Genomic DNA, 70,232 nt, shown 5'->3' with positions numbered 1-70,232 from the left:
CCCTCTCCTCATGCTACGAGCTGGCCCTTTAAGTGGAGTTGCTGTGGCAGCTGTGGAACCCATAGAGCTGGAACCATTGTCCTCCAATAGGAAGCAAGAGAAATGGTCCTCCTCCTCCTCCTCCTCCTACCCCCCGCCCCAACCAACCACTCCTGACCAGTGGGAACTGCCAGGGGTGCTAGCATCTTCCTCTGGGCCCTGAAGATTCCAGATTTTAAACGGATAGAGGTACCTGGGCAGCCCCCCCAGAATTCTCTCTTTGGGTCTCCTGTTCTCCTGGGTTTTGGGGGTTTTTTTGCTGTCAGTGGCTTTTATTGGAGTTGGGCACGGTTCCTGCCCTCGTGGGGCTCACAGTCTGGTGGGAGGGACAGGTGTGCAGACAGGAAGTTATGACACAGGGCAGTTTGGCATGGCGCAAGCATGGGGCTCTGTGTGAGCAGCTGTCCCTACTCTTATCCAAGAGGAACACAGGGAGTTCATGCAGCGCTGTCAGTCATCTAACCACCATAACACAGCTGCCCTTCCTGAGGGCTCCTCTGGCCGGGCACCACACCTTTGGTCACTGGGTCCTGACGCTGCTGCCACTGGGTGTGTTAGGGGTATACATAGCATCCAGGCTATCCTCCGAGGGGTGCTGCAGCACCTGGGGTTGGCAGCAGTGGGGAACTCATACTGCCCGGGGCCGAGGAGTCAGAGTTTGCAGAACTTGGAGGCCACGCTGCGCTCGCTGGAGAGATGGGGTACACGGATGATGTCACAAGTGAGGGAGCCCCGCAAGTGAGTGGAGCCAAGATGGAGGCCAGACGTGCTGGACCCCTCTCTCTACAGCCCCTGTCCCATCCCGGGTCCTCTCATAGTTAATGCCATCCCTGGGTAGTTACCGCTAGGATTAGTCAGGCATTTTTGGCAAGGGCATTTGGTGCCAAAAATGCTGTGGGAGATGCAGATAGAAATTTACCTGGCCCTTCCTGAAGAAGCCCAGACATGCCAATGAGTAACTACCACACCATGTATGCCCTAACCCAGCGGCATGAGCTCGCTGGTGCGGGGAAGCCCAGAGTAGGAGGGCAGCTGGCTCTGGCTGCTTCCTTCTCTCCTTACAGAGTGTCGGGCCTTTCCGTGGAAGGAGCAGCAGGGGCTAACGTCAAGCATGACCAACCTACCTCCTGCTCACATTTCCATTCTCAGTGCAATGAGGTACAGTATTTAACTGATAGCTGCTGTCCTCATAAAACATGCCAACTCCTCAGAGAGCCCCTTGTGGCCACCAGGATAACTGGTGGGTTGCGCTTCACAGTTCAGATGTCCTAAGAGCCCCTAAACACAGGAGCAGCCCTTGGTTACATCAACCAGTGGCCAAGAAGGAATTTTCTACCCAAACGCAGCCTCAGCTGGGAGCTGGAAGAGCTCCCCGGCTCCCCAACACGGCGACTGCCAGCTCTGGTAGCCCAGAGCCTAGAGCTAAACCCAAGGCTTCCTTCTGATGCCTTGTAAGTTCACAGAGGGCTCAAGTGTCAGTCCTGAAGCCCAAATTAGACGGGTTGTCTAAGTCCTTGAAGCAGAGGAGGGTGAGGCCGGCAGCCAGGTCCGATCCAGTGGGGAGGGTCTGCAGGGAGTTGTCCACTCCCACCCTTACCTCCCAAAGACAGGTCCCTGGACAGTGCAGCAGCTCCCTGCACCCTGCCTTCTGCAATCCAGCTGGTCTTTCCCTCCCAGGCCCCTCCCTGCCTGCAGAGGGAGGGACTAAGGGAGGGGTCCAGCCAAGGTCACTAGTCAGTGCATTGGGTCTCCCCCAGGGCAGAGCAACAGCAGCAGAGGAGTGGAGAAGCTGCTGTCCGGCCCAGGCCTGATCAAGAAGGGAAGACGGGCCTCCCAGAGCTCTCTATCCTACAGAGGGTGGGGAGCAAGAAAGGCTGAACGGAGGCTGCCAAGCTGTCCCTTCTGCCCCCCAAAACAAATGCTGGCTGTGACCCCCAGCCTATGTGCTGCCCTGGTACTGGGAGTGCCTTTGGGGCACCAACTCCCCTCCCCTCCAAGGCTGCTGAGGCCCCCAAGCCTGGCGAAGGCCTCAGCCCTCTGCACCTTGTAGTAAACGTAGTTCAGGGCTTCCCTGGTGGCGCAGTGGTTGAGAGTCCGCCTGCCAATGCAGGGGACATGGGTTCGTGCCCCGGTCCGGGAAGATCCCACATGCCGCGGAGCGGCTGGGCCCGTGAGCCATGGCCGCTGAGCCTGCGCGTCCAGAGCCTGTGCTCCGCAACGGGAGAGGCCACAACAGTGAGAGGCCCGCGTACCGCAAAAAAAAAAAAAAAGTAAAATAAAATAAAAAAACATAGTTCAATGCTGTGTGCTCCCTTGGGTCAGTGTCCAGCCAGCCCAGTGCTAGGCATGGAGAGATGACTGGGAAACACCTATTGCCAGAATGTATCCCCTTCTTTCCCGCAGGCCTGGAAGGTCTCTAACCACCAGTCCCACCCAGACTTCCTTTCCCGGCTTCTCTCATCCCCCAGGAGGGCAGGTGAGGCTCCCTACTGCTGCTCTGGCCCCCATCCAGAGCCCAGGCAGACGTTAAGTTTCTAAGGAGCCTGTTTGACTCTGTCCCTTCTCGCTTCTCTGTCTCTCCACGCCCACCCATGGCTCCCTCCCATCCAGACACCTGGGGTCTATCTGCTCCGAACCTCATGGGCAGAACATTTTGACCACATCAAACGTGGAAGCCCACCACAGAGTCAAAGTGGATTAAATAGGGCAGGAGCGGGGAGACCACCCGGAACCCCTCCTACTCAGATTCTCCCTGCTTCTCCAGCCCCTTCTCAGAACACCCTGTGCCAGCTGGTTTAACCACCTGATCCCAGCCTCTGTGGGCAAGGAGTAGAGCAGAGCCAAGGGTGGCCCCCCTCTCCCCTACCCACGGGACCCCCTGCACTCAACTTGGAGTCCCAACCTTAGAGGAGTGACTTGCCACCATCACACAGCCATTCACTGGCAGAGCTGGGCCTCCTGGAGGCTCAGAACCCCTCCAGATGCCAAGGCTGTGTCTCTCAGCAGTGGGATTCCTGGCACCCAGAAAGGCATCGGGGCAAGTGCAGGTGGGCCAGGGCTGCCAGACATATTGGCCAGGACAGAGACCTCCAAGAACCAGAGAGCGGCAAGGGGAGCCCTGATGGGTCTTGTTGGGGAAGGCGGAGCCTGTTGGAAAGGGCTGTTGAGCAAGCAGGAAGGTAGGCGAGGCTGGCAGAGCCTGGGCACGCCTGGAAGGCGGTGACTCAGGCCGGAAGGGCCCTTTCTGAGTCAGCCCTGCTAAAAGGTTGCCTTGTGGGAGTGGCACCTGGACAGGTGGCTGGGGCAGGGCCTGGGGACTCCAAGAAGGTTCCAGGTCTCAGCACCTTAGCCCTTGCGCCCCATGATCTGCCCTGAGAACCTCAGAGTCTGGCGACAGAACACATGAACTGAAGGAGGGAGGGCAGAGGCCGTGACTGTGTCTGCCCAATGAACTTGTACAAGTCCACCCACCTGTTTGAACTCATGATGGGATAATTGACCCTAGAGAGGATGGAGCCAGGCCTGGGGGAGCAGGCTGCCTGCTTTCTGCCTAGGGCCCCACTTCTTCATTTCTGCCCCATTTCCTGTCCCTACTGGCAGCCATGGGATGTGGCTAGCTAGAGGGCCAGGCCAGCGCCCACTCCTCTGCCTGAGTTAGGACCTATCAAAACAGAGCAACTGGGGGCTTCCCTGGTGGCACAGTGGTTGAGAGTCCGCCTGCTGATGCAGGGGACACGGGTTCATGCCCCGGTCCAAGAGGATCCCACATGCTGCAGAGCAACTAAGCCCATGCGCCACAACTACTGAGCCAGCATGCCACAACTACTGAAGCCCGCGCGCCTACAGCCCATGCTCTGCAACAAGAGAAGTCACCACAATGATAAGTCCGCGCACAACAACAAAGAGTAGCCCTGGATCGCCGCAACTAGAGAAAGCCCGCGCGCAGCAACGAAGACCCAACGCAGCCAAAAATAAATAAATAAACGAATTTATTTTTAAAAAAGCAGAGCAACTGACCAAGGCTTCTTCTCAAAGGGTCATTGCTATAGCAAAGCTCTTAGAACAGCACCAGGCACATAGTAAACACTCAGTAAACGTTGACCGTTGTGACGAGTTGCTGTTATAAGAGCAGCTGTTACTGAACAGCCTAGCGTGGGTCTGGTATGGTGTAGGTGCTTCACAAATGTTCAAAGTTGGGGTTATTGTTATTTTTATAATTTATTACAGGCATCACGGTGCCTGGCTCATAGTAGGTGCTGAACAAATGTTCAGTCTTCCTGGAAGGCCAAATGCAAGCATCCCCCATGTGGCAAGAGGGACATGGAGACACTCTGCTTTGCTGGCTTGGGCAGGGAGAGTGAGGTGTACAGCAAGGGGTCAAGTTCTGGGTAGGAGAAGCCAGCAGCCCCACTCTGACCTCCTCCCTTCACCCCCGCCCCACTGATTCAGAGGACCTCCCTGAGGCTGTAGGGGGCGAACATCTGGCTACCTTGGAAGAGGCTTGGCTCCAGGGACCCAAGAGGGAGGAGGCCCACTGGAACCTGCCTGCCCGGGGGGAGGAGGGCAGGGTGGTGGGGTGAACTCAGGGGGGTCCAGAGCTCCAGGGCCTCCTGGAAGAGGAGGCTAGGCTGTGCCCTGAAGAACAGGGAGTGCTGAGGCTAAGGCAGAGCTTGTGGAGGGAAGAAGATGATGCAAAGCCTGAGCGAGGAGGCGATGGACCCTGGGGCAGACAGGGCTCTGGGGACCAGACTGAGGGACACTCCTGTGGAAGCCGGGTCTGAGTGGAAGCAGCCCCCAGGAGTAAACTGGTGCTAGGCTGGAAGCACTTCTTCCCACTGCCCACCTCCCAGGCTCAACCCCTTACAGTGCAGAACTGGGGTGGGGAATGGGGGGCTCTGAGCCCTGGACCAGAACTTGGCACCCAGTTGCCCCCAGTTTGAGTGGCCTCAGTTGCCCAACTACCCAGGAGTCACCCGAGGAGCCTTAGGAGTTGGCCAGGATGGGATACCACTACCCCTCAAACATACCTACTCAACACCCCACCCAGCTGATGCCCAACAGGGCAGGTTGCACTGTCAGGGAGGAAGGGGGCTGCCTGCTCTGCCGGCTGGAACAGCACAGCCTCCTGCTATGCTGTGTGTGGAGAACAGGGAGGGGCTCTCCAGGCCACCTTGGCCTGGAACCCAGCCCTCCAGAGCGGGGGTGGGGGGGGTGGGGTCTGATGCGTATCCCCTTCCCACCCTTTCACACCCCATGCCTTGCTGAGAAAGAGGGAAATGCTCCCCAGAGCGAGTCACTGGGTCCTGGGCGGTGTGGTAGATGACTCCAGGGAGGAAGCATGCATTCAGCCACCAGCTGCCGCGGCAACACACACGTATGCACACACACACGCATATTCAAGGGACTGCCACATGCGGCCACGCACACAGGCACGTGCAGATTCACTCCCTGACAGCAGCCGACCTGTGCAAACCAGAACCCACACACACCCCCTCCCCAGAGACCTGAGACACAGCCGTGTAGCCATCCCGGGTCACTGGCTATGAGCCAGGCACCGTGCTGAGCACTGGGAATAGAGCACCGGGCAAGACAGAGTAACACCAGCTCCCTGGTAGGCTGCCCTCTAACAAACAGATACATTTAAAATCTAACTTTTGCACTGAAGTATTTGCAGAGGAGGTTGTGTGGTGCTAGAGTTTCCTGGAAGCAAGTGTTATGGGGGAGTAAGATACTGGCCCAGGATTGGTAAGTGTTGAAGCTGAGGTGTGGACACACAGGGATCCGCTATATTAGCTTCTCTATTTTTGTATATGTTTGAAACTCTCCAAAATAAAAAGTTAAATACATACACATATATAATTGGCAATTGATAGAAAGTAAAATGAAGAAAAATAAGGCAGGGTAAAGGGACAGAAGACAAGAACTAAGAAGTTAAGGAAGGCTTCTCCAAGGAGGTGACATTTTAAGAAAAGACTTGAATTAACTGAGGTTCACACCGCACAGACATCTGGGCGGAAGAACATTCCAGACAGAGGGAACCAACAAAGGCAAAGGCCCTGAGGTGCAACAAGCTTGGCATATTAAGAAATAGCAGTAGGTCTGGAATTCTGTGACCTAAAGGAACAGGGTTCCAAAGTGAGATCAGAGGCCCTCGTGGGCTGAGGTAGGAGTTTGAAATCTGGCCTAAGAATGGCAGGGTGTCCTGGAGGTTGAAAGCACAGGACAGACATGATTTGATTTAGAATATGGTCTTAAAAGATCACTCTGGCTCCTGTTAGACCGTCGGGGAACGGGAGAGAGCAGAAGAAAGCTTGGAGACTACTGCTGTAGTCCAGGCAGGCGTGGCGATGTCTTGAGCCTCACGGTGAGATGGTGAGACAGGTCAGATGTGGGATCTCTTTTGAGGAGCTAACAGGGCTTTGCTCACAGCTGGCTATGGAGCGAGAGATAGAGAGGAGCTAAGCATGATTCCAAAGCAGGACCAGAGCTTCGAGGTCAGGGGTGTCACCTTTTCCAGGCGGGGACACGGGGAAAGTCATGTGCAGCCAGATGACTGCAAGCAAAGAGCGTCCCGGTGGGGACCTACACACGGGCACAGGAGCGCACACCGGCCGGCCCCCAGCGAACACACAGGAGGATGCACGCACTCCGGGACACCAGGCACAGGCACAGACACATCGCCCCACCTCGGCCTGCCCCACCCTGCCCCACGTGGCAGCCCCAGGACCAGAGCCCACACCCTCCCCAGCTCAGCCTCGGCACTCGCAGGATCCCCAGTCCTAGCATTTCCCTCCCAGCTCTCACTCCCATCCCCCATATTGGCCCCTTGAACAAGGAGGCTCCTGACTCACTCTCTTCCTTCCCCAGAATCCTGCCTCTGACCCCAGCTCCCTGCCCTTGACCTCATCTGTCCAGCCGCCTCCACCGCAGCCGGATCCTGCTCGCACACCCCAGCCTGAGGCCCTACAGAAAATTAGCATCGCATATTTGCTCATGCTCTCTATGGGCCAAGCCCTCTGCCCTTCCACCTGCTGCCTTGAAGGCACGCAGCCACCTCCACCCAATGCCCACCAGCTACCCCCACTGCCCCACTCCCCTCAATGCCCCGCACTCCTGCAGTCGCTCTACAGCAGGACGGTTGCCCCCACCCTGCCCAGCCTGCCAGCCTTGGAAGGGTGGCCTGGTGCAGTGGGAACAGCACAGCTCTGTGTCCAGGCAGAATCAGCCCTACCACTGAGCAGCTGCACGATCTCACACAGGTGACTCAGTGCCCCTGAGTCTCCATGTGCTGTAAAATATTGGCAGTAGCTCTCACCTTCCAGACCGCTGTGACCAGTGAGCTAACTCATGGGAGGTACTTAGCCCAATGCCCAGCACAGAGCAGCACACGGTCGCTGTTGCGCACTCGGGCCCAGCCCTGACATCCACCCACCGTGTGGCCTTAGAGGGTTCATCCAATCAGTTTTCTCAACTCATTTAGTCGGGTAACAATATTCTTGGCCCTGCCTCTCTCAAGTGCTGCTCAGAGGCTGGTAATCCCAGCTACTCCTTACTGGGCACTTGCTATGTGCTCATATAACCCTCCTAACAGCCATCTGGAACTCCTGTTATAAATGGAGAAATGGAAGCATGGAACAGTTAAGAAACATCCCTAAAACAAGCAGGTGTAGAGAGGATTTGCACTGAGGCACAGCCACTCGGGTCCTGCCTCTGAGGAGTGGAGGGAAAGGGGCTTTGCTGTCTGGGGGGCAGCAAAGGCTGTCTGCTGGAGCCTCATTCTACCCTCACTCAGAGCACTGCCTCCAAAATGGCAACAAAGGGAATAAGGTCAGCCTGGAAGAGGCTCCAGGTGCCTCCAGGCTCCAGCTAGCCTCTAGCTCCGACCTCAGGCATCAGCCATTTGCCTCCCAACACGGGTGGCCCAGGCCTGCGTACCACTCACAACGGCTCGGTTACTCTACACGTCCCTCGCTGGGCCCCATTTCCTGGCCTGCAAAATGATGTTGATAATCTCTTGCATACAGGGTGGTTGTGCAATACTGGCCATCCAGTGTCCACCACAGTGCCACTTGCACTGGGGGAGGTAGAAGCCCCCGAGGCTGGAGATCCAGGGGGATTGGAGACTTGGACCCCTTCCCAGGTAGAACCTGACCTCAGGAGACACAGGGTTACACAGGGTAAGCAGCCTCCCAGAGCGCCTTGTGCTTGAGCGTGCGGTGGAGGCTGTGGAATGATTGTGCCAGCCCCTTGAGGTTCCCTGAGGCCCACAGGGGCAATTGAGGGAATCTGGAGTGCCCCAAACTGAGAAAAGGCCAGACCCACAGAGGCTTAAGGGTGGGGATCAAAGGAGCAGGTGGTGGGAAGGCAGGAGGTAGGGGAAAATGACCAAAGGGTCCAATGCTAACCTAGGACCATGGTGGGCACCACAGGCCTAGTGCCAGGGTCCAGGAGCCCTGCGAGAACCCACAACAATGTTTGCAGCCAAGGGGTAAAAAAAGTAGCAGAACACCAAAAGGCAAAAGAAAGAAAAGACAAAAATCAAAATGAAGAAAATTTAATTAAATATCTACAAGACATTGTCAAGTAATTAACAGAACCCAGCTCAAGTAGGTATATGTGAACGACCTTTAATGTGGAATGCCGGCAAATTTTCATGAGTGATAGGATGAGGGAATTCAGCTTCTAAAATTCAAAGTGCCAGGGGCCTGCGTAGGGTCTTCAAATGTACCATCCCCAAAACTTACATGCCTCCCTGGGGAAGGGAGGGGTCCCCAAATTGACGTCAGATTACTTTTCTGTCAGGTGGGTTAATGAGAAAGCAAAAGAGAAAGTCAGGTCAGTTACAGGAAAGTGAAGTGATGTTCCTCGCACACGTTCATTTGTAATCGGAGACCCTGAGTCACTGCAGACGTCACTGTGCAATGCTGCCCTCAGCCTCTTCATCCCTGGGGGGCTGGCGGGACTCACCGGACCCTCAAAGCCCCTGCACATTTCAGCAGTTGGTTTGCCAGCCTCCCATTCTTTCACAACTCTGGAGCGAAGATCTGCTACCCCTTCTTCCTCCAGACCTACGTGAGTTAATCAAGGTGACTTTAGGGAATGAAGCCAGAGCGCTGGGCTCAAGCCCAGCCCCACCTCGGCCCCACTGTGTGATCCTAAGCAGTTCCCATCCTCCCTGTGGCCAAGCCTCAGTCTCTCTGTCTGTGAAATGGAATAATAATGCCTACCAGGGCTGCCATGCGGACCAAGGAGGCCACAGTTGTGAAACAGACTGGACTGCATCGGGATTTGACTAACAAAACCAAACCAAAGGAAAAAAGCTTTGTTGAACCCGGGAGTGGGGTTTCACAATCAACCCTTCTGAGCTATGTCTGGGGAGGTGAATTTTTATGTTTCCTCATGGTCTTTTTGCCAGGGTTCATCATCTCCTCTTGCCCCAAACAGCGTAAGGAGGTACCAGAGCCGCAGTGGTGGGGAAGCAGATTGGGGTGGGCTGGGGTGGGTGAGGGAGCCAAGCTGGCTTGGCTCCTGGAGGACTGAGTCAGCGGGCAGGCAGGCAGGGCGGGCCCAGTCCTCGAAGGCTTGGGGAGGAGATGGTGCAGGAATGTTCCTCCCGCCCAGGCCTGGGCCCTGCCCACCACATTCTGGCTCCTGCTCTCTGATGCTGCAGCCTCAGCTCTGGCTCCGAAGATGGGAGATGCTTGGAGCTTTGTTGAGTAGGTTCAGCCAGGGGCCTTCAGAGGCAGTCTGGCCCTCGGGACTGACCCAGGGGTGGGCAAGGCCAGGCCAGAGCCTGATGGGAATTGGGCTCTGCCCCTAGAGCAGACCCCCGCCCCACTGGGTGATGCAGCCAAACGCCACCGCTCACTAAACCTCAAGTTTCCCGTCTCTGCAACGAGGAACTGAACTTGGTGGTGTCAGATGAGGGATGATCGCGGCTGGCTCCCCCAGGAGGCGGTGCAGGTGGAGTCCAAGAGCATCTACATCTGTGACACATGGGCCATGTGCATGTGTGACTTCATGGCCGCGTGTGTCTGAGTGTGTGTGTCGCTATGTGAGTGTATGACCGTGCACAGTACTATGGTATGGCTGTGAGTGACGACGTGGCTGAGACTGACGACATGTATGTGGGCGTGGACGAGTGTGGACGTGGCTGTGAATGTGTGGCAGTCTGTGGCACTGTGGCTGGGAGTGCAGTTGTGCAAGCACATGACCGTGCGTATGTGTGTGAGTGTGGAGCCTGGTGTGACCTGTGTGCCGCACGCAGGTTGTATGGCTCTGTCTGCTTTGGGTTGGGCAACTGCGTCTGTGACCAGGCCTGGCTCTGCTACAGCCGTGGCACAGCTGTGGCATGGTGGTTCATGGCACTCCTGTGTCCAGGAAGCAATAGGATGCAGAATCTGAGGGCTGCCTCCATCCCCAACCCCCATATGTGGCCACAAAGCAGACTCCTTTCCTGGGCTGGGCCAAGAGTGGGGATCAGAGGTCCCCCACCCCCCAGCTCCAGGTCCTGGTAGTTGCCCAGCACAGAAAGAGAAGCCTTGTTTTCCACCCGCCTCAGGGAGGAAACTGGAGGCAGCTGGGCTCAGCTCAGTCTGGAACATCTGCCTGGCATGAGACTGAGGCCAGCCCGCAGGCCCAGCCACCACCAGGATACCCCCACACACACACTGGTCCCCAGTCCCCTGCCAAAAGAGGCTCCGGCCAGCCCAGACAAATCTCAAATTCCCCCAACACTCAAACCCACACAGAGATAGAAAGAAACCAGAGAGAAGGGCTGTGACGTCCTCACTTCCCATCACATGTATGTCTGTCCCTGCCTAGAGCCCTCAGGATGCCTGGAGGAGGACTGGCCCATCCCCAGACTTCACGTTCTGATGCTTTTCCTAGGCACAAGCCCCTCCTGAGAAAAGCGTCAGACCAACTTCTCACCCGGAGGATGGAAGGCATGGGAGGTGGCCCCCCGCTCAAGAAAGAGACACAAGAGGGCAATACTATTCCCAGGGCAAGAAGAGTGAACAGGGGACTTTCCAGGCACTGTGTGTTGAGAAGAGCATTCCCACCGCCCCAGCGCTGACTGGGCCTGGGAAGGAGACCCCCACCGCTCTGCCCATGGTCAGAGCGCTCACTGCAGAAGGCCGCAGTGAGGTTGGAGCGGGGAAGAGGTTAAGGGTGGGAAGGTCCTCGGATGTGTTGGAAAATGAACGAAGGAGGGCAGGGAGGAGAGAAAGGAAAATTCCACAGAAAGTCCCAAATCTGACCTAATTTTGACCCAGGGCCAGGGGCCCATTCCAGAAGTTCCTCTGAGGACTCTCTGCCCTGAACAGGGAGCCTCTGCTGCCCCTTCCCCACTGCACCTGCCACCCCTTACTCTACCTCACTGCCATGAGCTCCCCTGCCCCCAGCCCGGCCAAAGCCTCCCCTGATGTCCAGACCCCAGCAGCCCTCCCTCCACCAAGTCCCCATTGCCCCAAGAGAACCGCGGCCCCCCAGCCCTCCTCTTTCCCGTGTGCAAACAGATTCCTGTTCATCCTGCCTGGGACACCCCCAAGGGCACAGCTGGGGGGTCCACCTCAGTTTACAACTGGGCAGCCACAGCAGGCCTGGGCAGCCTGGACTGGACGGCTTGGGGAAGGACACAGGTTCTGAGACCCACCCCCTCCCCTGGACTGGGGCTTTCCTGGGGGCAAGGCTGGGACATGCCCTCCCGGGGAGAGGAACCCCCTATCGATTAGACTGTCCCTTCCTCACGTGACCTTCAGTCCTAGATCACAGAGCAGCAGAGCCAAACCCCTGGCAAGACTCCACCCATTTGAGAGATGAGGACAGTGAGGTCTGGGAAGGGTATGCATCCAGCTGGGGTCCAGGGCCACCCAGAGGTCCCCAGCTAGCTCCTGCCTCCAGCACCGTCCTCCCCCCAGCTTCTGAGGTTCTGGGGTAAATGTTGTGCCCATCACGACCTCAGAATCTGGTCCAATCGCTCCCAGGGACAATTAGGGCTGTATCCTTCCCCACCCCCTCATCCCCCGCTGGGATCCAAATAAGGAGTCATATTTTTGTTATCTTAACTGTAAAAGGTTTATCAAGAAAACAAGAAAGAAAGAAGATTGAAGCAGCAGCAGCCAGGAACAGCCATGACCTCCGGGGGGGGCCAGCAGTGGCACCTGTCAGTTCCCCCAACCCACTGCTGGACCACGCGCTGGCCTGGGGGTGTGGGGGGAGCCCCCTCGAGGATGTAAACATGGGTGGGAGACAGCACAATCCCACCAGGACCTGAACCGGCATCACAGTGAGGCTGGCTGTGGGCAGGTGGGCCGAGGATCCCTGGGGTGGTGGGTAAGCTGGCCCCTGGGAGCCTGAGGCCCAAGCCTGCTTGGAGTGTGGGAGCTATTGCTGGTGAACTCAAATACCCGGTAACTTCTGGGTGTCCCCTCCAGAAAGGTGCCACCAGGGTCCTGGGATCCGAGGCTTGTCTTAGCACCTTGAGCCCAGGGCAAAGATGCTGCATGGTCCCCTAACCAAGGGGTGAGGGGGCTCAGCTGGTGAAGGGGAGTCAGGAGGGAGTTGGCCTGCAGCCCCTCCTGTGGGCGGGGGTGGTGGTGGAGGTGGGGTGGGGACAGGGGCATGGGAGCAAGGCAGATCCTTCCCCTCTGTCACACAAGGGGACACCACTGAGGGGTGCACCAGACTTGCTTGGGAGGGGCTTCCCTGGTGGCGCAGTGGTTGGGAGTCCGCCTGCCGATGCGGGGGGCGCGGGTTCGTGCCCCTGTCCGGGAGGATCCCGTGTGCCGCGGAGTGGCTAGGCCCGTGAGCCGTGGCCACTGGGCCTGCGCGTCCGGGGCCTGTGCTCCGTGGCAGGAGAGGCCACGGCAGTGAGGGGCACGTGTACCGCAAAAACAAACAAACAAACAAAAAACTTGCTTGGGAAAGTAGAGGAGAGAAGACGGGGTCTTTCCATGCCTCCACAGCCTTGCCCATGCTGTTCTTCTCCTCTGAATGCCCTCCCCACCTACTGTCCCCACTTACTGTCCAGCAGGTCCTTGTCATTCTTCAAGACAGTACGCCATGGAGTCATCCCTAACTGGCAGAACGAGTGGTCCCTTCTGCGAGCTATTTACCATCAATCTTTCTGTACTGCCCCTGCCTGTTTCTGGGTCTGACCCCCACCTCAACTGGGGACTCCCCAAGAGCAGGCGTGTCGCAGCCCTGGATGCCCAGTGTCTGACCCGGGGCCGCAGCAGGCCTGCGCGTCTGCTGAATGAACGAGGGGATGGTGGCCAGGTGAGCGAGCGCTATAGGCTCTAGGGGAGGCTAAGACCCTGGCCTGACCTCAAGTGACTGACCAGCAGCCCAGGCCTTGGCCTGGAGGGCTTCTGGCCCCATCCTCACCCCTGCTGTGCCCCTATCTCTAAGGGGTGGGGGACTTCCCCAGGGATATCCATGACTCCTCCAAAGCCCACCCCTGACCAGCCAGGCACTGCTGGTGTGGGAAGGTCTGGAGGGCAGCATGCATCGCAGCCACCAGGCCCCAGGGGCGGGGAGAGGACCAGGGACACGTGGTCAGAGGCTGTCATACATGTGCAGCGTCTTCTCCAGCTGCTGGCCTACCCGCTGGTAGAAGAGGATCTGCTGGCGCAGGTAGTTCTGCATCATGTGCTTGAAGTCGAGCTCGCGGCGCTGGTGGAAGTGGTTCATCTCAGCCTGCAGGGCGAAGCCCACCACGCGGCAGCGCCTGCGAATGCCATCTGCCTCGTCCTGTGCCATGCGGCCCTCGTCACTCATGCGCTGGCTCTCCTTCACCTTGGCGAAGGCACCTGGCACGGGCAGAGCAGAGGACAAGGACAAGTTAGGGCTCCGGGCTCCCCAGTTCGCTCCCTAACCCCACGGTGAGACCCGGGTCCAGGCAGACAATACCCTCATCGGCTGAACTCAGGCCTCGCTCTTGGACTCCACGGAGTCCAGACCCATGGTCCAGCCGCCTGGGTGTCTCCACCAGGATGTCCACCAAACCCTCACCTTCAGCACATCCTAAACCAGATGCACCATCTTCCCTCCAAACCTGTGGCGACGCCAGCAGCCCACACCTGCCCTGCCCTGCCAGCTGATTGATTTCTAGGACCAGGCCATCCCCACCCACCACAGGCCTCGTCACCCCTCACGCTGGCTCCCCAGTCACCTCCAACATCACCTCCTCCAGGAAGCCTTCCCTGCAGCCCCAGTACATCAGGTGCCTCCCAGTGCTCTCGGGTGCCCTGGGCTTCCCTCTGCTACAGCTCTTACCACCCTGTGGTTTCTCTGACCGCTTCCTTCTGGGCTGTGAGCTCAATGTCTCTAGCATCCAGAACAAAGCCTAGCCCACAGCCGATCCTGGTATGTGTCTGCTAAGCTGATTCAACCTCACTGGACTGCTACCATAGGCCCCTCATGGGCCTCCCCACCTCAGTCTCAGCCTCTGAGAGGTTCTCCATACCCACAGCTCCAAGCCTCCCCTGGCTTCCTTCTGCCTGCAGAGCTAGGTCCCCCATTCTCCTGGCCTGTGAGGCCCTCTGGGAGTTGACCCCTGCGCCCGTTCCACGCTGACCCCACGTTCATCAAATTCAGCTTTCTTTCCTACCTTCCTATCTCTGCCCCCTGGATCCCTACGCATAATGCAAGGCTCTGACGGGGTGCCGCTTCTACACGGAGCATCCCCCAGGCAGACCGCCTCCCTATCTCAGCTCACCAGGGCTCTCCCCACCCCCATCACCCAGTCGATTCTAAAACAGAGCCTCAAAAGCCACCTGGAGTTTTCCTTTGTGTGTGTCTCCCCACATATAGGCCCTGCTCCCTCCTCACCCCAGCCCCCAGGGGACTAGAGGAAGCCATTATAATAACCAGGTGGCAGATGGGGGGGGTCAGGGGATGAACCTGGGGAAGGGACCCAATTTGGAAGAATGGGAATGAATCAACAAGCACTTGGTGAAAGAATGTCAGCTCTGAATTAACAGCACTTGACTGATTCCATGCTGAAGCCGGCGGGGGCAGTTGCTGAGGCGGTGAGGCAGTCTCCCTGCGCCTGGCAGGTACTCCTCGCAGGGCTGTAGGGAATCCACTGTGTGAAGAAGATTAAGGAGGTGGGAGGGGTTGGCACGGAGGACAGTACACTCCCCGAGCGCTTCAAAAGCATCCACTGCACACAAGTAACACGCTCGTTTTTCATGTTTCCCACCTCTCCCTTAAGGAGGTCTCTCGTGGACCTTTGAAACGTATTCCTTTTACTCCAAGCTGTTCAAATGCATCCAGGATGCATTTACGGAGCGTCTACCACAGGCTGGAAATAACTCTGAATGCCTTTAGAAGGAGCAGCACCTATATTAGATGGCAAGTGTGTGGCTAACTGGCAAAGAGGGGCATTTCGGGTGGACAGACTCAAATTTGGAGCGTTTCCAGGGCTGCTCACACAGCACCTAAAAGAACTCTGCAGTCCCCAGCTCCAGCCCACTCAGTCCTTTTGCCACCTTCTTTGAACCACTTCTCGCCTCCTGTTCCATACCGACTGCCCAGGTCTGGGCAGCAGGAGAGGGATCACCCCAAGGCCCAAGAGGAGGACCCCTTGAGAGGCTTCGGAGCTGGAGTGGCCCTAGAGACTAGCTGTCCAACACCCACATCCACCCCTCACTCTCCACCCCCACACTGTGCAGAGGAAGCTCAGGACCCGGCAGGAGGGCACTTGCCGAGGGGCTCGCAGCCTCTTTCCTGCTCCAAAAGTGGGGGATGCCTGGCCCAGAGGCATCCCTGCACAGCTGGGGGTAGACACCACTTCTACTGCAAGGAGCCTAGGCCAGGTCCCCCAGGCATACGTGTGGGGCATCCAGACAATGGACTTAGGAATTTGAGAAGGTCCCAAGGGGTAAAAAGAACCATAAGAAGCAAAGTAGGAAAGAGCAGGACAAAGAAACTAGAGTCAGGCTTCAGCAAAGGGCACCTACTAGCCTGGATTCCACCTTCCTGAGAAAGTCTGGGTGTGTTGGGGGTGGACTTGCATTTAAGAAAGCTTTTCTTGCCCATGGGCTTAGAGGAAGGAAACTGAGGCCCAGATAATAGGAATGAATCTATTGCAATTGCTAGGTATCCGCAGACAGGCAGGGAGCCAGAGATGGGGGGCAAAGGCTGTGGGGGAAGGGGGAGGCCCCACCCTGCTCCCTGTCACCCCTCCACCCTGTGACTCCGATGTGGGACTGGGACCAGCTAACACTAATGCACCCCAGAGACAGACTGGGACTCAGGACTCAGGCCTGTCTCCCGTCACCTGACACATTCCACCTAGGACTCAACCTGAGAACTGAGGGCCCAGGGGCACCTCCTAACCTGGCAGTTGTCCTGTAGGCTGGGTCCCAGGAACAGGGAAAGGAGGGTTGGAGCTTCAGAGCCCCAGGGTCCCAGGCATATCCCCTAAACTGCCACCTTAATCTATCTTGTCCCTACCTCTTGGAGGTAGTTACCACCCACCCTAGGTTGAGGGCAGGAGGTCTGAGTCCTAGTCCCACTGTGTCACCTCCAACAAGGGCTGCAGGCCTCCCCACTGTCAAATGGGACACACGTTGGACTAGATGTGATGCTGCTGACAATTGCTCACAGCGGAACAGCGCTTTAGAGTTTCCACATCAGTAAAATGGGATGATAATAGTACCCACCCTATAGGTATACCTGAGTTTAACTGAACTAATATGTTTAAAGTACTTAGGATGGCACCTGACAGAGTAAGAGCTCCCCTCGCAACTATGTGCGAACTGCTTTTCAGTCCCAGCCAAGACCCAGCTGGTGGTGGCTCCTGGTGATACAATTCTTTGTTCATCAGCGCCTAGGAGGGGAGGTAGAGGGAGAGCTAGATGATGGCCCACAGCATAGAGGCTGGACCCACCTATTCCCCCAGGCAAGAACTTGGTCCTGCAAAAGGGCCACTTTGCCTTGGCCAACCTGAGAGCTCCATGGCCCCTCCAGCATGCTCTGTGGTCCAGGGCCTGCCTCCAGCCTGCAGAGGATGCCAGCTCAGTTGGTGCTAGAACACCCAACCCCCTCCCTGCTCCCTCCCCTTCTGGCTTGTCTACCCCAGGCACCCATCCCTTAGGGAGTTCCCTCCGCTATCTGTCTGGCACAGTAGAAACAGCCTGGCTGTGGAGTCAGAGACACCTGGGCTCCAGCTCCTGCTCTGATTATCATTCCTCCTCACCGCCCCTCACCTGAAAACGGAGGGAAGCACACCAGTCTCCGCAGCTTGTGATGAGTCTTAGGACCGAGCCCTGCCCTGGCTGGCTCTCAGGCAGGGGCCCTGGACAGTCACTGTTGCCCCTTGGCGTCCCAGGGTAACTATTACTAAGGCTCTCTTTCACCCCCAAGATTGCCCTGGTTTGGATGGTAAATTACATGGTTGCCCTTCTCTTAGGAGACCCCTAAAGTGAGCTCCAGGGGCTGGGCCAGTGGGCAGACAGGCTGGCACCTCAGTGCCAACCAGGTTCCACGGCCCATTTTTCTAAGTTTTCTGAGGCGAGGAAACTCTTTCAGGGTCACCTCAGAGGCAACATTTGTCCAAATCCTGGTCTCCTGACCTCTCCTAGGCCTCCCATCTCCTTCCTTCCAAGGCCGGTCCCACATGCTTGCCATCTTTCAGATGTATGAACAGGCTGGACAGAATCCTGGGGACCCAGGGCCCAATTTTCTTTCTCCTTCCTCTGTGAAAGGGCTCCATCCACAGGGCCAACACGGGATCCCCCCTCCCCCCATCAGGCTGTGGTTCCCCCAATTCTGTCTCAGCCAGATTCCAAGCCCCCCTCCCTAACTTGCCCCACCACGGGCCTAGGAGTGGCAGTGCAGAGCCCAGAAGGGGGAAGAGTAAGCCCAAAAGAACCTGGCTTATTGGGGAGGGGTCCTCCAGGTCTGGGAAGGTGGGGCAGCCTCTGCCTGAGGTTGAACACATCACCCCAGGCCCCTCACCTTAGAAACACCTCCAGTGGAAACTCAGAAGTGGCCTCTCTCAGCTCTGTCTCCCTGCCCCAGGGTCAGAAAGGCCAGTCTGGCTTTACTCCCTCCTGCTTCAGTGGGAGCCTGGGAGTATGAGTATGGGGTTGCCTTCCTGCCCCCTGCTCTGCCCTGGGTGAGGGTCCCCAGACACTGCATGGGGGCAGCTGTTTAATCACTATGTCCCTGCTTCCCCCCATCCTGCTGCCCACACAGGAACATGCCATCCAAGGAGCTGGTTGAACCAGCTTTCCCAGGCCGTAGCACAGCAGTGAGCGTGGCTCCACTTCCGCACAGGGTGACGCCTGCCCCAGTGGGCCCCAGCCACCAGCCCTGCCCAATCCCTGCCCAGAGCTCAGAGCCAGATCTAAGGCATCACTCTGTCCTCGACCAGACCCTCCCCAGGAGTCTCTCCCCTACCCACCCCTTTGAAGGCCTAAGAGCTCACTGTGTCCGCCCTCCCTTGTCTTACAGATCGGGAAACTAACTCCCAGAGAGGGGAAAGCACTTCCCAGGGACACACAGCAAACTGGGGGCAGAGCCAAGACCAGAACTCAGGCCTCATGTCTCCTGAAGCTGAAAGAAGGGAAGGAGGAAGAGAGGAATGTGGAGAAGAGAAAAAAACGGCAGAGGAGAAGGAGGAAGAGAAAGTGAGGGAAGAAAGGAGGCTGGGAGCTGGAGAAGTTCTAGAAGTTAACCTCCTGGTAAAGGAGAACAAGGCGGGTTTACTCCAGACTCTCCTGGGGACCAGGTAGTGTGGTGGTGTTTGCTGTCCCCCAGGCAGTCCAGAGGCCTGCCTCCTGGCCTCACCCAGAGGAAAACTCCCCACCAAGCCAGGCCTGACCTCAGGGCCTAGGGGCCTGGGAGCCAGCCCCACGCCCTGCAGACGTTCTTCCTTAGTTACCAAGCAGCCCTGGGGAGGACCACACCTCTCTCCTGCCCTGCCTGTAGTCCCCAAGACTCAGCCACCTGCCGGGTCAGCTCCTGACTCACTGCTCAGGCAAGAAGAGAAGCCAGGCTGGGGAAGGGGGAATTGGATGGACCATGGGGGTAGTGCCCTGGACCCCCGCTTCCTCCCCCAACCCAGCCCGGCTGCCCCTAGGTGACCCGGCTATGAGTCACTTCCCTGGAAGTTCCTTGACAGCCCCACAGTAACAAGGACCCATCCTGTCCCTCCCGTAGGGAGGGGGCCGTGAGAACTGAACACATGGCTGGGCTTGGGAGGTGGCCGAGATGGATGTGTCCTTGGGGAGGTGCAGGAGGAAGGGGCAGCCCCAGCTGGGCCATGGACTCCTTGTGCAAGCACCATTCTGTGGACGCAGCTTCTTCATCTGCAAAATAGGGGCAGCCACCCTCCAGAACACAGATAGGGAGGGAGCTCACAGATAGGATATGCAGCGGTGAAAACAGCCTCTGCAGCTGCAAAGGCAGGGAGGCAAGCTTGTGACAAGTGGGAAGACAGGCTACACTCTGTGCTCCTGTTATCTGGGTCTGTGTCCATGACCCCTTGCGGGCTCCTCAAGGGCAAGTCCTGGGCCCCAGTCAGCTCCGTGTTCCCAGACCCCAGCCTGATATCTTGAAGGGCTCAAAGCATGATGGGTAAATGAGTAAATGAGACAGAAACAGAGAAAACGAATGAATGAATGAACGAACGAACAGACAACAAGAAGGTAAGCAGTGAACTCCATGAGGACAGGGATCAGACCTGCCCATAATAATATCCCTGCACCTAGAATAGCACCTGCCACCTGGTAGGTGCTCGACACACTTGTTGAACGTATGAATGAGACACAGACAGAAATTCTAGCTGCACCGTTCTGCTCGGTCTAGGCCATCTTCATACCCCCAGTGCCCAGCAGAGTGCAGATGCTGTAAGGATCTCCAGTCCACACTGGCTCTTACCTTTCTGCAGGTGGATGATGTCGGGGAAGTTGGAGAGCAGGCCCTGGTAGAGAGACAGCGTGTCGAGCATCTGGAAGAGGTCGTTCTTGGGCTGCTCGGCAAACATCTCACCCACGGCTTCATAGGTACGGCCCGTGTGAGAAATGGCGCTGTTGAGGGCTTCGGAGCTGAAGGGGGGGTCCATCTGGAAGGCATGACTGATGGCCTGGAAGGCATTGCCCAGCTTCTGGAATTCCTTGCGGAAGCCCCCCACATGCTTGCGCACCAGCTCCGATGCTACGGTGCTGAGCTGCAGGACGCTGTCGTCCATCTTCTTGCTGAAGGCTTTGAAGGTGTCCACACGGTCCTCCACATCCTGCAGGTCCTGGTGCTCCGTGGGGATCTGGAAGGTGAGCAGGAAGCTGGCGCCCACCATCTCGTCCTTCTCGGCCCGGCGTTTGCCCATCTTCCACTGCTTGGCATCCAGGCAGCTAAGGAAATGTTGGAAGCCCTCATACTGGGACAGCACGGGGTGGCTAGTCATGTGGTCCATCCAGAGGATGAGCCGCCGCTTCCGCTTCTCAATGAAGTCCTCCTCGAAGCGGCCTGTGGCCTGCTTCTCTGGCAGGTGGGGCACCGAGATGACAGTGAACTTGTGCAGCAGGCGGTTGTAGAGCCAGTCGAAGTGTTTGTAGCGCCTGTAGACAGGGGAGCCAGCGTGTGTGGGTGTGAGCTTGTAGGAGATGTAGCTTTTGATGCCCTTGAATTTGGTCTGTTTGGTGGGGTCCTCCACGGAGCAGGCAAATGGGTGGGGGTTGGCCTTCCACTGGGGGCCGCGAGGGCCCATTTCAATGGAGTATGTCTCAGCGATCTTGGCCATCATGGGCACGTCACCCAGGATGAAGGCCTCCACGCCAGAGCGCACAAAGCACGAGAAGCGGTTGAGGTTGCGTCCCACCACGCTGCCTCGCTTGGCAGATGCCAGGCTGTCCTGCCGCTCCAGGGGTGGCTTGGGCCGGAAGGCCGTGTGTTGGCTGGGGTAGGCACCAGGGTAGGAGAGGTTGAGTGGGGGGTGCCCGTTGGTGCCCAGCCCACCAGCCCGTGGCTCCTCCACCACTGTGCATCCATCATCCCAGTCATCCCAGTCATCATCATCGTCCTCCTCGAAACTACCCTGGTTTGAGAGGAAGCCACTGCCCCCCCCACTCCAGGAAGGGTCTGCCACGCTGGAGCCGTCGTATAAGCTCACCTGAGTGCCCAGAGAGCCTGCAGGACTGCTGGAGTAGTTGGCATGGTTGGAGCTGGTGCCAGAACGGATGATCTCCACGTAAGAGGCAGGGAAGAGCCCTGTCTCACCGCGGCTGTTCTGGCCCTGCAGCCATCCATCCAGCGAGGTCTCGCTGAAAACAACCAGGTCCTCATCCTGCTGGATGCTGATTTCCTCCTTGTTCTCGCTGCGGAAGTCATAGAGGGCTCGGCCTTTTAGTGCCATGTCTGGGCCAGTGGTAGAGAAAGATGAGGACAGAGTCCTGCCCAGAACTGGGGACACTTGCTAGGGTGTCCAAGAATGCACTAGCAACTCAAGGTCCGCCACAGCCCTCAGTCTCTCAGCCCCTACGGTGGGGTCTCAGCACCCACAGATGGTGTCCAGCCTCCCTCTCTTCAAAGCAATGTCCACGGCCCAGAAACAGGTCTCCCTGCACATGCCTGTGAGCAGGGAGAGCTCATGTCCATGGTCTTCCTCCCTTCCTTCCTCAGTCCCTAAAAGGGAGAGTCTCTCTTCCTCCCACTCCCAGAAGAAAAGACAAGTGACTCGGAGAAGTCAGCTCTGAGAGGGCAAGAATTTGACACTCTCCACTGGAACAATGTTCTAAAATAGAAGAGAATCACTCAGAAACCACCGTCCCAGAAACCCCAGCAGCTCTGGCTCCCAGCTCCTTCTGGCTCCACAGGCCTTGGGAGGCTCTCACATTCCTCTGTAGATCTGCTCCTTCCTCCTTCCTCCTCCTCTTCCTGGGCCACTGGGTTTTCAAAAATCCAGAAAATCCAAGAGGGGCAAGGAGAAAAGCAGCAGCCTCCTGAATCGAATCCAAGGGTGGATGTGTCCGGCTTCACAACGAGCCAGGCCGGGAAAACAAGGACTGAGGCTTACACAACAGGCCGCCAACGCTTCGACCCCGGCGGCCCGGCCCGGCCCGGCCCCCAGCCCGCAGCCGGCTGGGGCGCCCTCTCCCCGCCCCCAAGTGACCGGCCCCCGCCCCGGGGAAAGGAGGGGACGCGACGAGGCGCTCGGGCGACTTCTGGCCACTAGCTGAGTGGCCTCTTTTGTTTGCCTAATTTCTCAGCAGTTTCTGAGCCTGAAGCTGACCCAGATCTGAGTCCAAGGACCTCCGGCCAAAGGTAACCCCGCGGTAACCGGTCCCCGCACGCGGGACGTGGACCCCCACCCTTCGCGTGCACGCACACACTCAACAGGAGTTTGAAGAGTGAGCTCTGGAGAGCAGATGGCCCGGCCGACTGTCCGTCCTCCGCTCTGCCCCGCGGGGTCCCGCCGGTGGGCGGCGGGCTGCGCCCCCAGCCCGCCTTCCTCTCCAGCGTTCGCAGCCCCTCTGCGCCGCCAGTGAGAAGCCAGCTCCAAAACAACAACAAAAAAGGCGATTCCGGGAGGTGGCGTCCCGAGGAAAGAAGGAATAGCCGACGGGGGGGAGGTGAGGCGGGGGGGAGGTGAGGGGTGGGGAGAGGGAGGGAGAAGGACAAGCAGGCTGGGGAATTGGGCGAACTCCACAGCACTTCCGTGCGTCCTGGCTGGCCGCGGACTGCCCGGCTCCGCCCTCCCACTGGCCTGGGGCGCAGGAGCCGGGGCTCCCGCCTACTCCTCGCTTTTCCTTCTGGCAGTCACCCTCACTCACTTGCGCTGAGATCTGGATGCGAGAGAGAAAGGAGACGGTCGGGGAATAGGGCCAGCCCGTCCGCCCTGGCTGGGAGACACCTCTCACCCCGAGGGGCTTAAGCGCCGAGGGACGGAGCTCTGCGGCCGCCGCCTCGCCTCCTCGCCTCCTCGCCTCCTGGGCTCCGTCACCCTCCTGCCTTTTCCGCGACGCAAGTGAGGCAAACTCCTAAAGTTTGTGAAGTGCGGTGCTTACAAGGAGGGCGCCGGAGCCGGGACCCCGGAGAGAGGGTGGAGGAAGTGCGTGGAGACCCGCAGACGCCCCCCTCTCGTTCTCCTGCCCCCCATCCCAGCTCCTGGGAGGGGAACGGGGCCGTGGCGCCGCCCGGGGATTGCTCTCTGGAGGGGGCCCCAGAGCCAGCGGCGCCTCCTGGAAGAAGCCTGAGAAGGTTTGGATAGTTTAGATACGGGCTGCTGCGGGTCCTAGTACCCTAGCCAGACAAGGCCAGGAGCACCCCTGTCTTGGGCGACTTCCTTCGGGGCGGGGGAAGACAAGACTCTACATCTGTAACGACGGTAACAAGACCCGGCAGGATCGGGTTCCGTTTCGCTTCGTGCGGCGGCCGGCGGAGACTGGATGTCCTGTCTTTGCCGGCAGCACCCAGGAGAGAGGAGTGGTCGGGGTAGGGTTCCGGGAAGAGGTAAAGGGGACTTGACCCTGGGCATTGATTCTGCCAGGCACTGTGCTGGGCACTGGAGATTACAGTACAACAAGGCAGTCGGAGAGTTTGACACCCTCTTGTCAAATGACAAGTCCACCCTCTTGTTCTTCATTCATTCATTCTGTCTCTCATTCATTCAACCTTCCACTCAAGGAAACATTAACTGAGTATTCTGTACCAGCCCCCTTGGTTTACAAAGACGAATAAGGCATTGTCCTTACCTACCAGAAGCTCAGATGTGTCAGGACAAGTAAAGAGATGTTCCCTGCCCGGTGAGACCAGTGCCATGAAATGTGAATGGGAGGGCACCTATTCCAGCCTGGGTTGAGCAAGGATCAAGGAAGGCTTTCTGGAGGAGGAGGTACCTAAGGTGAAGCAAAGGCTTTGGGCCTTACTCCCCTTCCTGGCTAAGCCCTGGAGCCTTGTCTACCGCTCTAACTAGAACTTCCTTCCCCCTCATTCTCATTCCTCCCACTTGTTGCAGATGAACTGGCACAAGGTAGCACTATAAAGGTGGGCACCTTAGGCTGTTTTGAGGGGTGTAATTTGCATGCCTCTGGCTCCAAAAACCAATTTCACTGATGCAGTAAGTAGATCCAATTCCCTAGGCAGAGCTGGCATTTGGCCAGGATACAGGCTTACGTCCAAACCCCAGAAGCCCAGGTATTAACTTACACAGAGAAATTCAACTGTCAGACCCAAATATTTGTATCAATAGATCAAGGCAGTTTGGGCTGCTTCTTAGGAAGCCCAGTTACCAGAAGTTTAGCGCAGGGAACCTGGAAACCCCAGGAGGGAAAGAAAGGATGGTATAAGTCTCTCAGCCAAGAAGCCTTGAGATCTTGTCTCCCGCCATAGGGGCAGTCTTGATTCTAAGGACTCAGTTCAGCCTAGTATCTTCAGGACCAGAGCCTGAATATGTTTCCCCAGCTGCTTTGGGGCACCCCTTTTCTTTGATCTTCTGTTCGCAGAGCCTCTCTCCAAGCTGGATTTAAGAGTAGCAGCTACTTCCTTAGTGCTTGCTGAGTGCTAGACTCCTGTAAACATTTTACCTTTATTAGCTCACTTAATACAATTGATGGGATCTCTGCTCACCCAGCTAGGGGCCTAGTGTAGCCCCACCCCACTGAGGGGCCCACAGCCACCACCCTGGTGGTCTTTAGTTGGTTCCCAAATACTTCAGTCACATATTTATGCATATTTACACCTTGGATTTACTCTCATATCTGTTCAGGGGCGGAGGGAGGGTGGTTTCTATCTCACAGTGGCCACCTTATTTCCAGGTTCTTGGGGGAAACTCATTCTGCAGCTTCACAGAGATTTCCAGAACCTATATCTTCTATTTCCAACCCTCTTCAAATCTCTGGGTAACAGGGCCCGCAGTTACTTATCTCAGGCAACTGCACTAACTTTTGTGGTTCCCTACACCCTGCCCATGCCTTTGGAAAAAGTCCCTTTATTAAATTCTCCTCACATTACTCTAATTGGAGTGTGTTCTCTCTTTCCTGATGGGACCCTGATTTGGACACAGGAAACAGCATCCATCCCCCATCCAGATAGCTAACTTTCCTCCTTTAGGAAAGGAATCAGCAAGGGAGAACTGTGGCCAGTGGTTTCCAGGCTGACTCCACTGGTGGCAGCGTGGTGGACACACTGGACTATTACTATAGTGATGCAGACAAGAGATGATGAGGGCCTGACGTAGGGCAGGGGTAATGGGCTGGGGAGAAGTAAATTTGAGATTCTATGGGGGTAGAACAGACTGGAATGACAACCAACAAGATGTAGGTATTGAGGGAAAAGTCAACCCACATCTTTAGAACATAGATTCTCAACTCCACTTTCCCACCAGCTATTTCCCCATTTATGTGCTCACCTTTGCAGCAAATTCCTCAAAATAGCCATCTCTACTAGTTGCCTGCAACATCTTACCTCCCTTTCTCTTCTTAAACCCCTCTAGCTATTCTTTCACCCTCACACTCCACTGAAACTATGCTTATCAAAGTCATCTGTGACCTAATGGCTATTCTCAGCCCTCCTCTTAGCCTCTCAGTAGCATTTGACCAGGTTGATCACTGCTTCCCCCTGGATACACTGTCTTCACTTGCACTGGGGAGACCATACTCTCCCGGTTTCCCTTCTACTACACTGGTTCATCCGCTTCTCTCCAATAATTCTTTTCTTTTTTTAAGATTTATTTATTGGATGCTTTTGGGGTCTTCGCAGACCAGGGCTTGAACCCCTGTCCCCTGCATTGGCAGGAGGATGCTTAACCACTGCGCCACCAGGGCAGCCCCTCTCCAATAATTCTTAACACTAGAGTGACTATTAGTTAAGTGGTTCTCTTGTCTTTTTATCTCTATATTCACTTCTTTGACGATCTCACCCAGGCTCATGGCATCCAACACCATCTTTCTACCAATAATACTCCAAATTTTAAATCACCAGCCCAGGCCTTTCTCTAAAATACCAGACTCAGGGAATTCCCTGGTGGTCCAGTGGTTAGGACTCCGCACTTCCATTGCAGGGGGCACGGGTTCAGTCGGGGAACTCAGATCCTGCATGCCGCAAGGTTTGGCCAAAAATAACAAAGTAAAAATAAAAAATAAAATACCAGACTCACATATCTTTCTCCTTGACATCTCCCTTTGAATGTCTAATAGACACCTCCAACCGAACATGTCCAAAATTGAATTTCTAATCTTGCCCCCCAAATCTGACCTATTTGGCAGCCTTCCCCATCTCAGGTGATGAGTACTTTCTTCCACTTGCTTAGGTCCCAAACTGGAGCCATCCTTTGACCCTCTCCTTATTCTGGGACTCCTCTCTCATTGGCATCTCACAGCTGCTTTCCTGGTCCCAGCTACCACCTTTCTTGCGTGCACCACCACAACAGCTTCCTAATGGCCTCTATGTTTCCAGCCCTGCCTCCTGAGAATATGTCTATTCTCAACACAGCAGTCAGAGCGATCCTTTTAAAACATGTTAGATGTCAATTCTCGGCTCAAGACCCTTCAGTGTCCTCATCTCACTTAACCTAAAAACCAAAGTCCTTAAAAGAGCCTATGGGGCCTCTGTTATCTGAGCCCCCTTTCCTCACCCCCTAGAGCACTCTGCTCCAACCAAGATGGCTTCGTTATTCTTCTTCTGATATGCCAGGCACATTCCTGTCTTAAGGCATTTGCACTCACTGTTTCCTCTTCCTGAAATGTTCTTCCCCTACATATCCACATGGCTAACCCCCTATGAAATATCACCTTCTCAGTAAGACCTACCCTGACATGCCCTGCTTAAAATTACAGCCCATCCTCATCCCAAGCTCTCCTATATCCTGCTCAGTTTTGTTTCATGACACTTATCACCTGCTAACATATATAGTTTACTTATTATGTTTATTGTCTGGGGAGAAGGAAGTTAACCAAGAGTCCTCCTGCAGACACATTGAGCAAGAGCTGAAGATAGAAGGGAGTGAGGCTGGGGGAGTATGAAGGGTGGGGATAAAGTGCAAACTGGGAAAAGGTATTTGCACCATAGATAACTGATTAAGGATTAATATCCAGAACATACAAAGTACACCTTCAAATCAATTAGAAAAAAGCAAACAGTCTGTATTAGTTTCCTATTGCAGCTGTAACAAATTACCACAAACTTAGTGGCTTAAAACAACACAAATTTATTATCTTACAGTATTGGAGACCAGAAATCCAAACTGGATCTCACTCGGCTCAAATCAAGGTGTCAGCAAGGGCTGTGTTCCTTCTGGAGGCTCTAAGTAAAATTCCATTTCCTTGCCTTTTCCAGCTTCTAGAGGTTGCCCACAATCCTTTGCTCATGGCCCCCATTCATCTTCAAAGCAAGCAATCACACCTCAGACTTCTGTATGTATCACCACATCTCCCTGACTCTTCTGCCTCCCTTTTTCACTTATAAGGACACTTGTGATTACATGAGACTCACCCAGTTAATCCAGGACAATGTCATGGTCTCAAGATCCTTAATTTAATCACATCTGCAAAATCCCTTTTTTCACGTAAGGTAACATTCACAGGTTCTGGGTGAACATCTTTGGGGGGCCATTATTCTACTTACCCCATAATCCAATAGAAAAATACACAAAAGACACAAAGAGGCATTCTATAGAGGAGGAAACACATATGAAACCTTTATTCATCAGGAAATGCAAATTAAAATCACAGTTAAATACCATCACACACTCATCAGATTGGCAAATATTTTAAAAATCTAACAACCAAGTGTTGTCAAGAATGAGGGGCAAAGGGAACTCCCATGCACTGTCAAAGGAATATAAACTGGTACAGCCCCTTTGGAAAACAATTTGGCAATATCTAGTAAAGCTCAACATGCACTTTACATGTTCATGCATACTTTACATGCATACTTTACAACTGAGCAATTCAACTTCAAGATGTATACTATTCAACAGAAGCTACTACATATGTGCAACAGGAAACCTACAAGAATTTTAATAGTAGCACTGCTAAAAATATTCCCTCCAAAAAAATCCAACAGGAGATGGATTAATAAATTAGATAGAACCAAACAATGGAATATAATGCAACAGTTAAAAAAAAAACTGCAGCTACAGATAAAAAACTCCACACGATGTGATGTCTTCTAAGCAACACTTCTCAAATGTCAGTGTGCATGCAGATTACCTGGGGGTCTGGTTAAATGCAGATTCTGATTCTGTAGGTCAGAAATGGGGCCTGAAATTCTGCATTTCCAACAGCTCTCTGCTGATCCATGGACTACTTTGAGTAAGAAGGTTCTCAGTATTTAGGGATGCATTTACAATGATAAAACTATTTTCCTTTTTAAATTTTTTTAAATTAAAAAATTTTTTCTGTTTAAACAAAAGGTAAAAATAAACACTAAATTCAGGAGAGTAGATACCTTTACCTCTCACTGGGGGCGTGGCTGGAATATGTAGATGAAGTGGTCCTGGTGATGCTTTTCTTAAACTGGCTCTTGGGTCCACAAGTATTCATTATACTTTGTATCTTACATATAGTATATTCCATATATCAAATATTATATTTTAAAAAAACAATGAGAAGTGTACAAAAATAAAACAAAATGATAGGCGAAGAAGCTAGGTGGCGTCAAAGTCTTGGGCAAATAAAGAAGTTAGTCCTGTAGCGCTACACTAAGCTAAAACAGATATAACTAGCAGAAAAAGTGTTAACTAAATACTCGGCACCAGAAATGCACCCTGTCAAGCTAATTCGTTTGAGCCCGGATTAAAGGGTCAGCACTTGTACTATCCAAGCTTTTCAAACTTACTGGGTTTTATGAATCACCTGGCATTCTTGTTAACAATACAGATTTCCAGGTGACTCCGGTGTATATCCCGATTCTGTGGGTGTAGGAAGCAGCCTGGGAATCGGTATTTCATAGGTTCGGTGGCGCCTAGCCCCACTTGGCAGGGAGAAACCGTTCCGCCCGCCTGCTAATGGACCTGGCGCTAGTGGGCGGTGGGCATACCCGATCAGCCCCGGCCGGCTCAGGAAAGCCCGCCACGAGGTGGGAGGACCCCCCCACCCCGCCACGGTCAGCACAGTAAATTCAACCAAACTAGCGCGACAGTCACCCCCCTTTCCAGGAACTGGCCTTTTAAGCCAGTTTCAGAGAGGCACTGAATGGCAGAAATCTAAATGAGAGGAAATAATTACGGCACTAGGTGATTAATTCTAGGCGACTTAAAACCGCGCAGACTCGTCTTTGGGGCCTCCCCTCTCGTCCCAGGTGTCCACCAGCGCTCTTTCCCCGCCTCCCTCAGAGAACGCGAAGAAGAGAAGAATCGCGAGATACGGACGCGGGGCGTGGCCCCACCCTGACCAGTGGAAACAGAGGGCGTAGCACTGAGCCTTTCTTTTATTGGCCCAGGGTCCCCAGGCCCAGTCTAGCAGTGCTGAGGCGGAAGTCGCGCGGGCGCCGGAACGCGCGCTGAGCCACGGGTCCTGCAGCGTCCAAGCCGCCGTCATGGTGCGGAAGCTTAAGTTCCACGAGCAGAAGCTGCTGAAGCAGGTGGACTTCCTGAACTGGGAGGTCACCGATCACAACTTGCACGAGCTGCGCGTGTTGCGGCGTTATCGGCTGCAACGGCGCGAGGACTACACGCGCTACAACCAGCTGAGCCGTGCTGTGCGCGAGCTGGCGCGGCGCCTGCGGGACCTGCCGGAGCGCGACCCGTTTCGCGTGCGCTCCTCGGCCGCGCTGCTGGACAAACTGTATGCTCTCGGCCTAATCCCCACGCGCGGGTCTCTGGAGCTCTGCGATTTCGTCACAGCCTCGTCCTTCTGCCGCCGCCGCCTGCCCACCGTGCTCCTTAAGCTGCGCATGGCGCAGCACCTCCAGGCCGCCGTGGCATTCGTGGAGCAGGGTCACGTGCGCGTGGGCCCCGACGTGGTCACCGACCCCGCCTTCCTTGTCACGCGCAGCATGGAGGACTTCGTCACCTGGGTTGACTCGTCCAAGATCAAGCGGCACGTGCTGGAGTACAATGAGGAGCGTGATGACTTCGATCTGGAAGCCTAGCGGGTCTTCCCTCGCCAGGACTGCATTTTATTGATGAAGCTGAGACCTGATGCCTGAGATTCTGTGAAGGCGCCCTCCCCAAGAGTGTGTCAGCCAAGAACTTGGCTCCTCAGCTACAGGCCCTCACAGAGCCAAAGGGTACGCCCTTTTTCCACAAAATTTTCTTAGCCTTTGGACAATTGGTAATTAAATGACTGCCTTAAGAGACAATGGGAAGCGGTTTTGCGCTGCCCTAAGGAATTGTTACATTCTTGTACCTGAAACATTGTAGTGTGAAAGCAGTGATTTTTGGCGGGGGGGGGGGGGGGGGCTACCCCCGCCCCCAGCTTTCCTTTCATTTCTTTGTAGCAGGACAGTTTAGTTTAATTTGTATTTAACCCGAATTCTTGCGCTTGTTCGTGATTAAGCTGTGTACAGATGTTGGAGAGTTTGGTCTCAAGTTTTCATAAAGTGGATGAGATTTTAGTGTTCAGAGTCCTTTCTCTTGTTTAAAAGAATGCTCTCCTAATGCCAATAAATGGTCTAACTGCTGTTTAAGTGCAAATTTCTGTCTGGGTTTCTCACATAGGGTCACATCTATAAGTCTCCCTGGCACAGGAATCCAGAGAAGACTAGAGACAGCAGCGATCTGCCTGTGGGTGAAGCCTGCAGCAGAGCCTGCGTGTGGAAGTTGCAGAATGTTGTACAGGGCTGGGCAAATTTGTCAGTTTACCAATCCCTTCCTCGGAATGAGTGTTTTGGCAGAGCTCTTCCCCACAGGACTTCCTGTTGATATTCCAGCCCCAGGAAATACCATATTAGAGGGCTGAAGTGTTTGCTTGCCTAAGGAAATAATCACCCTGTAGCTTGGCCATCTAGCGGTTAGAAGTGGCCCAGGAGGTTCCTGGAAACTTCTTATGAATGGAGCCCTCAGGAGGCCCCAGGGCTGCCTTCCCGGAGCAGCACCTGCACAGCCTCTGCCCATCACAGCCCGCCATGGCTCCCTGCCAAGCCTTTAATTTAGACAGAGATTAATTCTAATTCCCCAATTGGAATGGGTTTTACTGAAAGAAGCAAAGGATGGGTTGGGAGTCAGGGAGCCTAGCCTGATGACAGTGGAGGAATGTGAAGCAAGAAGATCTGCTCTAAGCCACCCCCCTCACTGGAAGGGAGAGTAGGGAGACTACCTCATTTATCCAAGACTTCTACAAGGAGAATAATAGAATGCCAAGACCAATGGATTGCTTTTATGTGTGCCTTCTCCATTTCCCCAGGTGTAAGGCAGCATTTGGTGAAGAAACAAGGGAAGGTGACACTGGGGATGACAGTAATAGCAAATGCTTCTACTGTATGTCAGGCACTAAATGCATTACATATCTTAATCCGTTTAATCCAACAATCCAATGACGTGGGGAACCCAATTCTCTACTTTTCAGATGAGGGAACAGAGGCAGAGATGGGTCAAACTGCCCCAGACTGTATAGCCAAGAAGTGGTAGAGCTGGAATGCTCCTTTAAGAGTCGTGTGAACATTGGCACAGCCAGCCCAAGGGATACATCAGGATTTAGAGAGAGTCCCTGAATCAGTTTCTAAGCCAGCAGAGAAGCAGCAGCACTAGCCAACGTTGTTGGTCCCCAACAGGGTGCTGTGTAAAGGTTTGAACAAGGAGCAGGCACTGAGCTGCTAAGCCTTGGCTAACATTCATTGAGGCCCTGCTTGTGCTAGGCTGCCCATTTGCTTTTCCCAACAACCCTGACGGGTAGGTGGTGTTAGTCACACCTTTTCAGTTTGGCAAACAGATTTGGGACAAGAACTTGTCCAAGACTGTGGTTCAAGTCCAGGCTCATGCAACTCCAAAGGCCATGTTTTTTTTCAGTGCCATTCCTTTAGGAGAGGAAGGAGAGAGAATCCCATTCATCAGCTCTGGTGGCTAGGCATAATCTTTGCCCATTTGAGGAGGGCTCCCAGGATTAGGGATCTCATGGGGGAGAGTTTGGTGGCTCTAGAAAGCAGGAACCTCCTGCGGCCCTCCAGCTCTCACCAGGCCCCACAGGGCAAGACAGGTAAACGGGTCCCTTTGGTGTAGTTGAATCCTGCCCTTATCACCCAAGCAGATACAACTTCAAAGTTTGCTTGAAGGAAACTGGGTTTAAGAACTTAGGAGTAAAATTCAAGATTCTTCAGAAAAGCTATTCCTTTTCTCCTTTGGGGGAAAATGAGAAAGAAATGACTTACCAGAACGTGTAACCAGAAACTTTGGGCTTTAAAAAAAATAATAAAATTGGGGACATCCCTGACGATCCGGTGGTTAAGACTCTGTGCTTCCAATGCAGGGGCTGCGGGTTTGATCCCTGGTCAGGGAACTAAGATCCCACATGCCACGTGGCGTGGCCAAAAAATTTTTTTTTAATTAAAAAAAAAAAGGGGGGGACTTCCCTGGTGGTCCAATGGTTAAGACTCTATGCTACCAATGCAGGAGGCACAGGTTCAATCCCTGGTTGGGGAACTAAGATCCCGCATGCCGCACAGGGCAACCAAAAAGAATAAAAAATAAAACTGCAAGACAAGCGATTCAGAAGGAGGCTAAAGCCGGACTGCCAGGTCTGGATTGGGGCTTCTGTGCCTAACTTGCTGTGTAACATTGATTATTTTACTTAGCTTCTCTGTGCCTCCATTTTCCTTGTCACAGATATATGGTAATAGAGGGTGGGAGGAAAGAATGCAAAATTATTGTTTAATGGGTCCAGAGTTTCTATTTGGGGCAATGAAAAAAATTGGAAATAATGGTGGTGATTGTGCAACATTGTGAATATAATTAATACCACTGAATTGTACACTTAAAAATGGCTAAAATGACAAATTTTATGTTTTATATATATATATATATATATATATATATATACACCACAGTTTTTAAAAAGTGAAAAAAAGGGGGGTGGGTAATAATAGTACTGACATTAAAAATTATAGAGAGGGACTTCCCTGGTGGCACAGTGGTTAAAATCCGTTCAGTACCTGGTCCAGGAAGATCCCATATGCCTCAGAGCAACCAAGCCCGTCTGACACAACTACTGAGCCCACATGCCACAACTACTGAAGCCTGTGCGCCTACAGGCTGTGCTCTGCAACAAGAGAAGCCACCGCAATGAGAAGCCCGTGCACTGCAACGAAGAGTAGCCCCCACTTGCTGCAACTAGAGAAAGCCTGCACACAGCAACAAAAGACCCAACGCAGCCAAAAATTAATTAATTAATCAATTAAAAATTATAGAGAGAAGTAAATGGCATAATTCCTACAAAGCCCTTAGAGAAGCTCCTTGCATGTGGTAAAACCCCAAAGCTGAGCTCCCCACCTGCTATCTCTCCCCAGGCCCCAGAAGAAGTACAGGGAGCTAAACATTTTACAACAACAAAAAAGCCTAATGGATTACAACAATGTAAACACAGTGGGCAGCAGGGCAAATTGGTACCTTTCAGGAGAACAGTTTTACAACATGTATCAAGAACCTTAGAAACATACATTATATACCCTTTCACCTAGAACTGCCACTTTCAAGAATTCAGCTTAAATTAATTATGGATATTTGCAAAAAATTAACTACAAGGATCTTCATCACTGTGTTTATAATATAATATAACAGAAAAATTGAAAATGTATCCACAAGGGACTGATTAAATTACTAGATAGCCTTATGATGAAGCTCAACTACTAAAAATTATTGTAGCAAGATAGTTAAGGACTCAAAAAGTTAACAGTTAAATAAAACATTAAACAGTACCAATAGGGGCTTCCCTGGTGGCGCAATGGTTAAGAATCTGCCTGCCAATGCAGGGGACGCGGGTTCGTGCCCCGGTCCGAGAGGATCCCACATGCCGCAGAGCGTCTGGGCCCGTGAGCCATGGCCGCTGAGCCTGCGCGTCCGGAGCCTGTGCTCCGCAACGGGAGAGGCCACAACAGTGAGAGGCCCGCGTACCGCAAAAAATTAAATAAATAAATAAATAAATAATGGCGTGTAACAAACCCAACCCAAAACTCAAGAGCTAAAACAATAAGCATTTATTTAGCTCATGAATTTGCAGGTCAGCTGGGCACTTCAGATCTTTGCTGGGCTCACGCAGAGTTTGTGATTAAATGTGTGCTGGATTAATGACTCTGCTGACCTTGACTGTGCTTGCCCTTAAGTCTGGGGGTAGGCTGGCTGGCTGTCAGCTGGTCTAGGATGCCTTGGCTGGGGTAACTGTGGCAACTTGGCTGGGATGCATTTATCTCATCCTTCAGCAGCAGCAATTAACCTGCATGACATTTTAATATTACTCTCAAGTTGCCTGTGGTGGGTATGACTACCCAAGAGAGTGGCTCAGGCACAATGGAAAACTAGCTATATCACCACCATGGCCCCCAGGATGAGGCCCTGCATACAGTAGGTAATTAATAACTGCTTCAAATTCAGCCTCTTTGTTGTGACCAGCTAGGCTGGGATCAAGGTGAGGCAAGGGAGGTACCTAGGGCACTTGTCAGACCCCAAGAATGAGCACCTCCTTACATTTTGCACCCTAGGTCCTAAAACTGTACACTTCAGATTGGGACTTGAACCCATGTGCCAGGACTCGAACCCAGCCAAAACCCACGGTCTTCCAACTGAGATCACACACCTGGTTTCAGGACTTAATGAAGCTCAGGCTCTTGATGTCTCATGGCAGAAAGAATTCAGTGAGAGACAAAGTGATAGGTGAGAAGTGGATTTATTTAGAGAGAAACACACTCCACAGTCAGAGTGTGGGCCATCTCAGAAGGTGAGAAAAGGCACCAAGGTATGGGTTGTCAGTTTTTATAGGGATGGGTAATTTCTTTTTTTTTTAATTTAATTTTATTTATTTTTTTATACAGCAGGTTCTTATTAGTTATCCATTTTATACATATTAGTGTATACATGTCAATCCCAATCTCCCAATTCATCCCACCACCACCACCCCCCCACTCCCCTGCCACTTTCATAGGGGTGGGTAATTTCATAGGTAATGAGTGGGAGGAGTATTCCAACTATCTCAGGAAGGGGCGGGGATTTCCAGGAATTGGGCCACCTCCACTTTTTTTTTTTTTTTTTTTGTGGTAGGCGGGTCTCTCACTGTTGTGGCCTCTCCCGTTGCGGAGCACAGGCTCCAGACGCGCAGGCTCAGCGGCCATGGCTCACCAGCCCAGCCGCTCCGCGGCATGTGGGATCCTCCCGGACCGGGGCACGAACCCGTGTCCCCTGCATCGGCAGGCGGACTCTCAACCACTGCGCCACCAGGGAAGCCCCCACCTCCACTTTTTGATCCTTATGGTGGGTCTTGGAACTGTCACAGCGCCTGTGGGGTGCCATTTAGCTTGCTGATGTGTTACAGTGAGCATATACTGAGGCTCAAGGTCTAGTGCAGGTCGACTTGTCTGCCATCTTGGACCCATTTGGTTCTAATCAGATTATGTCATGTCCTCGGGCTATGTCATTCTTTCAAAGGTTGTGCCCTGCCCCCTTGCCTCCTGTTTTCACTCCATTTGCCTCTCCTTAGCTCCATCCCTGGTGATACGCATGGTGCTCTCAAAGCAAGGGAGATATGAGTACAGAGGAGGCACGGTCCCTATCCTGAGAGGACAGAGGCTACAGTAAGCTGGCTACTTACATCTCTGGGTTCAGCTCTGGGCTCGGCCAGCCCAGCCAGGCCTCATGCTGTGTTTCCCAAGGTCTGGTCATTCTGAACCATTATCACACCATTTGCCATAGCCGCTTCCCACTAGTATTATAGTATAGTAAAGAATTTAACATTGCCCCAAAAGCTCATCGCCCTTTCTTCTGGGAGGTAATCCCTAAACCTTTGGAATGCCATGTCTGTTAGGAGTGTCTTTGTTTGCCTGGGGTCCTTGGAGCAGTCAGATAACGACAATGTGACTAAGGGTAGGGCTCTGAGCCACACTCACAATATGGTGGAGGGCGGGAACTTTGGGGCAGCAGCTGGGCTTCCTGAGGGGGCTGAAAACTGCCCCCAGGTGGACACTTAACCATCTCTGTGCAATGGAGCCCCAATAAAGACTCTGGCCCAGAGATCTTCCCTGGGTGGCAGCACTCCATGCATATAGTCATCCACGGATGCTGGCAGAGGAATGCTGTCCTGACCCCACAGGGAGAGGACGATGCAAGCTTTTCAGTCTGGGCTTCTTCCCTTAGGTGACTTTAATCAGATCTTTTCCCTTTCCCATAACTGAGAATAACAACTTTCAGTGAGTCTTTCTAGTGAGTTATCAAAGCTGAGGGTGGTTTGGGGAGCCCTGTGAATTTGCAAGTGCTGTCAGAAATGAGGACAATCTTATGTTGACTGAACCCCCCTACTTTGCACTTGGCTAACTCTCACAACTATTATTTTCTCAATCATTTTCTTTACGTTATCTTTCTTTTCTTTCAACTTAAGTTTATTTTAAAAGGAAACTGCCCAGGGAAAAGCTTTAAGGATGTTAATCTTCTAGAATCGCACATTCAGGTCTAAGAGAGAAGGCAAGACAAATCACCTTGATGCCTTTGGACTTAAAAGTGAATCGAAGATATATTCTACACCAGTGAAATTACAGAATAAAAGCACTGAAGTCATAGCAGGTGGATGTCAACTGAAGAATGTCGCTCACCATCTGGCTCTACAAGGGTTGAGTCATTAGTCACTGCGGTCGCTGACCTTCAACACACCCTAAAAGGAGTTCAGAGTGGCGATGAGGCATGAGGCACTCCGTGCTCTGGGAAAACTGGCAGAACAGGCCTTCAGATAGTTAGATATTTTCAGGAGAAAATTTTATGAAACTAATTTCTTGCACCTTCCCTCATTTAGAAAAACACTAAAAGCATTAACTAAGGTATGTGTTCCTTGTGACTAGCAGTAGCCTTCTACCAAGATGTGTGCTTAATTGCATGTACCCCTTCTCCAAAATCACATATGTGCTGCCCACCCCTGCCACTACCTTTTAGGAGCAATTCCTTGGAGTTATCTGAGAGGCTGTCTGCTTGGCTACAGTCCTAAATCCCCAAATAAAACAAAATCAGCTCTCACGTTGTGCATTTTTATTTCAGTCAACATAGGTTAACATATCAATATTTCCCCATTAACAAACACCTACTAATACCTGCTCGAAATGAAGGATACATTCCACAGGAGATAACTATAAGCTTTTTTTTTAATTCAAATATAGTTGATTTACAATGTCGTGTTAATTTCAATAAGCTTTTAATATTAAAATGTCTCCAGAGAACTTCCTGACAAACTAGCCAGGCCATTTTCATGAAAATAGGAAAATGAATAAGCATATATCGAATAAGAAAGCAGCTTCAAGGTAACATTGATTTTTTTAATTATAATCAAAGAAAAATACACTTCAAGCATTTTCCATTTCTTTTTTTATTGAGATAACACATACATAAAATTTTACCATTTTAACCGTTTAAGTGTACAGTTCAGTGGCATTAAGGACATTCATACTGTTGTGTAACCGTCACCACCATCCATCTCCAGAACTTTTTCATCATCCCCAACTGAAACTCTATACCTATTAAACAATATCTCTCCATTTCCCCTTCCCGCAGCCCCTGGCAATCACCCTTCTACTTGAAGGGTGAACATCTACTATGAACATTACTACTCTAGGTATGTAAAGAAAAACTCTTCTGTGTCTCTTCTCTACCCTACTACAACGCTACTCACAGAATACTTACTTCACTTCTGACACTTCCGGTCACCAAATGTGTGTGGCGTTTTTCACACATCAAGCAGTTCTGCAACACAACTGGTTGTCTACAATTCAATTCAGTTCTGACACTATCTAGAGATAATGTCAGATCCCACAGGTTAAGGGTTCAGTCCCACAGGACTGCATCTTCCCTCCCCAATTGAAACCGTTAAGTGTCGTTTCGGGGGGCTCTGAAGAGCTCCAGTCCTTTATGTCTCAGCACAGAAAGAATTCAGCGAGAGACAAAGTGATGGATAAGACGTGATTTATTAGAATAGGATGCTTGTGAAGCTTACAAGCGGGTGGGTGGGTGCCATGCCCTGAGAACATAGTGAGCTACAGTTTTATAATCAAAGGAAAAGTGGGGAGGGGGAAAAGACCATTTTCTTCGTCATTCTTGAGTAGACATCAAACTTCCATCATCAGCTCCTCCTCCAGGTTGGGCAGGGGAGTTTTCTTGTCCCTACATGGTCAGGCTAGGACTGTCATGGCACTATGGAAAAATTATTTCAAGTCTCAGTACTATGAGGGTCTTTCACTTTGAAATGTCACCTTTCCATAAATTATTGATTTTTATGTGTGCAGAGAGCATGTCTTAGGGGTCATTCACTTACTGAGCTCACTTGGCAGGATGTGGGTCTCATGCCACCACTGTTTTACTGTTTGGGGGCATGTCTCATGCTTCTGTTGCATGGTTTGTTGCTAAGCAAGCCTACTTGGTTTTGTGGTTAAGCAAACCTGCTTTTCTGAATGATCATTAACTTACAGGGGTCTCCCAAGCTTTTTTCTTTACTTACAATCCCTAGTGGAGTTAACTATTTAATTACCTACTTTGTCCCTTTACTCTGCCCCATCACAATTTCAGGTGCCAATTAAAAATCTAGGTTATTATGCATGCTTTTGGATGGGCTGGCTATAAATCAGAGGTTCCCATGACCCCCCTTCCTGGCTAATTTGCTAGAGCCATTCACAGAACTCAGGAAAACGGCCTACTTATTAGATTGCCAGTTTATTATAAAAGGATGTGGGATTTCCCTGGTGGCGCAGTGGTTAAGAATCCGCCTGCCAATGCAGGGCACACGGGTTCGATCCCTGGTCTGGGAAGATTCCACATGCTGCAGAGCAACTAAGCCCGTGTGCCTCAAATACTGAGCCTGCGCTCTAGAGCCCATGAGCCACAACTACTGAGCCGGCATGCTGCAACTACTGAAGCCTGCGCGCCTAGATCCCGTGCTCCGCAACAAGAGAAGCCGCAGCAATAAAAAGCCCATGCATCGCAAGGATGAGTAGCTCCCGCCGCAACTAGAGAAAGCCTGCACACAGCAACGAAGACCAAATGCAGCCAAAAATCAATCAATCAATAAATAGAATTTTTTAAATAAATAAACAAATAAAAGGATATAACTCAGGAACAGCCAAATAGAAGAGAAGCATAGGGCAAGGTATGGGGGCAGGGGCACTGAGCTTCCATGACCTCTTTAGGTATGCCACCCTCCCAGCATCTCCACATTTTCAGCAGCTCAGGTGCTTTCCAAACCTGGTTGGTAGTTTTAAGATTTTTAATGGAGGCTTCATTACATAGGCATAATTGAGGATTATGATTAAGTCAACCTCCAGCCCCTCTCCCCTCCCTGGAGGTGAGGGGAGGGCATTAGACTAAAAGTTAAAACCCTCTGGGACTTCCCTGGCTGTCCAGTGGTTGACTCCCCTTCAAATGCAGGGGGCGTGGGTTTGATTCCTGGTCAGGGACTAAGATCCCACGTGCTGCCAAAAAAAAAAAAATTAAAACCCTCCAATCTCACATTGGTTCCCCTTGCAACCAGCCCATCCTTAGGGGCTTTCTAAAAATTACCTCACTAACTTAAATTCAGGTGTGGCTGAAAGGGAGCTTGCTACAAGTAGCAAAAGACATCTTTATCACTCTTCTCATATAGGAAATCCCGAGGGTTTTAGGAGCTCTGTGTCAGAAACAGGAATAAAACCAAATGCATATTTCTTACTAGAAATCACAGTATAACAAATTACCTCATATAAGTGGAATCATACAATATTTGTCTTTTGTGACTGGCTTATTTAACAACATGTCCTCAATCCACATTGTAAGATGTCTCAGAATTTTCTTCCTTTTTAAGGCTGAATAATATTCCATAGTATGTAGTATGCATACACCACATTTTGTTTATCCATTTATCTCTCTATGGACACTTGAATGCTTTCACCTTTCGGCTATTGTGAATAATGTTGCTATGAACCTGTGTGTACAAATATCTTTTTGAGTCTCTGCTTTGAATTACTTGGGGTATATACCCAGAAGTGGAATTTTTGGGTCACATGGTAATTTTATGCTTAATTTTTTGAGGAACCACCATACTGTTTTCCATAGTGGCTACACCATTTTATATTCCCACCAGCAATGCATATGGGTTCCAATTTCTCCACATCCTCACCAATATTGAGTTTTGTTTTGTTTGTTTGTTTTTTAATAATAGCCATCCTGATGGGTGTGAAGTGGTATCTTACTGTAGTTTTGATTTGTCTTTCCCTAATGATTAGTGATGAGCATCTTTTTATGAGCTATTGGCCATTTGTATATCTTCTTTGGAGAAATGTCTATTCAAGGGACTTCTCTGGTGGTCCAGTGGCTAAGACTCTGTGCTCCCAGTGCAGAGAGTTGGGGTTCAGCCCTGGTCAGCATCCCATATGCTAAAACTAAAGATCCTGCCTGCCACAACAAGGACTTGATGCAGCCAAATAAATAATTTTTAAATGTCTATCCAAATAAAAAATTAAAATAAACAAAACTAAAAAAGTCTATCCAAGTCCTTTTATTTTTTTTAATTTTTTATAAACTTATTTTTTTATTATTTATTTTTGGCTGCATTGAGTCTTCGTTGCTGCATGCAGGCTTTCTCTAGTTGCAGCTAGCGGAAGCTACTCCTCGTTGCAGTGCACGGGCTTCTCCCTGCGGTGGCTTCTCTTGTTTCAGAACATGGGCTCTAGGTGCGCGGGCTTCAGTAGTTGTGGCGCGCGGGCTTCAGTAGCTGTGGCGCAGTAGTTGTGGCGCACGGACTTAGTTGCTCCGTGGTATGTGGGATCTTCCCGGACCAGGGCATGAACCCGTGTCCCCTGCATTGGCAGGCAGATTCTTAACCACTGCGCCACCAGGGAAGTCCCTCTATTCACTCTTGATAGTGTCCATTTTTGTTGTTGTTGTTTTTGGGTTTTTTGTTTGCTTGCTTTGGCCACGCCAAGCGGTGTGCGAGACCTTAGTTCCCCAACCAGGCCTCAAACCTGGGCCCCCGGCAGTGAAAGCGCAGAGTCCTAACCACTGGACTGCCAGGAACTCCTGACAGTGTCCCTTGATGCACAAAAATTTTTAATTTTGATGAAGCCCAATTTATCTACTTTTTTCTTTTGTTGCCTGTGCTTTTGGTGTCATAACCAAGCTATCATTGGCAAATTCAATGTCATAAAGATTTTCCCTTGTGTTTTCTTCTACGTTATAGTTTCAGTCCTAGTTTTTTTTTTCAGTTCTACTTATTTCTTTTTTTAAAAATTAATTTATTTATTTAATTTATTTATTTTTGGCTGCGTTGGGTCTTCGTTGTTGTGCGCGGGCTTTCTCTAGTTGTGCCGAGCGGGGGCTACTCTTCGTTGCGGTGCGTGGGCTTCTCATTGTGGTGGATTCTCTTGTTGCAGAGCACGGGCTCTAGTCACGTGGGCTTCAGTAGTTGTGGCTCACGGGCTCTAGAGCGCGGGCTCAGTAGTTGTGGCACACGGGCTTTGTTGCTCTGTGGCATGTGGGAACTTCCCAGACCAGGGCTCGAACCCGTGTCCCCTGCATTGGCAGGCGGATTCTTAACCACTGCACCACCAGGGAAGCTCTAGTTATTTCTTAATATAACTTTCATTTGAGAATAGTTTAGATTTACAGAAAAACTGGGATGATAGTACAGTGTTCCCATGTATCCCACATCCAGTTTCCTTTATTATTAACATCTCGGGTCAGTATGGTACATTTGTCACAGTTAATGAACCAGTAGTGACACACTATTATAAACTAAAGTCCATATTTTATTTATTCAGATTTCCTTATTTTTTACCCAATATCTTTTTTCTGTTCTGGGATCCTATCCAGGATACATTATATTTAGCTGCCATGTCTCCTTAGGCTTTTCTTAGCTTTTGCAGTTTCTCAAACTTGCCTTTATTTTATTTTTTTAATAAATTTATTTATTTTATTTATTTTTGTCTGCGTTTGTCTTCGCTGCTGCGCGCAGGCTTTCTCTAGTTGCGGCAGGCGAGGACTACTCTTCATTGTGGTGCGCAGGTTTCTCATTGCAGTGACTCCTCTTGTTGCAGAGCATGGGCTCTAGGTGCGTCGGCTTCAGTAGTTGTGGCACATGGGCTCAGTAGTTGTGACCTGCAGGCTCTAGAGCACAGTCTCAGTAGTTGTGGCACACGGGCTTAGTTGCTCCGCGGCATGTGGGATCTTCCCGGACCAGGGCTTGAACCCGTGTCCCCAGCATTGGCAGGCGGATTCCTAACCACTGGGCCACCAGGGAAGTCCAAACTTGCCTTGATTTTGATGAAGTTGATAGTTTTGAGGAGTTGATAGTTTCAGGCATTTTGAACATTGTCCTTCAATTGGACTTGGGCATTTTGTGGGTTTTCATCCTTATCTGAGTTCAGGGCCCTGCCTCCTGGGTGTATCTGTGTTGACACTGTTTGTTCTCTCAAGGTTTTTCTTTTCTTTCCTTTTCTTTTTTTCTTTTTCTATTTTTTGGCCACACTGTGTGGCATGTGGGATCTTAGTTCCCTGACCAGGGATCGAACCCATGCCCCCTGCAGTGGAAGCACAGTGTCTTAACCACTGGACCGCCAGGGAAGTCCCTCTGAAGGTTTTTCATTGGAGCTGCTAGCTGAAGCTCACAGCTGTGGCTCTGCTTTAATCTGTAGTTAGGGCTGAATTGAAGAATGTGGATTTTATCATTTTCTCTTTCCACAAAACTTTTTGTATCACTACCGTAAATGGAAAAGCAGTTGCATTTGGAGCAAACAGGTAAAAATAAACACAAAGGAAACAATAGTGTTATTCATTATTAGCTGGCTACAGTTGCTGGCTGAAAGCACTAAACCCGAGATAGGCTGTCCCTGACTGGGTGCTTCTACTCACCACGCTTCGTGCTATCTCATGGAGTCCTCACAATAACCCCTGTGAGTACTATTATTACGACCATTTTATAGATGAGGAAACTGAAGTTCAGGGACAATAACTTGCCCAAGTCACAGAGTTAGTAAGTGATGGAGGCAGTTTGAACCTAGGTCCCTCTGTCTCCAAGTTCCACACACCTATGGCTTAGAGCAGTGATTCTCAAACTTGAGCAGACATCGGAATCACCAGGAGAGCTTGCGAGAACAGATACTGCCCATCCCCTCTGAGTTTCTGATTCAAGAGATCTGGAATGGGCCTGAGAATTTGCTTTTTTTTTTTTTTTTTTGGCCACGCTGCACAGCTTGTGGGATCCTCGGTAGTGAAAGCTTGGAGTCTTAACCACTGGACTGCAAGGGAATTCCAGAATTTGCATTTAGAACAAGGTCCCAGGTGATGTTGGTGCTGCTGGTCGGGGTGTCTCACTATGAGAAGCATGAGCCTTGTGCCTATAGCCTAGCCCTTGGCACAGAGCAACCACCACTGAAATATTAGATCATCTGCCAACAGCTGAGGGGCAGAGGTTGGACCAGCTGCAGGGAAGGGTGGGCAAAAAAGAAAGTGAAGTGGAGTCTTAGCTCTGCAGATGACTGGCCCTGTGACTTGGGGCACATCCCTCTCCTGCTCTGAGTCTCACTCCATCTCCTCTCTGTAATAAGAGGAGGCTGAATCAGATGGCCTCTAATTTCTGCCCTGAAAGTTTCTGATTTGGAGGACAGGAAATAAAAAAAGTGCAGTCTGCACTTACAAAGAGACAGAGAAGAAATTAGAGGTGCTTTGCCTGGCCCAGCATCCCCACCCCTGACTCAGGATGAAAGCTGTGCAAGTTTGGTCTTAGCATCTGAGAATGGGCTCCAACTACCTGGCCCTGGGGAAGTTTCCAGAGGATAGCCCTCCTCCCGCCCCCATCTGGAGTTGTGACTCTTCCCAGCACATAGGGGCAATGTAGAGATAAGCCAGGTCACCCATTCAGCTCACCAGCTGAAAATCAGAAGTGAAACTAGACCTCTTAAAATATAGAACAGGTAATGTCCAATAGGGTAAAGATTAGGACTTTGGAATCAATAGGGCCTGGATTAAAATCCTGGCCCCATCGCCTTCTGGATGAGCTGCTTCAAGACCTTTAATCTGGGCAAGCAGTTTTATCTGCAGTGAAGAGCTTCTCTTGGGCTCACCTAGAGGTTGATTTATTGATTTTTTTATGATGTAAGTAAATCAGTAAGGGAAAGGTTATCTTGGTTTTATGTTTGTTTGTTTTTTTCAGCTGCACCATGTGGCATGCGGAACTTCCCTGACCAGGGACGGAACTTGTGCCCTCCACAGTGGAAGCGCGATGTCTTAACCACCGGACCACCAAGGAAGTCGGGGAAAAGTTGTCTTGTAATAAGAAGTTAAATACTAACAAAACAACATTTTTGAGGACTTGGTCTGTGCCAGGTATTATTCTAATCATCCGACGTGGATTGACTCCCTTAACTAACTATAACAATCTTATGAGGTAGATACTAGTATTAGCCACATTTTACAGAGGGGAAAACTGAGGCATATGGAGGTGAAATAACTCCACCCAGGCCACAGAGCCAGCATGTAGCTGAGTCAGGATTTAGACCCAAGCCATCTAGCTCCAGAGCCTAAAACCCTAATCACTCTGATGTGCTTCCTGCAACCCAGAGCTGAGCCCCAGGGACCTTGTAGTGATGGAGAAGAGGTTTGCCACCTCCCAGAGCTCTACAGTCTCCTGTGACTGCAGTTTCTGCCTCCTGGCACATGTGAGTCCCACTGATACATGACTTTGTCACCCTCTCAGGTCAGCTTCTCCTTCCTGCCACAAATGGCTGAAGAAGCCCTCTCCTACAGGTGTCTCCAAGTGGGCGGTGAGAAGCATTGGTCCTCAAGATGACTTAGATGGTGGCCTGGGTGAGTTATTTCACCTCCATAATCTCAGTTTCCCCCTCTAGGCCTTAAATAATAACAAATTACATGGGAGAAAGCTATTCCCTTTTCAGTTCCAATAACCTCAAGGGGAAAGTCTTCGCTGGGGGCTAGACTTGCACGTGTGTATAATTCTTGCTGACTTCCCCCTTTTAAGAACAGTAAGTCCTCTTGGTTTTCTTTCCAGACTATATCCCAAATCCCGCCCTTCCTACCATGTCCACTGCCACAACCTGAGTGCAAGCGCTGCTTACTGGCCTCCTGACCTCCATGCTTGCTTGGCTAAATTCAGTTCTCTACCCAGTAGCCAGTGTGCTCTCTCTACAGCTCAAATTCAGTTATGTCACAACTGTTTAAAAACCTTCATCTGCAATGGAGGTAAAATCCAAACTACTCATTTTGGCCTACAGGCCTCTGTATCCCACCTGCCTCAGTGCCCCCATCTCCCTCTGTTCCCCCTCCTCCTGGCCTTCTGTCTACCACTCACACAAAGCCTCTCTTTACACCCACTAGAAATGGTTGGTCCCCCCGTCCTTGTAACTGACTCCTTCTCATCATTTAGGCCTAGATTCAAATGTCACCTCCTGGGAGAGGAGTTCCCCAACACTGTAACTTCAGCAGCTCCACCTGTCTCATTCTCTACCCAGCCACCTGAGCTCCCTGGTACTAGTCTGCACTCAGCTACAGTATCTATCTTTTGTCTTTCCTACCACAGTTGGGCTGTAAGCTCCTGAAGGGCAGGGACCAACTCAGTCTTGGTCATTTTAGTATCTCCTGGGCCTGGCACAGTACTTGACCAACGGCAGGCATTAAACACACATTTGTTAATTGACTGAGAGTGACACTCAGGGCTCCTGGCAAGAGCCTCCTCTTGAGAAAAGGGGGGACACCTTCCTGCCCTCAAAGTCCTGTTTTCTAGATAGAGATTCCCCTGCCTGTAGGTGCTTACGAGATTTTGGGGGGTACACAAATTCCACCTTACTTATTTTTTTTTCTTGGCCCTGCAGCACAGCATGCAAGATCTTTGTTCCCCAAGCAGGGATTGAACCAGAGTCTTAACCAGTGGACCGCCAGGGAAGTCCCCAAATTCCACCTTAAGTAACATTAAATCATAGCGTGAGAAAGTGGATCTTCTGTTCTCTGTGAATTTTTCTGATTACATAAAAGAAAAATTCTGTTAGTGTTACTCCTTATCAGTTTTCCAACACTTGCTAATCTCTGATTTTTACAAAGTCCACAGTCTTACAGTTTTCTACAGACATCAGTATGTAGCAGATTATAACATTATACTATTTTCACTATAGAGTTCATAGATGCTTTCTATTAAAGTGGGAAGTGATTTAAGGTAATGTTATGGTGTTCCTCTTTCAAATAAATGTATTAGGCTTTTTTAAAAAGTAAATTGGTTTAAAGACATCAAATATAGGTGTATGTGTATGTGGCCAAGGTTGTGAAGGTGGAGTGCCAATGGCTACAGTTGGAGAATCACTGTTCCAGGTAGAGCAGCCCTTTATGGAACACTAACTGGCCCCAAATGAGCCCCTGGGCTGAGTGACATTTAGTTGGTTTTTTAGTGATATGAGAAGTTATTCAGCTGGTGTGAATGAGGGGCTGGAGCCTTCCTCCTGGACCTCAGTGCATGAATTTGTCCATCTCAGTCTATTTTCCTCCAGCGTAGGGCCTTTGTTCTTTTCTGTGACTTCTGTGGTCGTGGGTAGAGAATGGTGGGTTCTGAGACACAAAATACTTAATATCCTGGTGTCAAAGTTTCCTAGTGAAGTCAGGTCCTGGGCTCTTCTTTGTCAGTCTCATAATCAGCTTTTATTTGTCGATGCACCAAATAACCTAGTGCACAGCCTGACCACTGAAAGTTAGAGCTCACCTATGTAAATTCTGAAGTAAAAAAAAAGAAAAGAAAAATTGGTCTTCCACAGCCCCAAGCACCCTCTACCCTCCCTGTCAATCTGACCTCCAAATGGACGGAGTCATGTACATAAAATATGCAACAAGTCCACACCTTGGACTCAAAATGTGCCAACTTTGTGTACGTTGTTTCTGTAGTGTGGTATTGTAATATCCAACTTCTCTGTAAGTCAGACATGCAGCAAACTTAAATATTTGGCTCAAAAGCCGTGTAACTTTGGCCAAGTTGCTTAACCTCTCTGAGCTTTAGTCTCTACTTTCTTGTGCTATTTTAAGATTAAATAAGATAATTCATGCAAAGCACGGGGTCTGCCTCAATGTAAGTATTCAATAAATGGCTATTCACAGTTTTATTTTGCATCTCTTCAATCTTAGCCCACAAAGGCTGCTCTCCAGTTTTATTAAGTTCGTAAATCTCGGCTGCTTCCCTCCACCCTTCGCACCAATTCATTCCTTCACCAGAGCCATGCCTTGTGCCGGATGCAGGAATCAAACCAGGTCCCTACCATTGCCAAGCCCACAGGCGAGAAGGAAAGAGAAACTCCTAAAGCGAGCAAATGGCTGTAATCGAGGTTTCTTTTCAGTGTTCTAAGGGGCGAATGGGTAGGGGACGACTAATTGTCTGAGACTTAGTGGTGGGTGTATGTGTGGGCGGGGGAGGGCGTCATTCAGGCAGCGCTTTCCCGTATAAAGCATGGTCACGGGAGAGGGAGCGGACCGTTGGTGCACTCCTAAGGACTGTGCGTATCTGCGGGAGGCGGCAGGATCCAGGGCCTGGAGGGCCTTGAACGCCCGGCCACGAGACCGGGGTTCCAGCTTTTGGCGAAAGTAACCCGGAGAAGCTTCTGCCCAGGAGTGAGGCTTCGGCCCGGCCAAGTCACCTTGCAGGAGGGTAGCAACACAAAAGCAGAAGGAGGACTCCCGCCCGGCCGGACTGGAAAAACCCCGGTAGTTGAGGGCGGAAGTAACCGCAAGCCCGTGACAGAACCGCGGAAGAACTCCCGGCGTTCTCTACGTCCGGAGGAGCCGGAAACTCCCAGCACTAGGTGGGTGAGCCCGGCGGCACGGCGGCGGCCAAGGGAGCGGGGCCGGCTCTCTAAAGGCAGCTGATTGGTCGGCCCCCGGCGGCGGCGTTGGCGGCTGCGCGTGGAATTGTCACCTCGGCTTGGTGAGTCGTCGGTTCTAGCTTGGGCCCCGCCGGCTCCTGAACTGACCCTGGGCGCCCGGCTGTAACTCTCTGTGGCCGGCTGCACACTCCCGGCTTCCCGAGCCATGACCTGGAGGGGCAGAGCGAGGCCGGGGCCTCTCCTTGGGCGCGCTTCCACTCTTCAGTTCCAGGCTGTCGGGCCAGGACCCCTCAGGGATTTTCTTTGTGGGGGAGGGGCGAATCATGCAAGGCCTAGATGACCCCATCCATAGAGAAAAGCTGTGCGCGCCTGTAGCGGGGAGGGCGGCCGAGTGGAGTTCAGTTCCCCCGGCCGCATTGAAGCCCGGTGGGAGACGCTGAGGAGGCCTAGATCCTGGCTGGGGGATTCGAGGCGGGGCGCCCCCGGAGGGGGAGGAGGAGGGAGAGGAGGAAGAGGCAGTAGCGGGGGACAATTGGAGTCTGGAGCTCGGGGGAGGGGCCTGGGTGGGTCGGAAATGGGATACAGGTGGAGTTTGAGACCGCCAGGTCAGAACCCTTGGAGTCATCATCCTCCGAAGAATGGGTTGAAAGAGCAGGAGCCAGCCAAGGACAGCCATAAAGGGAGGTACAGCCAGCCGCCCCAGTATCCAAGGCATCAGTTTTAAGAAGGATTTTATGCTTCTTGGTAGAGCATGAACCCACACCGAGATAAAGCACGATGAGGCCTAATAAATGTATTTTAGATTGGGTCATTACTTTGGTAAGACGAAGACATAATGAATTTTTAAAAGATTTTATTATGGAAGTGTTCAAACTTACACAAAGGTATAGGAAAATACAGAAAGTAGCATACCATTTAGGATCCTAAGTACTCATCACCCAGCCTCAACTACGAATGGCCACCCCGGTTGCATAACATACATGTTAAGACACGCCTCAAATCCACACATAATATGCTAATCTTAAGTTTTAAAAAGGTGGGTTTTTTTGTTTTTGTTTCTGTTTTTTTCGTGTTTAATGGGTATAAAGGTTCCATTTTGCAAGAATAATAGAGTTCTGGAAATTGCACAGCAATGTGAATGTAATTAACACAACTGGAGTGTACATTTAAAAAGGGTTAAATGGGGCTTCCCTGGTGGCGCAGTGGTTGAGAGTCCGCCTGCCGATGCAAGGGACACGGGTTCGTGCCCCGGTCCAGGAAGATCCCACATGCCGCGGAGCGGCTGGGCCCGTGAGCCATGGCCGCTGAGCCATGGCCGCTGAGCCTGCGCGTCCGGAGCCTGTGCTCCTCAACGGGAGAGGCCACAACTGTGAGAGACCCGTGTACCACAAAAAAAAAAAAAAAAAATGGTTAAGTGGTAAACTTTATGTCATGCGTTTTTAACCACACACACAAAAAAAGTTCCTTTCAAATTAGAAAAAAGAAATCTAGGGAATTCCCTGGTGGTCCAGTGGTTAGGACTTGGCGCTTTCACTCTGGGGGCTTGATCCCTGGTCTGGGAACTAATATCCCGAAAGCCGCATGGTGCGGGCATTAAAAAAAAAAAATCTAATGCTGTAAATTAAGAAAGAAAATCTGAATTCAAATGCGCAATGGAAAATAACTCTTTGCCAAGTAGAGGCCCATAGAGTTGTATTTTTAACTGTGGAGGCTCTGCAATGAACCTGTTGGTTTTGAGGCTCAGAGCATTGGGACCTGGACTGGGGTGGAGTTTAAGCACTGGTGGTACCCTCTGGTTTATACTAGAACTTGAAGGGTTGGGCCAGCCCAGGTGTGTGAATAAAATTTCTCCCAAATGTTCCTCTTTTCTTGCAGTCTGAGGCACACTTTTTTTTTTTTTTTTCTTCCGGCCGTGGCGGCTTGTGAGATCTTAGTTCCCCCACCAGGGATTGAACCTGGGCCCTTGGCAGTGAAAGTACAGAGTCCTAACCAATGGACTGCCAGGGAATTCCTTGAGGTGCACATTTAATCTTTAGGTGAGCTCCTGTGCTACCTCATACCTTCATTCATGGAAGGGTGAGTGAAGTGTGAATTCACATCTTTCTCTCTACTCCCGTTCTTTAGGGTGGCCCTTGGTAGTCTGTCTCCAATATGATTTACTCTCTGTCTCCCAAGTGTACCACATGTCTGTCCTTCACATTTTCTAGAGCAGCTGGTGTTAACTGGGAGGCAGCCTTACATATTTTAGCTCTTTTCGAAATGAGTCCTGCATAGGTAGCCCTGAAACCTTCCTTCTGCCCACCCCAAACAAGCAAATAAACAAAACAAGCTATAAAGCAAGAAAGTAACTGCCAGGTTTGGGTTTTTGGCTCCTCTTGTCTTCCTCCCTGGGCTCCAGAACCAGTACTTCTCCTGGAACTAAATTTTCTTGATATGAGTTGGCATTTATTGGAGAACTAAACAGCCAATCAGATAAAACTTGCATCAGAAAATTACATATTTTATTTATTTATTTAAGTTTATTTATTTTTGGCTGCCTTGGGTCTTCGTTGCTGTGTGTGGGCTTTCTCTAGTTGCGGTGAGGGGGGCTACTCTTCCTTGTGGTGCGCGGGCTTCTCATTGCAGTGGCTTCTCTTGTTGTGGAGCACGGGCTCCAGGCGCGCGGGCTTCAGTAGTTGTGGCTCGTGGGCTCTAGAGCGCAGGCTCAGTAGTTGCGGTGCATGGGCTTAGTTGCTCCGCGGCACGTGGGATCTTCCCGGACCAGGGCTCGAACCCGTGTCCCCTGCGTTGGCAGGTGTATTCTTAACCATTGTGCCACCAGGGAAGCCCTACATTAAAAAAAAAAAAAAAAAAAAAATGTTAAGAAAATTACATTAGTTATTGAGTAACAGCTTTTTAGAACTATTCAGGAAAAAAATTAGATGATCGATTACTTCACTGCATGTCAATGATTGTAAGAAGGAATTAATGACAGGGTCCCTGGTGAATGATGACAAAGAGCAAAAGTTAGATTCAATCACAAGGTGAATTTGATTGATGTTGAAGTTTATACACTCAGAGCTATCAAAATGCTCATTATTAAAATACCTGCGAGAAAAACATTACTGCTCATATGTAACTCACTTACCCTTTAACTTCTTTTTTTTTTCCCATAGAAATAATTGTGATTTTGGATTAAGTGAGGTTTTTTAGGAATGTAGCCATCATGTTACACCATAACTGCCTGTACCCGAAAGGTGATACAAAACGATTGAACAATTTTCTGATGTTTTCCTTTGTAGGGAAGATGGAAGAGCTGAGTCAAGCCCTGGCTAGTAGCTTTTCTGTGTCTCAAGATCTGAACAGCACAGCTGCCCCACACCCCCGCCTGTCCCAGTACAAGTCCAAGTACAGTTCCTTGGAGCAGAGTGAGCGGCGCCGCCGGTTACTGGAACTGCAGAAATCGTAAGGGATACTTTAACTCCTTGGCTTCTCTCTGTAGGCTGGGAGCTGTGAACCATTCAGGAGGCTCCAGGCTTGTCTCTACAGAGCCACCTTCAAAGTGGACCCTTTGTAGGTTGTTCTTCTTGCCCACAAGGTTGGGAGGGGTAAATCCTGGCAGAGGTAGACATCCTTTACACCCAGAGCTTGGGAAAAATGAGGGAGTAGGGAGAGACTGAAGTTTGAAAGCAAAAGCTCAACTCTCTGGTTAAATTTTTCTTTTCTTTTTTCCTGGCAGCAGTACTGAGCTTTGTAGTTTAGGGACTTGTGAAAGCCACTCCCATACTTCCACTCCCCACATTCCCTGTGTGCCTTCTCCTGCAGTCTGACTCCCAGCTTTGGTGTGGGCTTCCTGTCTTCCTTCAGCCCAGATGTTTCTGTGGAGCCCTTGGGAATTCAAGACAATTCCACAGGGAATCTGAGGAAATGTGTTCCATACACTTCGGTCTCAATACCAAGATGAGCAAACAGGGAAAGAGATTGATTGCAGGATAGGAGTGTTTGAGGATGGGCTGCTCTGAAGGCAGGGCCTATCCTTTTATTCTCAGTGCAACACAGGCCTCTTCTGGTTAAGGAATTAAGGATTAGGAGGAACTATCGACAGCTGCATTTTGCCCACTGCTTCATCACTAGATGTGTTTAGCAGAGATGGTTCCCTGTGGCCTCTGGGTTGCTTGCAGATTACATTCTCAGATCACGCATTCCCCCGATCCCCAGTTTTTAAAAATTGTGATTAATTTGGAATAGGTAATATGTTCGTATGGTTCAAAATTCACAATACATAAAAGAGTATATGGAGAAGGGACTTCCCTGGTGGTGCAGTGGTTAAGAATCCGCCTGCCAATGCAGGGGACATGGGTTTGAGCCCTGATCCAGGAAGATCCCACATGCCGTGGAGCAGCTAAGCCTGTGCACCACAGCTACTGAAGCCCGTGTGCCTAGAGCCTGTGTTCCGCAACAAGAAAAGCCACCACAATGAGAAGCCCCCGCTCGCCACAACCAGAGAAAGCCCGCATGCAGCAACGAAGACCCAACACAGCCATAAATAAATAAATAAGTGTTTTTAAAAAAGAGTATGTGGTGAAAAGTCTCCCTCCAAAATGTCAAGTTCCTCTCTCTCTTTTTTTTTTTGGCCACGCTGAGCAGCTTGCAGGATCTTAGTTCCCCAACCAGGGATTGAACCTGGGCCCGCGGCAGTGAAAGTGCCGAGTCCTAACCACTGGACCGCTAGGGAATTCCCAACATCTTATAGTACACTTGTTACAACTAATGAACAAATATTGATACATTATTATTAACTAAAATCCATACTTCTTTACTCAGATTTCCTTAGTTTTTTCTAAGTGGCCTTTTTGAAAGTTAGGAACTGCAAAAAGGTCTGGCTGTTCCTCAGAAAGTCCCAGAAGCTGTCCTTGTCTCAAACTTCTCACAGCATCTCGGTGTTTCCTCTCTGCAATCCCTGGGAGCCTTCAGACGGTATATCTGCCAGGCAGGGAAGTGTCAGCTCTCACCTGGGGTGGAGATGGGAGTCTAGGGTGGGGTGGGTAGGAGTAGGATCAGCCACTAGCGAACCCTGAGAATTCCTTTAAATATTGTACCTTGCCTATTCTTAGGAAACTGAGGAAAGCTGAGTGTGTTCAGAGGGGGTTTCCTATTTAGGATCTGTGAGGAGGTGGTCACTAGTTAAGGCTTACAAAGGAAATTTTGTCATCTCTTACCCCACCACAATTCCCAAGTTGCTCTTGAATTTGGAGACTTTGAATTACATCTGTCACATTTCAGGGTGTCTTCCTATAAGACATAAAGACCTGTCCTTATGCCTTTTCTTTTCTCAGAAAGCGGCTGGATTATGTGAACCATGCCAGAAGACTCGCTGAAGATGACTGGACAGGGATGGAGAGTGAGGAAGAAGAAGAAAAGAAAGATGATGAGGAAATGGACGTTGACACTGGCAAGAAGTTACCAAAACGCTATGCTAATCAAGTGAGTGCTCCAGAGAAGATTAGGCGCAGCTGGTCCTGCTCCCTTTACTGTGCAGTCAAAGCTCTTTACTTGCCCTAAAGAGGAGGATGAGGCAGGAAGAAGGAATAGCATCTGCAACGAAAGTGCTGATGTACATAAAAGTTATGAGATGAAAAGAGGTGACTTACAGTTTTGTGTGCTGACAGGGGTCACTGATAGAGTCTGGGTAGTGGATTTGGGAATCATTACCCCATGCTGTTAGCAAAGGCTTCCGGCCTGCTGCATTTAAAGCCCCTGAGCTACTGATATGCTAGCGGACGCCATTCTTTACTAGCCGTTATACAGCCGTTTTGGATCAGGCCTGCCCAGCCCAGCACTGTCCCCCACCCCACCTCCCAAGCTGGTAGTCTTTCCCAAGTGGTGGACTAACATGCCAGCCTTGGGTCTTCACACTCAGGTGGTAGGAGCTTGGAGGTCCTTGAATACTGGGAGCCTGCCTAGCCACCCCAGGCCAGCCAGTTGGCCTAGGTGAGGTTGAGGCCATGAAACAACAGATCGCTATAACAAACTTGACTAAGTGGCCTGTTGATTCCGGAGAGGAAATCAGTGTGGCTTGTGGCGCCATAGGTGAAGCAGGCATGGAGACTGTCCAGTGCTCTAGGCAACCCAGTTATTCTCCAGAAGGCAGGGCATGTGTCTGAGTGGGGCTGGGGGTCTACCCTGCTATTGTATACTTCTCTCTATAACCCAAGTGTCTTGTCACTTCAGAATCCTCTCCCACCTTAAGAATATGGTTCCTGGGTGCACACACTCCCATCCTCTTTCTCTGCCTCAAATATAGCACAGACATCTTCTATGATAAAGTACAATTCTGTTGAGCAAACATTGTTTTTTTTGTTGTTTTTTAAATTTTTTGGCCATACTGCACAGCATGCGGTATCTTAGTTCCCTGACCAGGGATTGAACCAATGCCCTCTGCAGTGGAAGCACAGAGTCTTAACTACTGCACCACTAGGGAAGTCCCGAGCAAGCATTGTTTTGTTTTGTTTTTGTTTAAAACAGAATGTTGGCTTTTTAAAAAACATTTATTTATCTATCTATCTGCGCCGGGTCTCAGTTGCACTACGCAGGATCTCTGTTGCTGCATGTGGGATCTTTACTTGTGGCATGCAGGGTCTAGTTCCCTGACCAGGGATTGAACCCCGGACCCCCTGCATTGGGAGTGTGGAGTCTTAGCCACTGGATCACCAGAAAAGTCCCCCCCAAGCAAGCATTGTTGAAGGCCCTGTTCTATGTTAAGCTAGGCTATTCTCAGGGGAAGATAGACATGGGCCAGAAATAGCCCATGCACTCCTCTAATAAGTGTAGATTATGGTTTTTGCAATAAGAAAGTGAAATTAACTTCCAACAGAGAAGGAAGCAGGGTTGTGAAATCAGGAAAAGCTTAATGAAAGAGGAGACAGTTTGGAAACATGGGTAGGACAGGTGGAGGTACAGAGCATTTCAGGGCATTCCAGGCCGCAGGATCAGGCTGAGCAAGAGCCCAGAGGTGGGAGAAGAATATATGATGTGTTCAGGAGGGGTGTGCAGAGTGTGTGTGAGGATGGAGCAACATAGGGTAGGGGGAGGAATATAGCAGAAATATGTACAAGGTTTTAGACTCTGGGTCTAGATTGTGAGGAACCACCGAGACTTTTTGAGCCAGAGGCAGAGGTGGGACTTCATGTGATGACTACCACATCAGTGTAGAAAGGCCTGGAAGAGAGAGACTGTGGTAGGGGGCTTAGGTTTGCTAAAAGATCTGATGAGTGCTAAGGGCAGTGGAAGTGGGAAGGAAAAGAGGTCATGAGTATGAGAGATGTTGCCAGGTGGAATGAACAGAATTTATGGCTAGGAGAGGCAATATGAGAAGCGGGTAAGGGTTTAAGCTCAGGTCGCATGGACTGACCTCAAAGTCAGGCTCTGTGTTGACCATGGGCAAGTTACTTAACCAGTCTAAGTCTCTAGTTTCTTATCCGTAAAATGGGACATCGTAATAGTACCTATCTCATAGGATTGTTAGAAGGATTAAATGAAATAGTGTACCTTAAATACCTAGCCCAGAGCCCATAATGAATGCCCCACAGTATTAGCTGCTACTGCTATTTTTTTAAACAGCCATATTGAGATACAATTCACATAACATACAATTCACCCATTTACAGTGTACAATTCAGTATTTTTTTAGTAATTCACAGAGCTGTGCAACCATCACCACTATCTAATTCTAGAATATTTTCACACCCATTAGCCGTCACTCCCCATTTCCCCTTCCCTCCAGGCCCAGCAATCACTGATCTACTTTCTGTCTCTATGGATTTGTCTGTTTTGGACATTTCATATAAATGGAATCATATGAGATACATCCTTTTGCTTCTGGCTTCTTTCACTTAGAAGGTTTTCAAGATTCATTTATGTTGTAGCATGTGTTAGAACTTCATTCCTTTTCATGTCTTTTCAAATAATATTCTGTTGTATAGATATACCACATTTTGTTTATCCATTCATCAGTTGATGGCCTTTTGAGTTGTTTCCACTTTGGAGCTATTATGAATATTGCTGCGATGAACATTTATTTACATGTTTTTACATGGACATATGTTTTCATTTCTCTTGGGTATATACCTGGGAGTGGAGTTACTAGGCCATATGATAACTCTGGAGCTATCAGACTATTTTTCAGAGTGACTACACCATTTTACATTCCCACCAGCAATGTTTGAGAGTTTGTTTCTCCACATCTTTGCCAATACTCGTTATTGTCCGTCCTTTTGAATATAACCATCCTAGTGGGTGTGAAGTGGTGTTTCATGGTTTTGATTTTCATTTCCCTAGTAACTAATGATATTGAGCTTCTTTTCATGTGTTTATTAGCCATTCGTATATCTTTGGAGAAATGTCTATTCAAATCCTTTGCCCATTTAAAAATTGGGCTGTTTGTCTTTTATTATTGAGTTATAAGAGTTCTTTATATATTCTAGATACAAGTTCCTTATGAGATACATGATTTGCAAATATTTCTCATTCTGTGGGTTGTCTTTTCACTTTCTTGATGATGTTTTTGGCAGCACAGAAGTTTTACATTTTGATGTAGTCTAATTTATCTATCTTTTGTTTCGTCATTTGTGCTTTTGGTGTTGTATTACTATTATTCTTTAAGGGAGTGTTCATTATGCCTTGGGTTTAATTGAATAACAGAGAGGAAGGTGATGATATTAACAGGGCACAGAACGCAGAAGGGGAAGGGTGGGTGTTTCAGGGATGGGAGGTACTTGGGCAACAGAAGCCAGTGAATTCTGTTTCGGCTATGCTGAGTTTAAGGTACAGAGAGGACCAACAGAGAAAGAGATAGCAAATGGACAGCTGGAAATATAGGTTTGGAGGAAAGGAAAGAAGTCTGGAGATGAAAAAGAAGAGAATTAGGGGACTTCCCTGGTGGCGCAGTGGCTAAGAACCTGCCTGCCAGTGCAGGGGACACGGGTTCGAGCCCTGGTCAAGGAAGATCCCACATGCCATGGAGCAACTAAGCACATGCGCCACAACTGCTGAGCCTGCGCTCTAGAGCCCGCAAGCCACAACTACTGAGCCCGTGTGCCACAACTACTGAAGCCCGTGCACCTAGAGCCTGTGCTCCACAAGAGAAACCACTGCAATGAGAAGCCCGTGCACCGCAATGAAGAGTAGCCTCCACTCGCCACAACTAGAGAAAGCCCGCACATAGCAACAAAGACCCAACGCAGCCAAAACAAAAAAAAAAGAGAGAATTAGGAGGCATCATCTTAGAAATGACAAGTGAAGTAGATGAGTTCCACCCCCACGGGGGGAACAGCATCTAAGAGAAAAGAAAAGGGGGACCTAAAACAGCCCCCTGAAGATTATCTACATGTTTTGGGGGAGTGTGTGGAGGAATGTTTGGAGGAAAAACAGAAAAGTACTGTCATGGGACCAAGGGAGCATGTGTCAAGGAGGAGGATGTGACTGGCAGCATTACACCAGGAGTAGAGGAAGGAGGGGGAGGTGAGGAAATAGAGGTACTTGGCTGCAAGGAGGTCAAGTGGGGCTGTGAGGTAGCAAATCTGGACTGCGGGTGTCAGAGTGGGTGGGAAGGCAGCAGCAAGAAATACGAAGTAGTTGGAGGGTGGGAGGGAGGGAGACACAAGAGGGAAGAGATATGGGAACATATGTATATGTATAACTGATTCACTTTGTTATAAAGCAGAAACTAACACACCATGGTAAAGCAATTATACCCCAATAAAGATGTTTAAAAAAAAAAAAGAAATACGAAGTAGTTGAAAAAAGAGGGAACGTGGAATATCTTAATAGAAATGTAGAGTGATAAAAGGTTTTCATTTTTGCCTTGGTTTTGAGGATTAGGGGTTAAGTATTTTGTGGCCTAAGGGGAAGGAGAGATGGGAGAGATGAGAGATTCAGTGGGAAGTATTAATTGATAGGCTAAAGTCTTGTATAGATGGGAGGGACTAGTGATGAATGGAAGAGTAAATTTTTTCAAATTCATTTCACCACAGCCCTTTTTTTAAAAAAAAATTTAAGGTAGATTTCCTAACATCCTTTAGTATAGTATTTGGGTCACTAGTTTGGGAAATGATCTAGTTTAGAGCATCTCAAGGTCAGGGACTTGATTCATCTCTGAGGTATAGCCCCTGGAACATAATGGTTGTGATAGTGGTAGGTGGGTGGACAAAGTAAGGAAAGATAGAGGGTCCCATCCCCCCATACAGGAGGTGAAGTAGTAAGAATGGATATGGATGCAGATAATGAAGGTGAGAAGTTGAAGTTCACAGTGAGCAGGAGATGAGTTGACTACTAAGAGCTAGTGGGGTGGAGGTCCCACTGTCACCCTTTTCTGTTCTCATTCTTTTACATGTATTTTTATTATATATATAGGACGTGAATTCTTTGTCATTGTAAACATGGGAGCAGCACAGCCCTGTTGATTTTTAACACCATTTTTTGTGTTCCCAGTTAATGCTGTCAGAGTGGTTAATTGACGTCCCTTCAGATTTGGGTCAGGAATGGATTGTGGTCGTGTGCCCTGTTGGAAAAAGAGCCCTTATTGTGGCCTCCAGGGTGAGTAGCTGCTCCTGCCCCCGGCACCAGCATGCCTGGCCTGTGGCGGGAGGGGTTCTCTGCACACTCTGTGTTCCTCATCTGCCACAGCAGCTGTCCCTGCCATGGGGATTGAAACGCTTTCCTGCAGGAGGGATTTGATGAGAGCCATCTTTGGGCTGATGGCACCCCTGCAGAATGTGGAAGCAGGAGGGTAAGGAGACCTTGATGCCTGACAAGAATGGTAATTGTCCACACAGGGCTCTACCAGTGCCTACACCAAGAGTGGCTACTGCGTCAGCAGCTTTTCTTCCCTTCTGCCAGGAGGCAACAGGCGAAACTCAGCAACAACAAAAGGTACCTACATACAATTGACTGTTTATTAACTTTTATAATCAGTGCTTGGTTAGTTGCTTAGTTAGTTGTTTTAAAGACCCACTTTAAAAGCATACTTTTGAAACTGCGCACAGGTAATATCCTGCCCACTGGGCTCTCCCTCAAGGTCAGGCCTCCTCAGTAGCAGAATAGTTGCAACTTGTGAGGCCTGCTGGGCAATAAACCCCTAAATTAAAGTCAATGCACCTTTCCCATGGACTTCCATCACAAGATGACAGGTGCCGTTTTCTGGGGAAAGGACCCCCAGAAGGCCAAATGTAATGTACTGTTGCTGCGACTTCCTGCCGAATTCCCTTTTCTCCTTTCTCAGTGTCCTAATCTTAGCTTATTCCTCCCACCTGGGCCCAGCCAGGGAGACTAAGGTCACGAAAGTTTGCCCAGGGTCATTCAGCGAGGAGTTGGCAGAGCTGCCAGAACCGTTCTTTCACCTCTGTCTGCCCAGGCTCTGCTGGTGGTTATTCCTGTCCTCTGTTCTGAGACCTCTATTGGCTTTTTTTACTCGAGCCTGAAATGCGCTCCCAGCTCCCCTCTACCCTGTTATTTTAGTCCTCTGATCCCAAAAGATTGTTCATATCCCATCTCTTCCATGAAGCATTTTCTGGAACTCTCGTTTTTCTTAGTTTATGCTGTATAATTCAGGTCTTGGTTCTTTCCTCTGTAATCATCTTATCTCCTTAACTGGATTGTAACTTCCTTAAAGGCAGGGATTACTTATAGTTAATATTCCCCACAGAACACAGTGCCTGTGTTAGGAACTCAAAAAGTAATTGTAAACTAAAATGGAAGATTACTTCCCTTCAAACTTGAGCTTCTCTAAGGTGAGTAAATGTCCCAGTTTTTCTAAAGGTTCAGAGTTCACACTTGGCATTGCCTTGATCCTTCTTGTGCTGTCATACCTCAGGTCACCCCTAGACTGTGCCAGGTAGCCAGAAAAGGCTGTGAAGAACTTTGTCCTGTAGTGCCGGTGCTTGCCGTGAGCACTGAGGATTGTTGGATTCAGTTCCCAAGCCCCTAAGATGGGGCTCCCCAGATTGTGGTGGAGGGAACCCTGATGGGAAGGGGTACCCTGTACTGACTTTCTACTTTGCGTCTCCAGACTACACCATTCTGGACTGCATTTACAGTGAGGTGAACCAGACGTACTACGTTCTGGACGTGATGTGCTGGCGGGGACACCCTTTTTATGACTGCCAGGTAAGGACTGATACTCCCCTCAAGTCTTCTCCTGTTTTCTCCTCTCCTCCCAGGAAAGTGGCTCAGCATGTGTGTTTAGTACGTGACCAACTTCTTGGTGTGTACAGGATGTGGTATATCAAGAACATTGTCTAATGTTCCTTGCATCTTTGGGTGTGTTTAAATTAGCTTCATTTATAAAAAGAGGTAGGAGGAACTAAGGGAAGCATAGCAATTCTTGAGGGGAGGAAGGAGAAACAGAGTGTAGGGTAGGCTGGGACTTCGTAGAAGCTGTAACCGCCCCCTCCGCTCTCTCCAGAGTGTGGGAGGCTTGCTGGCAGGGAAGGTTGCAGGTGAAGGGGATGCTGCCTTGTGCAGGCGGCACAAGGAAGAGAAGGTGGAATGTTAAGCACCATCAAATAGACTTCTGTCACCTCCACTCTTCACCAACCACATCTTGACCCTGAAAATGTCAGGGCCTCCTTGGTATGACCGTAAGGCCTCGAATATCTGAGGGGTTAGCTTTGGAAGGAGATTTTCCAAATGGGGAGAGGCCCCCCACCCAATATTCTCCCCTTAGGTTTCACCTTCCCACAACATTTTTCTCAGATTGGTGATTTTTTCGAGTGACAGACGCAGTCATCAGAGAGAGGCTAGGTCAATATTCTCCCCTTAGGTTTCACCTTCCCACAACATTTTTCTCAGATTGGTGATTTTTTCGAGTGACAGACGCAGTCATCAGAGAGAGGCTAGGTCACCCCACAGGGTCCATCTCTGCTCCTATGCTCCCCATCGTTGTCCCAGTTTTAAAGTGGTGGGTTTTTTATGCTCCCTGTCAATTAGTTTATCATAGTGGTTCTCAGAATGTTGAATGTGTGGCCTCAGAAAGTTGTTAGTAATGCAAATTCTTAGACCTACTGAATCAGAAACTCTGGGGATGAGACTTACGTTTTAATAAACCTCCAGGCGATTCTCATGCAGGCCCACGTGTCCGAATCACAGGTTATCACCACAGGCTGCTTCTTTCTGTAGCCATTACCCCAAGCTAGGTTTCCAAATTGTGCTAGGTGCTGGTACTTCAGAATTCTAGCATGCATCTCATTCAAAAAATAATAGCCAAGGGACTTCCCTGGCGGTCCAGTTTAAGACTCTGCACTTCCAATGCAGGGGCCATGGGTTCAATCCCCAGTCAGGGAACTAAGTTCACACATGCTGCACGGTGTGGCCAAAAGATAAAAAAACAAAAACAACAACAAAAAAATAGCCAAGACCTGCATTGCTAAGCACTTTGTGAGCATGATCTCATTGAATCCCTTACAACTCTAAAAAGTAAGTATGTACTATTGTTATTACTCCTCATCGTTTAGATATGAAAGCTGAGAGCCACAGATGTTAAGTACCTTGCCCAAATGCAGAGCCAAGCCTAAAACTCAGAACTCAAAAGTTCAATTGAGGGACTTCCCTGGTGGTGCAGTGTTAAGAATCTGCCTGCCAGTGCAGGGGACACAGGTTCAAGCCCTGGTCTGGGAAGATCCCACATGCCGCAGAGCAACTAAGCCCGTGCACCACAACTACTGAGCCTGTGCTCTAGAGCCCACGAACCACAACTACTGAAGCCCACATGCCTAGAGCCCATGCTGCGCAACAAGAGAAGCCACCGCAATGAGAAGCCCGCACACCACAGCGAAGAGTAGCTCCCACTCACCGTAACTAGAAAAAACCCACGGGCAGCAACGAAGACCCAGTGCAACCAAAAATAAATAAATAAATAAATTTATTTTTTAAAAAAAGAGAGAGAAAGGCCGCGCAGCAACGAAGACCCAATGTGGCCAAAAATTAATTAATTAATTTTTAAAAATTAAAAAAATTAAAAAATTAAAATTCAATCAGGAACATATTCTCCTATAATTCTGTTGAAGGATGTTTCATAACATGCATTTACAACCTACAAATTTGATAACTAAAGCCACCTATATTTTGACAATATAAAGAAAAGATTGTGGGTTTTTTATTTTTGGTTTTGGAAATTAAAAAAAAAAGAAAGAAAAGTCCCTAAATAACAACAGAAGCATATGTATCAGTAATTTAGATCAATAGTAATTTGGAATAAAGTAGTTTATGTGAAGCTACAGCTATATAGTTTCTAATCCTTAGGTAAAATAAAACAGAGGTTAACGTGATGTGCTTTGGAGTTGGTGAGTCCTGGTCCCATAGTATTTCTGTGTGCACCTCGGTGAGTGATGTAATCTCTCTGAGCCTCAGAGTCCTCACCTGTAAAATGGAGATAATAATAATACAATTCTCAGAGGATGGTTGAGGATTAATACGATTATGTATGTAAGGTCCTTAGCATGGAGCCTGAGACATAGTAGGCCTTCAGTGATAAATGTTGGCATTACTACTATTAATAATTCTATTGGATTTTAAGGAAAAAACATTTAAAGATTTTATGAACATCTTCCTGACCTTATGGCAGTGTTTTAAGGGAAATGAGGGTGAGAGAAGGGCTTAGGTCTTCATAAATCAGGTGGCTCTTTTTTTCCCAGTTTTATTGAAATTAAACTGACATGCAACACTGTAAGTTTAAGGTGTATAGCACAATGATTTGACTTACATATATTTTGCAGTAGTTACCTGAGTAAGTTTAGTTAACACCCACCATCTCATATAGATACCAAAAAGAAAAGAAAAGAAAAAAATAAATGTTTTTTTTCCCTTGCCATGAGAACTCTTAGGATCTACTCTCAACAACTGTCATGTATATACCAGACAACAGAGTTAACTATTGTCATTGTGTTGTACTTTCCATCCCTAGTACTTATTTATCTTATAACTGGAGGTTTGTACCTTTTGACCATCAGGTACCTTTTTAGAATGGGGTGTTTTTGTTCGTATTAGAGTTTGAGGTGAGCAGTTTTTAATCTTTCCCTTTCTCTTCTCTGGCAGACTGATTTCCGATTCTACTGGATGCATTCAAAGTTACCAGAAGAAGGACTGGGAGAGAAAACCAAGCTCAATCCCGTAAGGCCTGGTGTTAGGATTGCAGTGGGAAAAGTATGGACTTAACAGTTATCTAGATTCCAGTTTTCGCTTTAACAATTACCAGGTTAAGTTAATATCTTTACTTGACCTTAGTTTCTTCATCTGTTTAATAGGGTTAATAATACCTACTTTACAGGGTTGTTCTAAGAACCAAATTATATAAATATACAAGTCTTTCTAGCATAATACTTACGGTGAGCACTCAATAAACAGTGGTTGGTATAAAATGCTAATAACTGTTTTTATTAATAACACTGTTTAGAATTCTCCAACTGCAGCCTGCATCAGCAGCCTCTGGAGGCTTGGTAAAACGTAGGCTCCTGGGCCTCACCCCCAGAATTTCTGATTCAGTAGGTCTGGGGTAAAGCCTGAGAATTTGCATTTCTAACAAGTTCTCCAGTGAAACTGATACTGCTGGTCCATGGACCACACTTTGAGAACCTCTGCCTTTGCATCTGAGCTAAGAGTGACCTCATCTAGTCAGTCCCCTCTGTTTATAGATTAGTATATAGGCTCAGAGAAGGGACTGCCTTCCCCAAGGTCCCATAGTCCAGGATGATAACCCAAATGTCTTGGCTCTTCGCTCAGTGATTAAATATGGGACAGTTGTTTCCATTGCATTTTATTAGTTAAGCCCTGTAGACTGGCATTTGCTTGGGTTGCTTACAGCATTTTTAAAAGCAACTGAGTAACCAGTTACAGGACAATAAATGGGACCAGTACTTCCAGTGATGTTATCAATAAGGTCCTAGAAGAACATGCACTGAGGAAAGGGAACATCGGTACTACTTTCTCTGAGATGCTCTTTTGTGTGTGCTACATGTACTATCTCATTGTATTTGCATAACAATCCTATGAAGTAGATATTTTATTATCCCTTTTTACAGATGGGAAAATGGAGGCATATGGAGATTAAATGATTGACAGAGCTGGGATTCAAACCTAGGCAATCTGACTCAGAGGTTGTCATAGTCCTAATCACTTTGGTATACTGCTTAAGTGTAAAAACTTTTGCTGGTGTGAAAGGGGCTTCACCAGTCCTTCATTAGGGGCAACTCTCATAGAGCTGGGAGAATAACATAGAATCTCTAAACCTAGCACAGGGCAGTGGTTCTCAGTCCTGACTGCATGAATCAACTGGAGAGCTTAAAAAAAAAAAAAAGACTGGATCCCACCCCAGAGCAGTTCAGTCAGAATCTCGGGGTGGTGCTTGGGCATGAGTAATTTTTAAGAGTTTCCCAGATGGTTCTCCTGTATAAAGCAAGGTTGAGAACTCCTGACCTAGTAATTCAGAGGATAAGTAGAGGGGAGTGGGTAGGGAAGGATGAGACTGAAAACTTCTCTTCTTTGATACAGCTGTTCAGTTGCTGGAACCAATATTGTTTGTAACATGTACTAATTCTTTGTTCTAATTTATGTTTTAGTTTAAATTTGTGGGGCTAAAGAATTTCCCTTGTACCCCTGAGAGCCTGTGTAAGGTGCTGTCTATGGATTTCCCTTTTGAGGTAACAAAACCATTGTTTTTATTGCTCTGATCTGATTGTAGGACACAGGGAAACTTGGTTATACAGTCTTAAGAGAGCCTCTGACTTTGCTGTGTCAAAGCATCAGAAAACGGCTAAATGCTGACTCTTGGAAAAGGATGTGCTCGTGGCCCTTCATAGCCTCAGTGCCACCCTGCCAGATAAGTCAGAATGCCAGAGCTGGAAGGGCCCTTGAAAGGACAGCTCATCTAACTCCCTCATTTTACAGATGGAGAAACTGAGGCCCAGAGAGGGGTGAGGCTTCCATTCCTAGGTCCTTCTTGTGTGCCTCTTTCTGCTACAAGCCAGAGAACGAGGCCCCTTGTTTGACTGCCACAGCTGGGGCTTCTGTGACTGACAGACTGCAGGGCTGTGAATTCCTAATCCTTCCTTCCTCCGAAGAGCAAATGGTCCCCAGGGATGGCAGTGCTTGCTGAGCAGTGGCATGGCAGTGGGGCGACCAACTTGTCCAAGGTTGCCCAGGACTTCCCTGAAAGTCTCACCTCCCCAGAATCTCCTCAGTCCTGGGCAGTCTTTGGTCATCCTCAGAACCTGCAGTTACCCTACAAGCAGACTTCCTTTGCCCATGATACCCTTTAAAATTCTGCCTGGTCACCTGCAAGTATTTGCTTGAACTGGATATAATTTTGCTAAAAGGATCACAGCTTCCCAAATGATGAAATGGCAAAGGCTGAGTTGCCTTCATTTCTGGGAGTCAGTTAAGAAGGTGGTAAGAACACCATCTTTGTTTATAACCCTTATGCCCCAGTGACAATAAATGCTTTTTAGAGATGAGTCACTGAATCACAGAAAAGAACATATGGGACTGTGGGAGGTCTTCCCGTTGAGAAAAACTGAGTTTCCCAGAACATAGCTCACAGACAATTTAGGGGGAGGTTTAGGCAGCCAGCAATGGCTGGGGAGCAGGGCTTCTTGACAGGCTGTTTCCCCTGCACTCAGCAGTCCAGCATCTTGGAGGGGCTTGTCCAGTCCCCCGGCTTTGTTCCCGGTGTGGAGCACATCCCCTACTACAGATACCTCCGGGTGGTGGAAAGTGAATGGGATTTGAGGAGAGAAGACCTGGGTTCAAGCTGAATTTCTGCTTCATACTCACTGTGTGTTTGAGGGAGGCTCCAGAACTCCCTGAGTCTGAGCAGCTTCATCTCCCAGACACTTCCATGGTGGGTAAGAGGGTGAAATAGTAGGTAGGAAAGCACGCTGTAAACGGGAAAGTACTTTTTATGTTTTTATTTTCTAAAATTTAGTTTTCTAGGCCATGTCTTCTTTTAGAGAAATTCATGTGTGAGAAGCAAAGACTCTTTTTCTTCTGGCAGTGACCCAGAAAAAAGAGCTGGACCACAAGAGCTACCCCAGTGCATATAGGTCTCCTACAAACATGTGGCCCCAGAAGTCATTCTGATCCCTGGTTTTCTTTCTTGTAGGTAGATGGGCTTCTCTTCTACCACAAGCAGACCCACTATAGCCCTGGAAGCACTCCTCTGGTGGGCTGGCTGCGCCCCTACATGGTGTCAGATGTTCTTGGCGTAGCTGTGCCAGCTGGCCCGCTGACTGCCAAGCCAGAATATGCTGGGTACCAGCTCCAGCAGATTATTGAGCACAAGAGGAGCCAGAAGGAGGGAATAAAGAAGATACTCACACACAAGTCCTCTGAGAATGGACGCTATGAGTTGGAGCACCTGTCTACCCCCAAGCTGAAGAGCCCTCCCCATAGCCCCAAGCACCCAGGGAGCCTCATGGATAACTAGAGAGGGCAGCGTCCTTTGGGAGTCACAGGATGGGGGGTTGGTCCCAGAAGGAAGGCTGGGGAGGAGGACAGTGACGAGAACAAGATGACTTCATTTTAGAGCAGACTTTCTAAAGCCACTCCAGCTGGAAACAGCTTATCTCCTATCTGAAGTGCTGGCTTTAACAGTTGGGGGAGGTTTCCAGATTGGGCAGTCTTTGCATTTGAGCAGCAACTCCTGTGAAAATGTATTTCAGATCCACAATGTAAATATATGTAATTCTTACGGAAGAAGTTGTTCGTGATTGTTAAACTTTATTTATTTTATTTTTGTGTGTGTGTGATTCTTAAACTTTAGATAGTCAGGAATCTCCCCCACCTCTACCCCTTCAGGCCCCCTAAACCATGACTGTTCAAGTCTTGGCCCATTTCACTCTGTTTTTAGCACTTAAGCATTCTGCTGAGTTTCCAGTTGCTGCTGTTGGTAACGTCATTTTCTCAAAGGTCTTACCAGGAACTGCAGTTCTTGGTATTTGAATATGTTCCCTCTTCTGAGAAGACAAGTGTGATTTTCTTTGGTTTAGACACAGCCAGAGATAAAATGCAAATGGAGTTCATTCACTACTTCAGCCAACATTTGAGCACCTTCCAGAAGATAAGCCTTGTGCTTATGTAGAGTGGGTTATGGTGAGGGACCATACTTCATCCCTGCCCTTGAGGAGCTCACGATCCAGTGAGAAAATAAACCCACCAGCATCTAGAGTGGGTCCAGATGGTGGGATGATTGCTTTAGTGCAGAAAGGGGCATAGAGCATGGGGTGTGGGGGGATGCTGGGAAGAGCAGAGGGAGGTTTCACAGAGGAGTTCAAAGCTGGGCTGAGGCTCAGAGGAGGGACAGAAATGTGCTCTGCAGACAAGGAGGGCAGGAGTTTCTCACAGAGGCAGGAGGGTGTGCAGATGCACCCCTCCAGAGCTGGGAAGGACTTGCTCTGGGACCTGAAGTCGGTTCAGCATGGCTCAGTTGTCAAGTAGGGCTGGATAGCTATGGGAAAGGAGGCTGGAAAGAGATGGGTCTGATCATAAATGGCCTGTGTGTTATGCAGAGGTTTTGGGTTTTACGTATGGATGAAAGGGAGCTGATGAAGTGCTTTGAGCAGGCAGGATCCATTCAGATTTGTGAACTAGAGCTCTTTGGCAGCTGTGGGAGTGGAAGATGGCGTCTAACACCAACCAGTTTCTGCTCTGTGTTCAGGAAATGTGTCCCATTTCCCGTGGCCTCAATCTGCTCCCCATACTACTTTCCACTTTTCTAGGACTTCTCTTACAAGAGAAAAGGACTTCACTGTTCCACTCCAGCAGTACTAGTATCCTGTGGACAAAATTTCAGAGGGATCCAGGGCAGATCTTGTCTGACACGCAGTTGTTTCTTTGTGTTGATTAGTTCTGGGAACAGATCCGGGCAGAAGTTGTGGTTAAGCAGAGCCTCATTACACAAATTCAGAACACCATTGGAACTAGCCTCAGTGTTGGGCTCTTAAAGAGCTGCTCGGGCTGACTCTGTAAAATTGGTGAAGGAAGAAACCCCTTCCTCCCCTACCCAATGATGACCCAGCTGGCTGCAGATTTAAGCGTGCCTATATCAATAAGCTCTTTCCTGAATTTAGGTCAACTCTGCAATAGAAACATTGTGTTCCTCTTGCCAAAAAGCTTGTTGTAGGCTGCTTAAAGGTTTAGTCTCTTCTGAATGCTCTAGTCTGCTCTCAGCAGCCAACTGTATCATTTCAGGAGATGTGCATGCTAGTATCAGTAGAGACTTGTCTGGGCTCTGCCCAGAAATAATCGGTCTGGAAGGACTACTTCCCCAAAGAACACTCTCTGGGGACAGATGCATGAACCAAAGAACATATTAGCCAAACTTATCACCATGCACGAGTTGATACTGCTGAATGGTAGCTTGAAGGCTGTATCTCAGGGGAGTGCTCTTATATTTTTAACTGAGGAGCCAGTATTATTTATCATCACTGAATAGAATATGTCTCTTGGTCATATTTCTCTGCGAATTATAAAGTCACCTCCTGCCACCTGTTTCAAATATGGTTGCGTTATAGGTTTCTGGGATTGGATATTGGTTATTTTAATGTTAACTCATAACTTAGATTGTAGAGGAAATGGAGAAGAAAGAGGTGGGACCTAAGGACATGGTGACTCACTAGCTATGAAAGGTAAGAAATGGACAGGAATCATCAGAATGATTCCTAGGTTCCTAACTTGGGTGACTAAATGCTATTAACAAGGACAAGAATCCCAGGAAGAACATAATTGAGGGGGACTGGGGGGAAAGATAATGAGTTCAGTTTGGGACATGCTGAGTTTTAAGTGACTGGGAGACTGACTGGTAAGTAGTTAGGCCTTAATTCAAGTCTTCATCATTTCTTTTCTGCAGCACTGCCAGAGGCTCTTACTCTGCCACCAGTTTCCCTGCCACCAGTCTTCCCCCCTCCCCAACAGCTCCAATCCACCCCTGTCACAACTGGCAGAGTGATCCTTTCTAAAAATGCACATCTGATCATGTTACTTCAAGGACTTCCCTTCGCCTACAGGGCACATGTGAAGCTTCTTGGCCTGCTATGCAAGTTTCTTCATGACCTGGCCTTAGTGTATCCGTCTAGTCTCATAAAATACCTTGCTTCCTTTTCTGCCTCCTTTCTAGTGATGCTGCTTTATAGTTCACAGTACAAACACACGTGTTTCATATTTTTTCCCCCCAAAACCATCCCTTCTCACTCTGATTTTATCCACCTGGTGAATATACCTACTCATCTGTTGAATAAACAGATACCTGTTTGAAACTTTACCTCTGCAGGTAGAATTAGCCATTCTCATCTTTGTGCCCTCCCCATCCCACTACACATCTGTTTCCCAAAGTTACGGAGAGTCCCCAAGACTGCTCTTTGGTTTGATAATTCACCAGAAGGACTCACACATTCACTGAAAACTGTTTTACTCACAGTTACAGTTTATCACAGTGAAATGAAACAGATTTAAGTCAGCCAAGGGAAGAAATGCATGGAGAAGAGTCCAGGAAAGTTTCAAACATGGATCTTCCAGTTGTCTTCTCCCAGTGGAGTCATGGACAGCTTTAAACTTCCTACTAATTGTGTGACAAAACTCATGGAGTATTGTCAACCAGAAAATCTCACCTGAGCCTTGGTGTCCAAAGTTTTTTATTGGACTTGGTCACACAGAACTGGTTGGCCAACCTCAATCTCCAGCCCTTCCTGGGGTCTAGCTGATAACATGTGGTCCAAAGTCCCCCTCCCTCCTAGTCACATTACTGGATTATCTAGTGTGGCAAAAGACCCCCATGCAAACAAAGACACCTTTATTAGGCAGGACATTCCAAGGGCTTAGAGATTCCTTACCAGGAACCAAGGGCAAAGGTCAGCCTCTCTTTGGGCAAGATTAAATTCTTTTTTTTTTTTTTGCAGCACGCGGGCCTCTCACTGTTGTGGCCTCTCCCGTTGCGGAGCACAGGCTCCGGATGCGCAGGCTCAGCGGCCATGGCTCACGGGCCCAGCCGCTCCACGGCACGTGGGATCTTCCCGGCCCGGGGCACGAACTCGTGTCCCCTGCATTGGCAGGCAGACTCAACCACTGCACCACCAGGGAAGCCCCAAGGTTAAATTCTTTATTGCACACTTCCTCTATTAGATTGTAAGCACTTTGAGGTCAGGGACCTTGTCTTATTTATCTTTAGGTCGCTGGTGCCTGGCATCATGCCTGCTACTTGTTGTACCAATATATGTTTGCTGAGTGAATGAAATGATGAACTGGAATGAGAATGCAGTCTGGAGGGAAGCCCCTCC

General features: G+C 49.7%; 3 protein-coding genes across 3 annotated transcripts; 2 read left to right on the top strand and 1 right to left on the bottom strand.

Moving 5' to 3' along the window:
- Window positions 1-12,057: 12,057 nt before the first annotated feature.
- Window positions 12,058-22,608, bottom strand: SNX33 (sorting nexin 33). Its single transcript, XM_082648117.1, has 2 exons — window positions 19,936-22,608; window positions 12,058-13,853 (listed from the first exon to the last, which is right to left on the bottom strand). Exons 1-2 carry the CDS (start codon window positions 21,404-21,406, stop codon window positions 13,600-13,602), a joined length of 1,725 nt encoding a protein of 574 aa, XP_082504243.1. The 5' UTR covers window positions 21,407-22,608; the 3' UTR covers window positions 12,058-13,599.
- A 6,779-nt stretch (window positions 22,609-29,387) lies between these two features.
- On the top strand, window positions 29,388-30,612 carry IMP3 (IMP U3 small nucleolar ribonucleoprotein 3). Its single transcript, XM_082649332.1, has one exon. The coding sequence runs from the start codon at window positions 29,527-29,529 to the stop codon at window positions 30,079-30,081; it is 555 nt and encodes a 184-aa protein (XP_082505458.1). The 5' UTR covers window positions 29,388-29,526; the 3' UTR covers window positions 30,082-30,612.
- A 17,308-nt stretch (window positions 30,613-47,920) lies between these two features.
- Window positions 47,921-66,665, top strand: SNUPN (snurportin 1). The gene is made up of 9 exons (XM_082647172.1): window positions 47,921-48,038; window positions 51,219-51,381; window positions 53,253-53,400; window positions 58,405-58,509; window positions 58,749-58,845; window positions 59,981-60,078; window positions 63,004-63,078; window positions 64,524-64,604; window positions 66,065-66,665. The coding sequence occupies exons 2-9, from the start codon at window positions 51,224-51,226 to the stop codon at window positions 66,386-66,388; spliced, it is 1,086 nt and encodes a 361-aa protein (XP_082503298.1). The 5' UTR covers window positions 47,921-48,038; window positions 51,219-51,223; the 3' UTR covers window positions 66,389-66,665.
- The last annotated feature ends 3,567 nt before the right edge of the window (window positions 66,666-70,232 follow it).

Source organism: Grampus griseus, assembly GCF_964374135.1.
Source record: "Grampus griseus genome assembly, chromosome: 2".
In the NCBI taxonomy this organism is placed as follows: domain Eukaryota; kingdom Metazoa; phylum Chordata; class Mammalia; order Artiodactyla; family Delphinidae; genus Grampus; species Grampus griseus.
Note: the sequence above shows the minus strand (reverse complement) of the source record. Positions and strands in the feature narration are given on the sequence as shown.

Bases quoted from the DNA above. Each gene is read 5' to 3' on its own strand.
- SNX33 (XM_082648117.1), bottom strand. From the start codon at position 21,406: ATGGCACTAAAAGGCCGAGCCCTCTATGACTTCCGCAGCGAGAACAAG. The intron at 13,854-19,935 runs GTAAGAGCCAGT...TGCCCGTGCCAG, and splicing joins CATCATCCACCTGCAGAAAG to GTGCCTTCGCCAAGGTGAAG.
- IMP3 (XM_082649332.1), top strand. From the start codon at position 29,527: ATGGTGCGGAAGCTTAAGTTCCACGAGCAGAAGCTGCTGAAGCAGGTG.
- SNUPN (XM_082647172.1), top strand. From the start codon at position 51,224: ATGGAAGAGCTGAGTCAAGCCCTGGCTAGTAGCTTTTCTGTGTCTCAA. The intron at 53,401-58,404 runs GTGAGTGCTCCA...TTGTGTTCCCAG, and splicing joins CAAAACGCTATGCTAATCAA to TTAATGCTGTCAGAGTGGTT. The intron at 60,079-63,003 runs GTAAGGACTGAT...CTTCTCTGGCAG, and splicing joins ACCCTTTTTATGACTGCCAG to ACTGATTTCCGATTCTACTG.